Raw genomic sequence first — 72,089 nt, forward strand, 5'->3', positions numbered from 1 at the left:
TTCCATCTTCCATACAAATATTCCACTTGCTAAAACAGAATCAATAAACACCTCTCTCTGCTCCCAGAATCCCAAGCTATAAGGCAGTAATGGTATTGTGTGAAAAACAGAATATTTTAAAAGGCAAGAAGTGGATATAGGGAGAAGGGAAGGGAGAGAGGAGAATGCACTGTTTGGGGGGCATTTCTACTTTGAATTTTATGTTTGAACAATATTTATCCATACGTACTAAAAGTAATCAGAACACTACATGGAGTTTCAGACAGCTTCCACGCATTCTCTTTGAAATAATTTTTTGTCCATATGCAGAATCAAAGACAGGCCAAGGTTGGAAGGGATCTCAAGGATCATAAACCTCCAAACCTCCTGCCACATACAAGGCCACCAACCTCCCCATTTAATATTAGATCGGGCTGCCCAGGGCCCTATCCAATCTGACCTTGAACACCTCTAGGGATGGAGCATCCACAACCTCTCCGGGCAGTCTTTTCCAGCACCTCACTACCTTTATAGTAAAGAATTTAATTCGTCTTTAACAGGCTGGTTGTTACATCAGAGGGTAAGTCTTTCACAGTCTTTCTTTATGGACTATCATGCAACAAATTTTTACTGCTGGCTGCTATCAGGACATTTTTCTATTTCCAAACCTTTCCATACATTCAGTCATCTTTTTTCATGAAATAGAATACAATCAATTTTACTTACAGGTAGTCTTGAAGAAAAATGAATTCTAAACAATGATTTCAAGTACAGGCTTCAGCCCTTCAGAAAGATTTCAAGAGAAGTTCCTCCACAGTGTACTTACTGTAATTTCAGGAACCAACAGAAGTGATTTATTAAATTATTATGTGTTTTCATAAAGGATGGAGCATTTTAAAATTCTGTTTATTTATTTATTTGTTGAGCACTACTATATCTAAAAGCCTAACACCCCTCCTGCCACCCATGGCAAATTGCATGATTCAGGTTCATGAAACTCACCAGAACTTAATGCTTACTGTAAAATGCTACCTATGCATAAGTATAGATATATGTAGGAATAAACTGTATACACATGTTCAAGCTTTGCAACTTCGATTTTGTCTAAACAGTATGAGTGACACAAGGATATTAATTTTCTCCAGCAGTCCTTTATATTCTGAGCTGACTGAGGCTTCCTGATGTAGTGAAAATGTTAAAAAATGAAAAAAAGGAAATTGAGACAGTGCAAAGTATTTGATGTTTTGCCGTATCTTTTTTTTTTTAGAGGTAAAAGCAGATAGACCAAGTTCGCTTACACAGATCCACGTTATTTACTGGAATGAAAATATAAAAATATTATTTGCTTCAGAGAATAGCCATAGGAAGACACTTGAGCATTATACTATGTACTCAAGAAAATCTTATATAAGAACAAGAAGCTCTCCACTAGTGCGTCTGACAAAATCTTTGGAAGAAATACGAGTTTCTTGAAGCCTTTAATTTACACAACTCCTAACAAATTATGTAAGTACCTTAGATTAATCTACTGTAGTTCACAACTGAATGCTTTGAAAGATACAAAAATTTTTAGTTTGCAAAACTGTTTAATGTCAAAATAGTGACAAATCTATGCAGATTTTCCCCATGGAAAAGCGCAAGTATTTTCACATACTTTCCTTAAAGAAGAACCCAACTCGTTTTTATGAACATCCAGTTGCAAATATGTCCATATGTTTTTCTGGTTGCATCCTCACATGTTCTCTTTGAGAAGACAGAAGTACCTTGTGATGTTCTCCCTCTTATTTTTGAAGACCAAAGGTAAGGCAATAGGTACATCATTCACTTAGATGTGCATGCAGTTGTAAACATGAAGATGCACTACAGGTATCTGAGAAATTCAATTGTTAACTGAGAACTGAGAATACATTTTAGATTCTAACTGAGGTAGGCTTATTGGAAGATAAATATGATGAAATTTTAAAGTTGAACATTGGGATAGTTTCACAACTTGTAGATCAGTTTATTTGTCTTGTGCAGTCACCCCTCCTGCATAATCCTGTTCCCCCTCCCCTCCTTTCCATAATCCAGTGCATATGGTGTTGGAGAGAGTTATTTTGGATATTGAATGCTTTCTGTGTACTTCTTTTGACAGTCTCATTTCTGCCTTACAATGATTTTCTGTTTGAAGTCATTCCAAACCTCTTGTGTTACAAGGATCCACATTTTTCATACAGATTGTTTTCGGATAAATTCTCCTTACTTCTGAAATTTGTTTGCTTATCCAACTGTGTCATAGGTTACTACTTGTGTAATTTAGAATGCTTTCTTAAATAAGTCTGTCATAATAATCTGACTCTCTTGAAACTTGAATGTTAGGATCCCTCAAATATTATGCTATTTCTTTTTAGGACATATTTTAAATCTAAGCTCCCTCATAATTTTGGAGGACAACACCATTCTATAAGAAAGGAATTAATGCTTCTGTGAACAAAAATATACATAGTGCAAAAATAACAATAATCAGATTGGCACTATTCCTTTACACCAATTTAATGTTTTTTGTTCTTTTTATTCAAAGGTCAAGTATAAGAAACACGTGAAAAGCATGGTGCTCATTGATTTTATTGAAAAGGAAACGAAAAATACATCATTGAAAGGAACCTGAAAGGTTTTTCTTCATATTTTAAGAAGATAATGCAAGTGTGTGCATGTTCCTTGTTGAGTACTGTTGATTTGAAGGGGCGATTTCCTCTTCATCCTTATTCCAGCCATCTCACCTGCATCCCTCTGGGAAAGGAATGTAGTCCTGACCTCCTGCTTGCATTTGGGCTGGTGGGGAGCTTCAGTCTGAGCAGAGCTCTGTGCTTTTCTATGCAGGAGTAACACCACTGGATCGTGAAAAGAACTCCCTGGACCCACTTTCGAATATCTGGTAAATTTGCATATTGAGATATGCATTATGCAATATGATCATCTAGAATTTGAATGATTCTGTGAGTGATGGCTTCCATTAGGAGTGTACGGATCTTGCATTTCAACCATACTTAACCGTATTTAATTGATCCAGCTTAATGACATCTGAACATTTTTGTGAGAGACAGTTGTGCTTTGCACTAAAAATGCATTTTTTTGCCATTTAGTGTTTCAAATTCCAGAGGGAAGCCTTGAGTAAAGGTTGTCATCATTTCCATTTCATAGTGAGTTGAGTGAGTTACACACACACTATTCCATATAGTAGTGATTAACTTCAGTTATTAATTCAGTTGAGAGATTTTTATTGTTTATGCTTCATTGTGAGTTTTTTTCCTTCCAAATTATAGTATTTTTCATTAGAAATACTTTTTAAAAGTCATAAAGGTTTTACTGTTTTAGTCTGAGTCGCTTATTTAAATTCTGAATTGCCACTGTCTAGCTGTACTTCATATTATTTTATTAAGCTGGGGAAGCAACTCTGAAAGATTTTTTTTCTCTTCTCTTAACAAAAGTATATTTTTTAAAATCAACTTTCCAAATATATTAGTTATATTTTTATGATACAGCTTATGATTTTAAGAACACTTCAGTTTCTCTGTAGTATTAAAGAGCATCCAATTAAATTAAGTTGACATCAAGGAATATGTTGTGCTCCTGCAAAAGGAAACACTCTCACAATTTATAGAGAAATCTTAATGTCAACGATCACTTTGCTTACGTATTTATCCTAATTATAAAACATTTTCTTTTCTTAAGTGAGCCTTACATAATATTCAAAGTGTCTGTTTTGCATATCAAATTGAAAGACTTTCATCAATGTTGCTCTCAAACTATAATATACAGAAGCATAAAAGGGTTCTACTTATAGAATTATTGCAAGTTTCAAGATATGTATTTTTGGAACTTCTTTTTGTTTCCTTTAAATAGTTAACCTTTTTATACAGTAAATTGCATTCTCTTGCCTCAGGGATGCATGTCTTATTTACAGGGCATAACATCTAAGTTCTATCTGTTGGTCTCTCTATTTCTACTATGGTTTCCAGGACAAGAAAAGTTTAGGATACAATGGCAGGATGAGTTCAGAGTGGTTGCTTAATGAAACTGTGATAATTGTCATTGATAAACTAGTCAATAGAATTATTGTACAAATTTGGCAAGATGAACTAGATGAGTAAACTGGGTTTGAGAGAAAAAATGGAAATAAATTTAAAAAACCCAAAAACCTGCTGTTCTTCAGTTGCCTAAAAAGATAATTAATTTTAAATGTAAAATGTAATCCACTATTTAGTAAATTATGTTCCGCCTCACCAGAGTTATACTCTGCTCTTTAGACTCTATATTAAGAATATGCTTTTCTTAATTTTGCTGTGTTGTACAAGTTTTAGATTACAGTTCCCAAATCCTACAAGAAAGCATTGATTGTGAAGTTCAACATATCACAATAGTCTGTACTATAGTTTCTATTACTATAGCTAATTACATGGCTCAAAAGAGTAGACCCTTAATGAAGGCAGAACTCCTCTATAATCCACAAAGACAAAGTAACAGAACTCCTGCATAATCCACAAAGTTTGCAGTGGATAATGGGCATGAAGTTTATTCCGATTTATTAAAACCTATTTCACTTAAAGAAGAACTTTCATCCTAACAGTAGCTGTGTGAAACCAACTTTACCTAAAATGGTAAAGACTGTGAATGGAAGAAAGTAAATTTAGAGATGTCCATAGATTTCAGCAAACCAGTAAATTAGAGGCTAAGTCAAAGAATTTCACAACACTTGAACTTTTGTTTTGTATACACACAACTGGATTATCTGAAGAGTAAATTCATATAGAATAGGTATGAATGGGGCCCTAAGACATTATTTAAAACTCTTTCTGGTCTTCTAACATTTCACAAAAGAAATATTAGTCTACTGGTTTCGACTGTATTTTTTGTTTGTTTGTTTTTCCCCAAAAGGTTTACTATTGTATACCTGTGAATATTTTTTAGTTTCTAAATGACTTGTCATACATTATTCAGAATTATGAAAGTACAGGCTGATCAAGTGAAAATCTGAAGGAAATCTGCCTTTAGTTCAATAATATCAAATAATTTTATAAGGAAAGCGAATGATGTAATAGATGGGATGTTTACTAAATAAAAAACAACAAAAAGATGGTTAGTATTGTCAGATATTTGAAGGCCGTGTTAAAATTCAAAATAACTCATCCTTTTTTTTTTTTATTTTTAAGATGCCCTCTCTAATTTGTCAATTCCATAATTAACAATATTTTTTTGAAAATAGGTGGAAGACTTTCACAGGGTTACAAGATGGATAGCAGACTAATACATCAGGCCAATATTTGCTTCATATAGGATAGAGAATACATTTGTCAATAAGAGAAATGCAGTAATTCCTTCACAAACAGGTCACACTATGTGTGTCCTATTAAATTAAATGTTAGAAAATGTCCCCCCTCTGTTGCATTGCAACAGTCGCCTCGCAATCGCCTACTACACCCCCCAAAAAATAAAAGCACACCAAACAAACAAACAAAAAACAAAAAAAGAATTAAAGAAGAGAATATTTAGAATAAGTTGCTGAGATAATAGAGATCCTGTTCTCGGAATTCTTAGTAGTCGTAGAAATATTCCTTTAAAAATGGCATTTATCTAAGTCTTGATGAGGAAGGATGGTGATTAAATGAGCTTTCTTTCTGCCATGCTTTTCCATTATTTTATTGACAAAACTATACGTTGTTTAATATATTGATATATTGATAATTAACATATTGATGGAAAATTATCATATGCCCTTACATTCAGCTATATCCTACTATAAAGTAAAATCAGTTTTCTCTATTTTTGGCATTCTTTTCTTTGTGATGAGAATGTCTTTTAGATGTGGTCACTTCTGATTTTGTGTACGCAATCGAAGCAGTACTGCTCTTCTGTGACCTTCCTTGTTTCTTGTTAAGTGATTGTTTATTCAGACATAATAATTCTTATCTAGTTGGCAGTTTAATATGCCATAGGTGTTTCTTCATCTTCTTCTCATTCACTGATGCCATGAATGTCTGCCTGGACTGTGTTTAATAGCTATCTCATGATATATGAACGTTCTTTATTTAATATCTAAAAGAAATGTACTGAAGGAAAGCTGCTATTCTTTAATACCCAGATATGTTTGGTTTGGTCTGCTGTCCTTCTGTTTGCTTTCTTTCAAATTTTGTTTTTTGGAAGAGGAATTAAGATGAGAGGGGGGAGGGAAAAAAAAACAAGAACAATGCAAATTTGACTTCCTACCTTTCAGTATGCTTTCAGTGTAATTCTGTGATTCACTGATTATATGAGGAAGAGATGTCATTCAAAGGGACCTGGACAGGCTTGAAAAGTGGGCCCCTGTGAATCTAATGAGATTCAACACAATTTGTTTGCAAAATATGGCAGTGAAGACAAGACTTTTGAGACATGGATAGAAAGATAGTAAAAGATATCACCAATTACCAATGAAAACTTTTCAATTTCAAATAAAGAAATTTCAAAGGATTCCTGAAAGTTTGAAGAAGTTTTTATATGATCTCAGGGGACCAACTTTGTCCATTTAGGAGTCCAGTACTGAAATAATAGTGACACACATAATTACATGTCTGTGTTAATTAAAATACAGTATATTGTGTATGCTTACAGTAGCAGTAAGCTATTGGATAGATAGAAAACAATCAAGGTCATTAAAAAGTTTATTTTGAAACATTATTGTTAACATTTTAGCTCTGATATCTCTGAATACGAGATTTTTTTTTACTGTTTATGTATGTTGCATGCCTGGGGGAAAAAATAACCACAACACAATGAACAACTTTTTATATATATCTGTCTATATAAACAATACTGTAAAATAATATTTTATGTTTTATGTTGAAAGTCACAACATTCTGCACATAACAAAAGCATCAGTGTAATGTGAAAGCAGAGTTAATTGTCTGGGAAGTGATACTTACCACACTGATTTCCTGTGGCCTGTTCATTTGGTCAAACAGAGCTGCAGAGTTCCCCCTTCCCATTTCAGGGAAATGTGTGCTGGCTGTTGGCAATCATGAATGGTGATTAACTCAGCATGTTTCTGAAAGCACACAGTACAAAATCACTACCTATAAGAATTAAAACAAACAAGTTAGACTTGTGAGCCAGGGTAAAATGCAGACTTTTACAAGATGATTGCAAATGTTATTGGAAAAATATGCAAGTATGGTGTGGGAAAAGCCTAAGAATTCTTAGTATAATCTCATATCCAATTCAAGATGCAATAATGCCATTTATTTAATTTACACTCCTGATAATGCCACCTATATGCTCAAGTATTTCTGAAGCCTATGGAAAATCATTGAGACCCGTGTAGCACAGAAAAGGGTCTCCTCTAAAGCGAGCCAGATAAGAAAGTGTATTAAAATACATTAGAAATTTTCAGGACATGGGGTTGAATGTGTTAATATCCATGTAATCTTAATCCAGACCCAGTGTATCTATCCTGCAATTTCAGTGATGGTGGAGCTCTGTTTATGATAGCATAGGGAAAACAAAGGAAGTAAATGTATGTGTGGGTGGGTGAGAAGGTGATGCTAGGATGGAATGTGCAGTTTGAGTCTGTGTTGTCCTTCATGGGCATAGAGAGGTGAAGTTAATGAACAGTGGTAAAGAAACGCCTGCTTGCTTGCCTGAAATTTAAGTGGCAACATGTGTTCTGTGTTCTATAATTATAGAACTATTTTGCTATTTTTACAGTAAAAATATGCCTCTGAAGCATTTCTTCATTTCCAAAAAGAGGTTATTTTCTAGCCTGAAGCAAATTTCCCTACCAAACTATCTGTGCACTTCTATGGACTGTTGAAGTTTGAATTTTGATTTATTCTGGAAACTACAAAAAATTTAATAATGGTCCTATTATTCGTTCTTTTAGGTTATACAATATGATACTGCATGGAATTTTGTAGTGAGAATGTTGAAGCAAGGAAGTGTTAAGGTCCCTATCCATCAAATAACTTACTGCATTCACAGCAGTTTTATTCATGTGGACAATGCAGTAACTGGAAGATGAAAAAGATGTTGTAGAAATGCAGACTGTTCTCCAAATTATTATATGCTTGTGTTAGAAAGGAAAAATTGCAAAAAGCAAGCAAGGAACATATTTCCTCATGCATTGAAATCCACTTTGCCCTTCTGTTTGCACATCTTACTAGAGAGTAGTGCAAGGTTCATGCCATAAGCTTGACTTCTTAAAGCTTCATATGAAAACCCTTAGTAGGTGCTTTACTATATTTCAAATATTTCTTTGCATTTTTCAATAAAGAAAATTATTTTCCATTGTTTTTCCACATAGAATTCATCCCAGTTTTTTGTTTTTTTTTTTTTTGTTTGTTTCTTTGTTTGTTTTATAGTGCCAAATTTATTCCCTAAATTTTAGCAGGTGTATATTAAAAAAAAAAAAAAAATCACTGATTCTTTTGCTAGGTATATATTGGCCAACATCTTTTCAAAGGACCTGGATGCATTTCTTCTATATATACACTAACAATTGGATTGTGTTTAAATTTGTATTAAATTTTATGAAGATATAAAATGTGCAAGACACGATCAATCAAAAGCCTTCTCAGCAGCTGGGAGAGCATTGCAGAAAGGGTTGATGTATTTCATGATCCCAATGTTCCATGTTCCATGCCACTCTTTCCACCCCATCAAATACACTTTATATGACACCTCGTGTGCAAATGATGGGTTACTGTTGTGGTATTGCCTAACACTGTCCTCACAGATGCAGAACTATGACAGGATTTATATAATTCTCTACTTCCTGGAAAAGATTAACATAAGTCAGCTGATTTACTTCCATCTGTCAGGTGGCAAAAGCTTAACCAACAGTGCTAAAGCATGTAATTTGTGACGGTTCACTGTCAAGAGAGACAAACAAGTCTCCTAATTGGAAACTGACAGCTCTGTCACTCATTTGAGACAAGCTTTTGCTAGCATTAGCTCTTGAGTCACTTTACTCAATCTATAGCTAGTTATTAAAACACCATGAAAGTTCTCTCTGCAGGTACGTAAAGCCAGATCCTTGCCTGTGGCAGACTTAATTAAAGTAACAGTTGGATATTCAATCTTCACATAAAAAGAGAAAAATACAAGTGATGTTAATGCTTCTCAAAGTACCATGAAAGGAAAGGGAAGGAAAGGGAAGGGAAGGATTGCATGAGAATCGTGAACTGTCAAGGAAGTATTATCATATAAATATTGAAGTGAATTGTTAGAAGTTAAAAGAAAACATTTATGTTAGACATCAGCTCGAACAATGACTAAACTATAACAGCATATGTAAACTGATCACACTGTATGGGCAAATGGCTTCATTTCAAAGCTAAACATCTGTGGGCTTGAAGTGTTAGGATGTGGTTCTGAATTCAAATGAGCTTGAGATTCTTGTAATGTAATTTCATTTTGGATATATTTATATGTGGAAAGTCTTCTCTGCAAACTAGTGCAAAGAACAAAATTACAATTTGGGTAGATCCAGCATCTAAATGGACAGCATGTCCTACATTTTATTATTATTATTATTTATCATGGCATGTTTAGAAAATTTCTTTGGTTTTGAAATCAAGATGTTCTTTGTAGTAGGAGAAGAAAGGTAGAGACAATTTCAATTCTTGTATTTCTTGAACGTTATTATCATTGTTTATCTGTTCAAGTGGCTTTGAAACAGTACTGTTCAGGGTGTATGTATGGTCATTCACACAATGGAAACTGGTCTTGCAGTCACGTCTTATGATCCTTTCCATCATGTTCACTTCCCGAAGTGATAGAATAGTTATTTCTTTTCCTTTGTTATTGGAGGCTTTATAAAAATCCTGTGTTTTCACTGGCTGAAAGCCTCCTTAAATTTTCTGCCTAAAGAGGAGGTGGAAATAGAGAACAGAAAGTTTTGTAGTTATGTTTCATTTACATGGGTCATTTTCAGCTCTATTTGGAGTATTGTATTGGATTTCAGCAATCTCATTATCAGTATAATTTTTTTAACAGAAACAGACAAAACAGATTTTCATAAAGTTCTGAAAAGATAAGTTGCTTCACTTGTTTGATTACTTAAGCATAGCATCATAGGCTGACAGTCACAGTAGGCTAAAAAATAATGACATCCTTAAAAAAAATGAAAAAATAACCCAATGAATATAAGTCCCATAGCTGAGTCTGTGATGTAAATTCAGTGAAGTCAATAAAGCTACAGTGAAGATAAAGTTGTACTAATCTCTATTAATCTTCAGTACACATTTTTAAAACCATATCATCAGTTTTTCTTCAATATTTGCTTTGGTGTTACATGTTGAAATCTTTAATTGCGTCCCACTGAGTGCTCTTTCAGTTGCATGGTTATAGTGGGAAAGATGTGAAAAAATATCCAGGTGGAAGTACGGAGTGTTTGATTCTATTGTTACCCACCAGTCAAGGAAACGGACAGATTGAAGAGATATTGCTTAATTTAATGAGCAAGAAAAGCAGAAAGCAAGAAAGAATAATTTAAAAACCTGAATATCGTATTTTCAGGTCTACAACTTGGAAGAAATAATATTGTGACTAGATCCAATTTATTCTTTACATTCTTTAAAAGACAAAATTCATCAATACAGAGATAATAAGCATATCTAGCAAACAAGGCAAGACAGAACAGTGAAAAATACAAAGATTTAACTATAACTGTCAATTAGTTGTAAAACACGTGCTGTTAAATTAACTGAGGTTACCTTTTTTTTTTTTTTGTGGTGGTGCTTTTTGTTGTTATTTTAAAAATTAAAATCTCATTAAATTTGCCATGAAAGTCGTCTTAATAGCATTTTTGTTAGATCCTGCACAGTACTTCACAGAATTAATATCTACAAAAAAAAGACGGGCAAGAAACTGTACATAACTCATTGCCAAGATTTGGATGTTGTCTCTTACCTTGAAATTTTACTACAAGGGGAAATTGCCTTTAATTTTCATGAGTGTAAGGCCCTTCAGAAGAGCAATAAATCTACAAAACGATTTAGTTTTGCAGGGAACATAAAGACTGTCAGCATCAGAAGAGGTGCTGAAAAATCACACGTTAGATTCTTTACTAAAAGAAAATTTGCTTGCTTACTTTGTTAACAAGGGTATGTATTCTATTTTTCTTAAAGCACAGCGTATATCGAATGAGCGCTGCTCTGTGAACAGAGAGCAGCAGGGAAGGAGGACAGACTACTTAAGGGATATCTAACACATTTGATATACTTCTAACTAAACCTTATTCTTTTTATTGGTAAAAACTTTAGTGTTACAAATTCCTTAAATTATACTTGTAAAGTAGCTTTAGGTCCAGGTATTTAATATTATGTGAAACAGCAAATGGCTGATAGAAACTAGAGTTAAGATATTTATTTTAGAAAAATGTCCAGACATTTCCTCTTATTTTTTAAACCATTTGTGGTTTATGAACTATAGAATTTTATGGTGGTTTTTTTTTATTATTATTTTTTATTTTTTTTACTTTGTGATCTTTTCAGTGTATGCTACACATACAGACAAGCATTTTAAAAAATAATATATGAAAAAGGATGCTTTATTTTAGGTAGTAGTGAGATGGGTACTGTGTCTTTACCTACAGGCTACTCAAGAAACATAAAATGAGAGAGTAGTATCTGTTTGCAGATACCTTCCTAATGTATGATTTCTTTTGATAGAGTAACATGAATATAACATGAGACAACCCTTGTTCCTCATTATGTTAGTTGGAATTGTTAAAGTTTCAGTGTTGCATCTAGCTTCATTGATGTTAAATGAAAGGTTAGAAACCATTCAGTTACCCATTCCTCTAGTGATTCACCACCTTAGTTATTAAGCGTGTTTTCTCTGGATCTTGTTAAAGACTTTTAAATTATAGGGTAATTTGCATTGTTTCTCATGAATAGATGGATTTTTAGCTGTCTGGGGTCAATAGCTGCATGTGTTTTGTAAAGAAAGTGATCAAAATAAATCAGTGATTGATTCTGCTAAGCAAAAGGAAGGAGCAAGGGAGGTGGGGAGGGGGAAGATTTCATTAGTGTAAGATAATATTTTCTGTGCTCAGTGCTGCTGTTTGAATGTAATTCAGTCAAAATGTTGCCCTGTTCGTGTTCTTAAAGAAAAAATTGAAACTTCCAAAATAAGTAAATAGTAATTAGTTGTGCTGTTGATGAAGTTAAAAGTACTGAAAGCTCAATTTCAACATTCACTCAAAGGTAAGGTAATTATTGATATTTTGCATTGTGTTTTCTTATATAATCTATATGCTGTGAGTATGATAACTTTCTGAAAAAGGAAAAGGAAAATGGGATGGAGATTATTTTGGTTTAGAGTAGTAGAAGGGAAAAACAAAAATTATGGCAATGGATGAACTCAAGAAAAAAAACTTTAAAATGTTGGTACCTAATGGCCTGAAACCCTTTCTCTAAAACATTGTGTTCGATGCCTGAAATGAGTGCCATACACCAGAAATGACTTTCAAACACCAGGCCATATGCTATGTGCAACCAGGAAATACAGCTGAGCAGGAACTCGGGATTATGCATTTGCAATTTACTTTCCCTTAAAGACTGATTGAGATGAGCTGCCTCACAGGTTCTCAAGATCATCATTTGACATTAAGATTTTCAGGAAAACGAGAAGGCTAGTGACTCTGTATATAGCCATTTTTGGCAAGGCTTAGTGAATGAACTTGAACACATCCTTCTGTTGTGTTGAATGTTTCAGATTTCTTTTGTTCCAGATTGTTGCCTATTTATTAGTAATCATAGAATCATAGAATGGCCTGGGTTGAAAAAGGACCACAATGATCATCCAGTTTCAACCCCCCTGCTATGTGCAGGGTCACCAACCACCAGACCAGGCTGCCCAGAGCCACATCCAGCCTGACCTTGAATGCCTCCAAGGATGAGGCATCCACAACCTCCTTGGGCATCCTGTTTCAGTGTATCACCACCCTCTGTGTGAAAAATACGTGTAGTTTAGTGTACAATGATAATACCAATCAGGGCAAGAAAGAAAAAAAAAAATAATGAAAGGGAGCAAGACTGTTTTGAGACTTTAGAAGAAATTACAGAGGTGAGGAAAGCTGGCTTTCATGATGCAAAATACATATCATGATAAAAAGTGAGATAAATCTGAACAGTTATTTTAGATAAAATATGATCTAATTAATTTTGTTAATGGAAAGATTTTTTTTTTTTTTTTCCTGGAAGCATTATGTATGTACAACCTGTAGTAGTAGTTCTTGCACTTTCTTCTTTGAAACCTCTTGTCTGGAATTATGTTTGGTTGTTCCATACCAGGACTGTCTTGGTCAGAAATGCAACCACTTTTTCTTTTAAAATCGTGTGATGAATCCAGTGTCTATGCTAGAAGTATGCAGCGCTGATTAATTGATAATTCAAATAATTTGTTATGCTTAAGATGTCTGATCAGTTTTCAGGAAGTAGTCAGGAATCTTAACGTAGCTGTGTTAATCAGGTAGCATAGAACCAGGTAACATTGTTGGCACTATAGTTTATAGTCTGAACCTCGATGAAACAGTAGGATGACTTTCACAAATTTTAATATGCCTGGAGTAATAGGAGGAAAGATGATGGATGATTAGATTGACACCCACTTAAGTACCTTTAAATGCTGGAATACCTTCAGATATTCTTTGACAAATTCCAGCAATGTCAAATGAAGTTGCTTGTGTGAACAGAGGTAATATTCATTCTACTGTTTCTTAACATTAACTGTTTCTTTCATTAGAGATTTTTTTTTAAAGTAATCCATTTAACTACCAAGTAATGTGTAAGTACTAACCCTGAAGTAGAAATTTAAATAATTCTTACAGTTTACTTTGACAATAACAGAGATGGGGGAATGAGTGTAACCATAACATACTCTGATTAAAAGAAAAGACACAGAGGAACACTGTACATACTAGAGTAATATACATGTAATATTGATACTGGATATATAATAGACTTACATACCAATGGCATACCATACTAATAAACATTGTATGATCAGAGTTAAGAACTAGGAAATGCAGCTCAAGAGTACAACAGTGGATTTAAAAACAACTTACAGATGTCCCTAAATTCTGTTGACTAGAAAAACAATTGAAAATGAGGGTGTTCATGTAATCTTTACCCACTAGTACTGTGAACAACTGTTTCACACTGCTTGATACATAATCATTCTCGTTTTTGATCAAAAATCATGACTCATAAACTAGAAGATAAGTAGAAGACATAAAAATAGTGTGGCTTTTTTTTTTTTTTTTCTCTTTTCAAGAAAGAGACCATGAGTATCCCTGTTCCCATGTCCCTTATATTTATTTTATTTACTGTCTCTAATCCTCTTAAAAGATGTGATGGTTTTGAGATTGTTCTTTTTGTGATTGTCATCTGGAATGTGATAAATTCCTTTTTATTCTCATGGTTATCTTTGTCTTTCGAAGGCTACTGAACATATGAAAGAGGTTAAAAAGCACTTCCCATGCAACTCACTGACACAACACCTCCAAGCCACAGATTCTGGGGAACCTCAGGATACTTAGATCTAGAGATAAGCTGCGTTTCCTTGGTGCACACTATAAAAGCAGAAGCGAAGCAGCAAGACTATTTATTCTTGCAGAGTATATCCAACTTGGGGAAGGGAGAATCAGTCATTGATTTAGTTGGTATACTGAGATTGTGAAAATGTGTTGATGGTTATTAAATACGTGTGTGGGGTTCTTTTTTGTTTGTTTGTTTGCTTTTTGCTGGATATGTCTTTTTTTTTTTTATGGGGATCTAGTAACAGTCAAATTTTTCACTGGAAGTCAATTGCTTGTCCAGTAAGTCATGGTATCATGCTCTGCTGCACTTAATTTTTCCTGTTTATTTCTTCCTTTGCACTTTTAAACTTCTGATCATGAAAACAAGTTCAAATTTAATATCTATCTATCTATCTATCTATCTATCTATTTATTTATTTATTGTACTGCAAATCCCTGTAACATCTCTGGCTTATTAAAGGAGTTTTGGAGCTTTCTTCCTGCCACTACTCTTTGCTGGAATATTTAAGCTGAATGCATGTGGATTATATGTTTTTAATGATTGGAGGGATTTCTGACTTCAAGACTCAAACAGTAACTAGTGACATTTCTTATACAGTTTCATTGCTGATTGTTTTCTAGCTCAAGAAACAGTTTCTGTCTCTGAATATTCTCCTGTGTTACATTTGCTCTTATGCCATAGTGCTTTTATTTCCCAAGGAAGGTCCAGTAAGATGGGCAGACATTGTATATGACTGATAGAGGCATGATGTTTGAATAAATTCGAAAGTATATCAAGATATTTCATAATTAAAATATTCCTTACTGCACTGAATTACATCTTTGGAGATATTTCTTTGTCTCCAATTTTCTGTTTTCACCTCTGGAAGGTACCGAACCTGCAGATGGCTATCCTGTTTTTAAAGAAATAGCTTAGAAGATGTAATGCAGTCTCCTTGGATGGATGGAATTTGTTCCAAGTAACTAAAAATTAATACTCTGAATTTAAAATTAGGCCTAATTGTCTAAGGTTCTTAACATAAAGCATACAATTTCATCACTTTGAAATATAATAAGCTTTAGAAGATAAAATAATGCTTGTAAATGCTGAACCGTGATTGTCATCGAAACCATTCTTTTTAACCAAACTTTGTGAATAATGACCTGCTGTCAAGGGAATAAGAAAAGGTATGCCTTCAAGCATTCTCCCTGCCATCTCATAGCAAAAACATCATGTAAGATACCACTTACCAATACATCCAATTCAGAAAAATTGCTTTAGTCTTTCCTAATGTATTAAGATGAGGATTTCAAGAATATAACAGTATGGCTTTTAGGTTTAGTTGCTTTTTTTTTTTTTTTTTTTTTTTTGGTTTTGATCTTGTGTGTGCTGTTTTAAAGGGAAAGAATGACTTAAAATCTTGGCCTGAGAAACAGCTAGTTTAGAACAGTGAGGGGGAGTGGTGGCATACATTTACTGCTTGAACTAAGAGTTAAGTAACTTACTGGAGCTGAAAAAGCATTATTTAATACTCATTTGCTTTTTTGAAAAAGCCCACTCGGAACAGGCTTTAAAGTAGTAGCATTAGTAGTGCATAGCTCACTGTAGAATAGAAGCATTGACAAGCTACAGCTTTGAGCATTTGCAGTAAATCAATAGAGATCATTTTGTTGTTGTTGTTCTTTTTTTTTTCCTTATTCTTATTCCTATTTCTTATTCCTATTCTTTAAATTATTATCCCTATCCTACTCACTTTAAAAGATCTTTTGCTGCATGGCTGGGATTTTGCTTATTTTACTCTAATTGCTTTAGAGTTTTTGACCTACTGCAGTGATCTCAGAAGAGAAGAAAAGCAACTGGGACTGATTATCCTGATCTGATATGCAGATATGGCTCTGAATTAATCTTCTCTTTTGTATAGACTACAGGCTTCATTATTAATAACATAGTACTTGTATGTTCTGCTGTGTCAAAACTGGCAGTAGGGAGTTCCCACCTATTGTGAATGTGTTATTAAGAGGAAAATATTTCTGTTACCTGTAAACATTATCAAGTTTGCACTCAACTTTCATCACATAATTATCTTTTTGTAGAAATGGGCCCTGAAAATAGCTGAGTCACCATAGGAAAAGTTATGTGCTAAGACAGAGATTTATTTGATAAGTTTTGTAAAGATAAGCTGTAAAAAAATTTCTTTCCTGGAAATAACTGCACAAACGTTATGGAAAATACAGGCAATTTTTGATTTCTAGGTAACTCCAGTCATGTAACCTTGTGTTCATTATTTATAACTGTGTGCATTTGTCCAGCTAACACAGACTGTTGTATCTTTGTGAAATGAGTTATAAACATTCTCCTAATAGGTGCCAAACATATGGGCTATCAGTTTAATAAGCATACCACAAATAATACACAGTGGCTGCCTACACTCTAATAAACAGGGATTTCATTTTTTGTTCACCACTTTTTAAAGATTTTTTGTAATCCTTTATAAAAATCCCTTATATATATACTTTAAATAATGCAATAAGTCTTTGTTAAATGACAAAAGCAGGAAATCAGGAATTGCTATGTAGGTTTATTTTTAATATTTTTATACAGATATATATGGGACTGTTCTGTGTCATTTTTAAGTGTTTTTCTTGTCTCTAGTCTTTTTAACTTTGATAAGTATTGATCTTATCTAAATGTTTCCTCTGCGTGGCATCCATTTCTGATCTGTAATAAAATTAATAGATATGGTCCCGTATTGCTCTTTAGTAAGGAAAAACTTCAACATTTTTGGACTCTATAAGCCAGTATTTTTCCTCTAGGGAAGAGACAGTGGCAGATGACATTAATATTTGTGCTTAGAACAATTTCTGTATTATGGAAGGAAAATATGTTACCTCTCTGATTAACTATTTCATTTTCTAATTATGTTGCTAACACCAGTGCGTCTCTTGTGTGTTCTTTCTCTTTGTACGGTGTAATCTAGGTCATACTTTCTGCACCTTTCTACGTGGCTCAGTAAAATTTAGACAAAGTTAGAATTAGAGACAGGCTAAAATACCTACAAATAATTTTAATAGTAATTGAACTTAAAACTGTGAACATCCTGCAAGGAAATATATTTGGACTGTGATTTCTAGCTCAGTTCTACAGCAAATCAACTCATTTGCAACCCTTACTGCATTAATGCAGTATTTCTATCCTGGGTTTGCCAATCTGACTTGAGAGAGTATTTTATCATATGTTTGATCATGAGCTGTTTGGTTTTTTTTTAGTTAATTTGTTTGTTTTTCACTTTTTCCTGACCCCGAGAAGTAAAATGATAGAAAAGAAGAAAATTTAATGTCTGTTTTACTTAAAAGGCCACAACTTTGAAATAAAGTCCAGGTTACCTTTTATGAAAGTTTCATTTAAAAAAAAAAAAAAAAGCTTAAGCATTTAAGAACTTAGAACATTCACAAAAAAGCTTTTACTTTCTCTATTATATGCAGTCAAGACAAGATAGAGCTAACAAAAGTGAGTTAACAAAGAAATTCAATTGCTGTTTTATTACTAAAATTTAGGACAGACTTTTACAGCAGTACTTATGTTCTCAGTTCCCAATGATTTCAATGAGGGGGTGAATGGGATAAAATCACTCAGCACCATGTCTTTTATGATACCTATTTTCATAGAGAGAATTACAATTTTTTTTTTTTTTATAAATTGATGTCCAGAAACCATCTGGAAAGATAGAACAAAAGGGTTTCTTAGCTTGAAGAAGAGGCAGAGGGAGGATATTATAAAATGCATTCAAAACTGACTAAGAAAAAAATAATTGTTACAAAACAATTATCGTGCAACAATTGTTGTGCAAACAAGTTATAGCTTAAACTTCTGTGAAAAAGCTTTAAATGTGGCAGCTTCCTTTTAGTAGTAATTATAAGGCATTGCTCCACTACTGTTTCTCAGAGTGCTTTTGATTGTCAGTATAACAAGATGTCCAAAGGATGTTGCTTTGAAACAAGACTGTGATCTGGATTACTCTTGAAACTAAACTATTGTGGTTTAGTCATTGTTGATACACCGAAACAAAAAACTTTGCCATAAAGAGCTTCGTTAGTTTGGATGATAGCAAATGTTGCCTCTGTCGACATCACAGGAAGGCTTAGGCTAGAATGAATGGACTACTGGAGATTATCTTGCAAGTTTCTGTTCAAAAGTAGGGTGTTAGATTGGGTTATCCAGGGACTTGTCAAGCTGATCTTGAAAATCTGCAGCAGCAGAGAGAGCATCACTTCTCTGGGTGATCTTTCCCGATGTTTAATCATTATTAAGCTTTTTCTGCATTTTATATGCAACAGAATTTCTCCTGAATCAACTTACGCTCTTCGTGTCTTATCCTGCCACTCTTACAGAGTTATGAAGAGAGAACTGTTTTCTCTGTTTCTGCTTTTCATATTTTGGAAGTACAATGATAAGATTGTCTTCTCTTTCTTTTCAAAATAGAATTGACCAAAAGTTTGACATTTGGCTGTTATCTCACTGAAAGACTGCTTGTAGAGCACATAGAACTTGTGCACAGGTGTTCCTCTTCCCATCTTCCCCAAAGGCCAGGATACTTATCTGCTAAATAAGATGAATTTCAAGTTTCTCAGTATGATCAGTCTTGACTCAAGGGAATACCAGTGACCCACTGAATATCCTTTTGGTTTGTTACTAATTCTTATCAGATCATTTAAAACACGCCCAAAAAATTTCTTTTAAAAATACTTATTTTATCACTCATATAATACCTCAGAACTAGTTAAGAACCAAGTATATCTCAGCATAATATTACCATATGTTGGTGATATATAAACAGATTCTACAAGTGAATATTCTTAAGGAAGATTCCAAACCTTCAGTATTGAGAAATCAGTGAATGAAATGACTTAAAATCTGTTTTCATAAGCTGTTGTGATTATTTTCAACTTCATGAAGGCTTTCTAACCTGTGATTAGGCATAAGGAACGAGCTAAAATCTATTCTTAAACTTGCAAGCTGAACTTCCCTTCATGTCACTTAAAGTCTAGCTGAACTGCCACAGCCCTTGACATTTCAAATGCATTGAATATGTTATTGTTCCATTCCTATGGATATGCTTTGTTTAGACATAATCCAAAGCAGCAGATCCAAAAATAGAAGAGTTTTGGTTTATTTTGAAGTTGACTAGCTGTGTCACACCTCATTTGTCATGCAATTCTGTCTCGCAAACTACCAAATACAATGATATGCTCCATAAAAAAAGAGTTATGTCTCCAAGACTGTACATTTCTATTTTTAATGGCAGTATCCATTTGTGTCCTTTATATTAATCTAATGGGCATTTCTTCATCATTTCTGGAAACAGATAGAAGGTGAAGAGCAATTAATTTTTTTGTAACATGCATAAAATCTCTTGGAGAAATGTATAGTAACTTGTCAGTAAGATCTAGGATTTCACTGATGTTTGTTTGTTCTGGAAGTGAAATTGTAAGTCATATTAATAATACTATGATTTTTAGAAAATGGGTGCTTAGCATAACCAAAAGACAAATTACTTGACCTGTATTGCAAGCATTTCACTCAGATTTTCTATTTATGATAATATGGGGCACTTTCATATGATATACAACTGCTGTAGAACAGCTGTCATTTAACACACTGGTTGGTTGATGAAAAACAGTTCTTGTCTTTACAAAACAAATCGGTGATCTGCAGCACAAATCCTTTTGTTGATGCAATCAACTTTCAGTTGCATCAAAAATTAGTATAATATTATGGTTTCAGAAACTCTGTTGTCTGCTTATTCTTTATGCTGACAGTTTTGCAGAAGTGGGGCCTAATGAAGGAAGGATCTTGTTGTGAGCTAGAAAAAGTACTTTCTTAACTACCAGACCAGACAAAACAAGTACACGGTCTGAGCCTGATTCAAAGGTCTTTGATGTCAGTGAATTTATTTCCCTTGAATTAAGTAAGTCTGGAACAAATTCCTACGGTAACTATGTGATGAATGCATTAGCATTAATGCTAATCTTATTTAAACAATATAGATTACATTATTGTCTGACATTCAAGCCGCAATTAATTAAATCTACTCTACATATTTGCTGTCATTTTATAAAATAGATGTTTCAATCACTGAAAAGCAAACAAAACCACAGTATTCTTTAGTATGCAAGAGATTTGTGCGCTTACATTCACATTACATTTGCATGCTGTAAAGATGCCATTTTTGTGCAAACTCAGTGAGAGGTGAGATAAAGCTAATTTCAGATCTCAGATGATAAGAAAATATCATTCCTAAAACTGCTTTAGAAACGAGTTTGAAAAAATTTAAAAAAAAAGGAAAAAAAGAGAAAGATGGAAGGTGAGGAGACTAGATTGCAGATTCCCAGAGGCAAGTACATGGACTGAGCAAAGCCATAGGGAAGGTAATTCCAATCAGTCAGCTATAATGAGATTAGCTTGATGGATATGATCAAAACCAGGTTTAGCTTTAGAAAATTAAATTGGAAAAAAAAAAAGCAGAAAATTAGGAAAGTGTTTAAGTATGTATTTTAAAACCCTTATCATGAAAACTGGAAAAGCTAGAAATAGAGGTAGCAATGTCTGAAGGGCTATAAAATTAGTTGTACTTTCATTTTGGAAGTCTTTCTTCCTCCTGAAACAGTCCTTTGGTTTAAAACTGCCTTTTTGTTTAAAAGGCATTTGCAGTTAATCTTGAAAATACAATCCTCAATCACTGTAGGTTGCCAAGGCTTCAGTATATGCTTAGATTTGACTGCTTCCTTTTCCAAACTGTTCATAAGACAATTTAACTATGATGAAAACCAGATGATTTTAAGGAGCAGGTGAAAAAGAGAGAGGGAGAGAAATACTATTCTATTTCACTGACGCAAATGGAAAATGCAGCTAAATAATAAATACAATTTTCAGGGTCTTTGAGATTTTCCTGCTTGTGGGAGATGCCTTTTATTCACAAGAAAAATTGTGATTCTCATTATGCATTTACTGAGGTGAACAACAGGGTGAACATTCTACCTAGTATCTCTGAGTATACCTTTTTCAGGGCAAATTATGGTAAAAGAGGATTCCTTGTAAATTGCAAGTTGCTAGATTTTAGACCATTTTCCTTAATTTAGAATCCATGAGCAGCTCACAAAAAGCAAAATGAAGTCAAGACAAGAACATAATAAAGCTCAGAAATATTCTGCTTTCTCACAACAGGCACATTTCCTCCCTGCCATTTCCAACTATGAAGCTGCAGTACAAAAGTCTGGATGATAAAACAGCTTCAGAAATCCTTAAAACCAATAAAATCAATAAAACCTGAGGAGATCTAGGTAGATTTGGGAGGTCCAATTTTTGCAAAGCCATAGTTCAGACTTGAGTGCTATGCCTAACCTTGAGGCGCTGGGGCCATTTGACAGCAGGGAGGGGCCTCTTCTTTCTGTTCCTCTCAGTCAGTGGTAGTTCAGGTACTACCACCAGGCTGTGCTCAGAAGGCAACACATAGAATCACAGAATCATTAAGGTTGGAAAAGACCACTAAGATCATCTAGTCCAATTGACAATTTATTGCCACCATGCCTAATAATCATGTCTGTAAGTACCACATCTGTGTGTTTCTCAAATTTCTCCATGGGTGGTGACTCCACCACCTCCCTGGGCAGCCTGTTTGAGTGCCTCATCACTTTTTCTGAGAAGAAATTTCTCATAATATTCAACCTGAAATGTACAATTAGCTGGGCAAAATCGATCACCTAGCATTACAGGTTAAGTCTATAACTACCTTTGCTAAATGCAGGATACCAGTAGCTGCTTATATTAATTGTTTTGTTTGTGTCTTGGGATAATCTACACAAAAACTGCTTGAAAGTGCTGAACTTCAGTGCTTACAGCTCTTCATCTAAAGCAGCATATGTGAAAGACCTGCACCCTTAGGGTTGGAAAAAAGGTTAAGTTATTTTTCAAGAGAAACAAATGCCGGTGTCCTCCCCTACAGGAACAAGAACACTTTTATTTATCTTTCTGCTAACCAGCATCTGCCACCCCAAACTTAAGTTTGCAAAGCGCAAACAGTAAAGATGTTGACAAATTCAATTTAGCTGCCAAGATGATGGAAGAGGATTAGAGCTCAGCTGGCTAGAATATTAGTATAAGGATCCTCTTACTCTTTTAAAAATGTCCTTCATTCTTGGTCTGCCATAGTAGACTAGTTCATCTTCTCAAAATTTTCTAATATCTGGATAAACCTGTAAAGTGACTTGGACTGATAGTAAAAATGACCAAACTTTGTCTAGTAAGAAATTATTACTGTATTGTTTAGGTATATTGTTACTTGCTGGCAGTTCACATGCTTCAGTTGTCTCTTGTCATATGTTTGAAAGACAGATCATTTGGGACATGAATCTTTTTTTCGGTCTGGGTGCATAGAGTGTTGAATACAAAAGGGTCTGTGATTCAAAGCCTTGTTAACAGTAATGGAAATGTATCTCATGGCTGTGTGGAAAGGTCAGTCAAAACAGAGCATTTGCATACAGGAACACCTTCTGCAAGATTTTCACAAGAACTAAAAGTAAGCTATTTATGTCATTAAACAGAGATTGGAGTTGTCACATGTTGATTAGGAAAATCACTCTAATTGATTCAATCCTAGCTCACAACTTGAATATAAAACACATGAATATTGTAGAACGTTTCTTACATTTATGACAGCATAAGAAATCTAGTGCATTAAGACTGGTTTCTGCTTTGATCTACAATTTTTACAAAGCAAGAACACTGGGGTGAGAGCAAAAAATAAGTAAACAATATTTTCCACTTCATTCAGTAAAATCTAGTTATGCTTGTGTCATAACAATACAAGTTAAAGAGACATCTCATCTGAATCTTGTAAAGGAAATGTAATCTTCTATACTTAGGAGCTAAGCATACCAGTAAAAAATGAAAAGGGTATCAGTTTATAAGTGCAACCAGAAAAAAAAATGATTTTTACAGATTCCTATAACACACCCCTGTCAAAGGATAAAGGAATTTTGAGAAAGAAATGGGAAAATAAGAGCTGTGTTAAAGGCTACGTGTACACTTGTGGCAATGAATGCATGGAAAACAGCGACCTTTCTCATAAGAAATGCTACTACCATTTTTGCAGATTTGTTTGTAACTCCTTGTGGAAAAGAATGATGATAGTGTGAGAAACTGATACTGCAAAATAATACTGAAACTCGGAATCAGTGTGAAACAGCTGAAAAGGAATGCTGCAGGTGAGAAAAAGTAATTACAGCAGAATTTTAGGAACATGGAATTTAAAGCATTTGAAGAAAATAAAAATACTTAAATGATATAAACTTTATGATGTAAAATACCTGATGTGAATGCATTTCCTATTTTTTATTTTTTACTTTTTTTAAGTTAGAACTGTTATTTCAGCAGAGTATCAAAGAAGAACACACCTCGTGTTGTAGCTTAGGCTCTTAGTTTGCATTAGCTAACTTCACTGAGGACGTATGGGAGGTTGTAAAAGAGAAAATTTTGAGGTAAGTCAGAGGGTACATTGTCATGGAAAATACCATTGGTGTACTGTTTAATACATATTTCAAAAAAAAAAAAAAATAAAAATCCAGACATGAAGTCAAGCAAGTATAGTGTATTTCAAAAGAGTTTTTTTCTTCACAAGTTGTATTTGTGTGCTTGTATTTGTGCGCCCTTCTCTATTTTCTGTAAAGTTTTTTGTAGCATGAAGAAAATTCTAAAATGAGTGACTAAAATAGTTTACTGTAGTTATGAAAGATATTCTCTTGTAATTCAGAAATTGTACTGCCCTGCTGAAAGGAACTTTATCTGGGTCTGTACCTTTACCTCCTTTATCATTTTGCAATGCAATAATCAGCCTGGGTACATGGACTTTTTTTGTTGTTTTTCCTGTTTTCAGATAGTCATTTTCTGGATACTTTCTGTGCTCTGACAATGCTTTTTGTATTTTCTTTTCTTTAACTCTGATCTATGTATTTTTGGAAAGATGATAGATGTTCTGTAATACATAACTCACTTGACAAGTTCAGGGTTTGCAAGTTTCCTTTTGTACAGAATAAAGCCAAATAATTAAAATATTCACAACATAGGAATGGTAATAAAAGAATCAATTGAAATATGTCAAAAGGTTGGCACCAAAAAGTTCAATTTTGACAAGGTCACTGCACATTTTATTGATGAGAAAATATCTATTTAGTAATATAATTAGGTATTTTATTCACATAAATGTTCAGTCTGAAAGTGAATCCAAATTGCATCGGATTTATAAGGATAAAAGAAACATTTCCTTTAGATCCTGAAACTCCTGATGGGGAGTGACAAACCCCATCCAGCAGATGCTAGGGAGAAATGGATATCACTGCCCAGTTTGGAGGGCAATTTAAATTAAGTCCAACCTGGGAGTAATTACAAATGAGGAATTCAGAACTTTGCCTGGGAATGTCGATTTGCTACCTGGAAAGCCAAAATTCGGTTGACGTTTAGAATCACAAAGAAAATCACTGGCAACAAGAAGAGCTTTCATTGTTACATCAGTGATTAGATGCTGAGCCTGTTATTGGCTGGCATGGTTTAGGTACAGCAAGTGCAGACAGTGCTGTGACTCATGTCTTTTTCAGTCTTCACTTGAGTGGTCTGTTAGCCCCTCATGGAAAACAAAAACAAAAACAACAAAAAAAAGAACAAAGTACTACAAGAACAATTGTTATTCAGTACAACATTGCATCTACCTTTGAGCATCTACGTTCTGGGTTAAAAAAACGTGAAGCGACCATGCACTGAATGCTGATTCCATATGAATTGGTCTGCTTATTTTAAGTATGTTCAGAAGTCTTGATGGGTTTCTTTAGTGCTGAGAAGCTTTTTCTGGTACTTTTAGTCCTTTTGTAGCAGCAGAAGGATGTCCTGAAGCTAGCTCTGTTCCATCTTAAGGCTATTCCAAAGCAATTGGCACAAATGCCAGTAAATTATCAGCATTAATTTTGTACTGAAGATCTATCAGCAATAATCATGGCACTGTGATCTAATTGTGCAGCAGCAAGGAAGTGTGTGGAGATTTCTTTGGTGGACGCAGGATTCTATAGAGATTCTGAAAAAGGAGATACTGTTTAGATTTCAGACATAGCAGCAATGTATGACACAATCATAAGACAAGTCAGGAGTAATCCTGGTAAATGACCACTTTCTTTAGTTGTATTTTTATATGGATATAAGGAATAATACAGTTTGTGGAAAAAAAAAAAAAAAAAAAGAGGGGAAGGATTTTTCAATTATTATTTTTTTTTTATTTTTTACCAGATCCTTAACCTAGAATTTCCCATCTGTTTCACTTATCCATCTAGGATGCAAATTTATCATCCTTGTCTCCAGATTAATGTGTTTTACTTTACTTGTCAGATTAATATGTTTCTTTTTTTTTTTTTTTTTTTTTTAAGACTTTTAGGAAAATCCTCCTTTATTTTTAATTTTGAAACTACTAGTAATACTATGAACACTATTACAGCTTAGGGCTTTTTTTTTCTTCTTCTGTCAAATGGGAATTTTTAAATTTATCTTCATGTAAGAGATTGAGAATCTCTTTTTGGTCTCTCTTAGGTCTTGTCCATCATCAGTTTCTATGGAGATTTTTATTTTCCAATCATCTTTTGCTTTCAGCCATAAGTAACTTAGCAGTAACAGCACTGAAATTGATTTTCAAATAGAGACTCAACACTTTTACAAAGTGTTAATGCTCATCTCATACATTTACATCAACAGATCAACACCCCTGACCATCATACGTCCAGGCAGTTGGGAGTTTATTCTTTACTGACAGTTCTAAGGATGCTGTTGAGGCTGAATATGTGAGTTAGGAAGTTAGAAGTCTCTACTGCTTTTTGATATGGGAAAAAAAAGTCTTGTGATGTCTTGGTACATATTATCATCAGAGAAGTTTGGCGCAGATGAGGTTATTTTCATAATTATAGGTTAGAGTTTGTGAGAGCTTGAAGCTGACTTTGCCGAGCTAAATATTTTTCTGATTTGTTCTAAACTGTAGGTACTTCAGGTACAACATGCCTCTTTCAGCAGTTGTTTTTTGTGATGCTCTATGCCTATATAAATCATACAAATATAACCCTACATTGTCCATTCCCTGGTAAGAGTCACAAAGCAGTGAGTTGTAGCAAGTAGCAACCAGATACCACATAGCTTCAGAGCCACTGCTTCACAGCTCTGTTAAATTCAAATGTGAAAAAAAGAGGAAAAAAAAAAAAAAAAAAAAGAAGGAAAAAAACAAATAAAGGAAATAGAAGCATCCACACAAAAATATGATACTTTGTACTTTCAGCACTCTCTGGAGTTGGAGAGATTTTTTTCAGCTATTGACACAGTTATGCAAAAATGTGTTTACGACGTTTAGTAGGATAACTTGAAAATTCAGTTTTGCAGCAGTAGTATTAAAAATAAATAATAATAATAAAAAGGAATGGGAAAGCTGCAAAAAATATTTGTTGTTTAAAATATCGAACTGAAAGACTTTGATGACACTTTGAAATAACATATTGTAACTTGCCAGAATTTTTGGAGAAACTGGTTTTAAAAGAAGGAACAAGAATTCAGTGGTTAAAAATGGTTAAAGCTTGAGTGAGAAACAGAATAGCGAGAATTATTTGGGTAACTGACTTCTGTTTTACTTGAAAGGAGTAAAGAAAAGTTCATTCATGAGAACCAGGTCAGGAGTACTTTGTATCTCAGTGACATTTAAACTCAGGTCCTGCATCACATACACACTGAATTTCTTCTGTTTTTTAAGTTATGTCCTGTTTTTCCCTGATGCTGTACCAATGTTACTCTACCATCAACATCAATAGCTGATATAAGTTGCTGTGTGAGCCCTGCTTCACTGTTGACTGTTATAAACATTGCCCTGTAAAGCTAGCTGGAAATATCAGAGATATTATGATGGGGAAGAGCAATAACCAAAAATCATAAAATCATGACAACCCCTTTCTTGAAAGGAGCAACTTTTCAATAGAATATTTGTTCTGCTTTTATTTTTGTTTCAACATGAGCAAAACTATGCGCTTTACAACAATCTTTTTCACTTTTTTTTACATTGGCTTTGCACAGATAGAAACAATTTATAAAGAGGCAAGGTAACAGAACTATTGGCAAGCACAATTTGTGTATACAACTGAATGGTACATTATAGAAAAATAATGAAATAATAGAACAATCTGTTAAACGTCACTGGTCTTGCTGACTGTAGCAGTGTTGATATTTTTTTTTTTTTTAAATAAGGAGAATAGAAGCAGAGCACAATGTATTATCTGCTGCAGATAAAACTACTAAAATCTAGAGTCTGAGGTAACCCACTGATACTAATGTCAGACAGTAAAAATGAGTCCTCTCCTAGAGGTACTGCAGAAGTTAGTAACAAGTATATCAACTGTTGGATGGCATACTGAGTGCTCATTGCCAAATGAAAAGTTTAAGAACAGCCGCATTTCTCATTATTTAGTAAGCAAACAAAAGGAACAAACAAGCTACTCAACATGTGGACTCAGTATTGTGTAGAGACATCTGTGTTGTGTTTGGACATGTATTTGAGTAAAGATTTCACATGTAAAATAACTATTCTTTATTGATCATTAGATGGAAATAGAAGTGGTCAAACTTTTCACTGAAACAATTTATAACACTTTCATTCCTTTCTATAAGGAGAATTTTAGTTAACTTTTGCAAATTGCAGTACTGCTGTGCACAGTATCATTGTGTGAGTAGTTTATTACAGTCATTTAAGTTAGAATGTTTGCATTTCTTGTTTCTCATTTGGAAAGAGTTGCACACTACCTAGCTTACTAAGTATGAAGTCTCTTTTTTTTTTTTTTTTGGATATATGCTGTAATAATGACAGGAGGAATGCCTCAGAACATTACTTTGGTTTGCTTAAGAATGTGAATACATTTGGTTGTGAGCTGCATTTAATTTAAAATGTCAGCCTTGCTACTTCGTTAGTCTCATGTGGAATGTGATGACCAGCTAGGTGATAATGCAAATGCCACTAAAATAGACAATTTAAGAAAATTTAACTTTGAATTTGCAGTTGATCAAAAAGGATTCTCATGGTCAGTTTCTGTGATTTACTGAGGATATTCTATATATGCAGCAGTACTGGTTGTTGCAAATCCAGTGCTTCTAGGCTGAGGTCAGTAATTTGCCATAGGGATACATTTAACATAATCTTTCTTGTCTTGCTTTCGATAAGAAGCAGTATCTTACTCTCCTGTGTGGATATCCCCAGATCTGAAAAATATAGGTTTTGCCTCAGGTCAGACAGCAGGAAGAAATGCTAGTTTGGAAATTCAATCCACTGTATCTCAGTTCTGTCAAAGACTGGCATCATTTATCATTTATCAGAAGAAAAAAAAAAATCACTCTAACTCAGTGAGCTACAGAAAGTCTGACAAATCAGTTGCACCAAAGTATCACGCACTTCATATTTGGTATGCATGATGAAGCTGCCAACAAGATGGTTCCAAATGCAGACGCTTGTCTAGAGCACTGCTGTCAGCTGAACAAAAGGATAATTATATTGATGCTTAGTCATGTGTTTTTCAATGAAGTGCTGTATAATGGCAATATTTTGTTCAGTAGAAGTTTAGTTAGCATGTCCCAGCAGGTCTGGCAGCAAAATGGAACTGATTGAGTTCTACCCATGTGTCTGCCAGTAGTCTGCTCTGTAGATCGGCTACAGATTGTTTAGTCTCACTGTGTTCCTTATCTTTGTTTATCTTCTTATAGTACAGACTTATATCTTAAAGATTATTTGTACAATTCTTAAGTTAGTGTGATCTTGATCATAATAGGACTCCTTCTATGCTACTTTAAAGAGCATGTAGCAATTGACAGAGCATTGCAATGTCAATCAGCCTTGCAAAGATATCCTAAGAATACACCAACATAATACCAAGGATATAATAATGTGTGGTACATTAAAGTGAGAAAAAATATAATGCCCCTCAGGTAAAATATATTTTAAAAGGCTGAAGGAAAATTCTTTTGCTTGATCATAGCCATTCATATTACAAGTGATTTGGTAAATTAAGCAACTTTTGCATTGTAGCATTCAGGGCAAAATGAGTACCACAGTTAGTTTTAAAAAGGTATTCAAGCTATACAATTTAAGTGCTTTTTTCTGCTATTGAGCAAAGGGGGAAAGGAAAAGTAAAATAAGACTTCAGCATAAGTTGTTTATTAACAGCTGAATAGGGAGTACATCCATTCTCACCAAACCAAGGAAATCTAAGCATTGTCAAGAAATAAAATATTTGATATTGTCAGCTCCACTGCTAACACATGCCTTTGCTATTTTAGGAAAAAAGATAAGTTTATTCAGTTTTGCCTAAAACTGTTTTTATATAGCCATTAGATGCAATATGGAGAAAGGAGCAAAGACACAATGGAACAGACATTTTTATCACCAGAATATTTTCTTAAACTAGAACCTATTAGAAGTGTTTTTTGTTTTTTTTTTTTTCCTAATCTAGAACTCTAATTTCTATTTGTAAATGTACTTAATCAGATGCACAATATGGACTGAATTCTCTTATTTCCATGAACACATCTATTATACTTTATATACTTGGTGAAACTGCATGTCACCAAGTCTGGAATGAACTACATGTTCTTTTTGAGGATGTGGTGTGAGTGGGTGACTTATGCAGAGGGGATAGTGAGTGACACCCATTAAAAAAGGAGTGGCCAGCAGAGAGAGGGAAGTGATGGTCCTTCTCTACTCAGTTCTTGCGAGGTTCCATCTGGAGTACTGTGTCCAGGCCTGAGGCCCTTAGCACAGGAAGGACGTGGAACTCTTGGGATGGGTTCAGAGGAGGAACATTAAGATGATGAGTGGCTGGAGCACCTCTCCTATGAGGAAAGGTTGAAGGAACTGGGAACTGGGCTTGTTTAGCTTGGAGAAGAGAAGGCTCCGGGAAGACCTCATTGTGGCCTTCCAGTACTGGAAGGGAGTGTATAAACAGGAGGTGGAACAGCTGTTTATGAGGGTGGATAGTGATAGGACAAGGGGGAGTGGTTTTAAAGTGAGACAGGGGAGGTTTAGGTTGGATATTAGGAGGAAGTTTTTCACACAGAGGGTGGTGACGCACTGGAACAGGTTGCCCAAGGAGGTTGTGGATGCCCCATCCCTGGAAGCATTCAAGGCCAGGCTGGATGTGGCTCTGGGCAGCCTGGTCTGATTGTTGGCAATCCTGCACATAGCAGGGGGGTTGCAACGAGATGATCATTGTGGTGCTTTTCAACCCAGGCCATTTTATGACTCTTCATAACTTTCTGGTGTAAATAACAACGGGCATAAGACAAACCATTCTGAAAACAGTTGTTGCTGACTACTGATTTCCTGGAAGGTCAGTTCATTGTTATGTCTTCTTTGTCCTGCCAAGGACACTTAATCAAGGAGGTTTTGGTTGTGCTTATCAGGGATGGCTGGAGTCTCCCACCTAAATGAATATCTTTGGTCACCATGTTTGCTGGGTCACCTTAGTGGTGGCTCAAGTCAGGGACTCAAAATAGAGGGCATTCAAAAAAAATCTAAATTTGACATGGCATGCTTTCATAAATATGCTGTCAGGAAGCATCATCTGTTCTTCCTGATCCTGACAGATTGGATCCCTAAACACCTGCCAAGTGCACTATATTGTTCCATTAGGAGATTAGAGCATATCAGGAAGGTCATTATGGATGTGTGTTTCACTAAGCTTTCTCTCTTACTACTATATTGCATAATTAGTGTGTCAGACTGAAATGGAGGAACTGGAATTTATTTTATGCTATACAATATCTATTTATTTGTGGTTTTGTGTGTGTGTGTGTGCAAAACAGACAGTGGTATTTTAAAGGTGCTCACCATTTTTCCTATCAAAGGCAGTGTACTACTTGCCTGGGGACGTTCATAAATATACAAGCTGTTTGCAACAAACCAAGGGAAACACACAGAAATGTTCTTACACCAAATCTACCACTAAAATAGTGACTGAGTTTAGCAACACTACCGCAACTTTCTTTTCTGTCCTGAGATAGAGGTTAACCTCGCAAAAGAGTACAGCTCTATCAATAACTTCTTAATGTTAATGGTGTTTCTTTTACCTTCTCTCCTTCCTCCCTTCCTTCCTGCCTTATTTTTGTATATTAATTGCCTTGTAACAATAGCAAAGAATGACAATGCCAGCAATGAGTTCCTTCCCAAATAAGTTTGTCTTTGAGCTGTGAAATTTGGCAAATGTTACAGCACCACATCAGCCTTGTTCTTTGCTTTCTGCTAATCTGCTATTCTGCACATCTAAGAGATATGTTATGTGTCTGGAGAGAAGCCTAAAAGTAAGCTTCAGTATCTTATACAAGACACTTGTGTTATCATACCAGCCACAAACGGTATGGTTTTCCTTGTGTCTGCCTTTCCATATTGTCTTGACCCATCTTTAAGTCCAGCTTTCAACTGAATAATGCAATGGGGCAGTCAAGGAGAAGAACTTGGAACAAATCAGGGATCTTAATAAAAGAATGCAAAATGGCAAAAGATTTTGGCTAAGGTGTGTGCAGCAACACAAAATCAAGTTTCTGATTATTATATAATTATATAATTATATTATCAAGCTTCTTGAGTCTCAAACACATGAAGAACGGGTGCACACAGTTTCTGAGCAACTGAGTGAAGATGCTTGGGACTGCTCTGACCTGAGTGTAGGCTGGGTGGTCACATCTCCTCTTGCTGCTCTTCCAGGTGGTGAGAGCAGCCTATGGAGGAGAAGAGAGATTGAAGTGGACGCCATGAGGTGTGTGGCTGCCTCTGGTTATTGCCTTCTTTCTGCTCTTGTTGGTGCCTGCATTCAGAAACCTGAACAGGAAAGATTTTCTGATTTACAAAGTAAGTTAATGTTTGTTTCCTATGCTGTCCACGGCTGGGATTTGGCACGTACATAAAGTTAGCGTAAACCTAAGAGTTGACAGCATGTATTGACTGTGTTATCAGGTGCTACTTCTAAAGTGTTCTGAAAGCACACCTCCTCACATACTCATCCTGTTCCTATGATTCAGTGCTACTAGCAGAGATAGCCCATGTTGTCTAGATTACATGTACCGAAATATAAAGATATAAAACTAGGATTTAAAACTAGTTTTAGCTGAGACAATTTTAAATTCCTTGTCACTGTGGCTTCTTTTGTAGTCCATAAGTGTAAGCTAAGCTATACATTGCATTGACAGTGAAATGATGAAACACAGATAGCATTTTTTCACATCAACAACTAAATGATTTGGGTAAATATGGCCAAATTATTACATGAAGCTTTTCAAAACAAAAGTGTTTCTTGTACATTGTATCAATAAAAGCCGTAGTATTTATAACTTACCCTATTAAAAATGCATATCATACAGCTTTGCATGTATGAAATTTTAATTACTACATCTCAGAATATCGGAACTACTTACACAAAAAGATAAAGATATGACTTGGCAGACGTGTCCATGAATGTTTAGCAATTTGTGTTGAATTTCTGAATCTTATTGTTTAATGACTTAAGGCCTTTGTTTGTCTGGGATACACGCAGCATGTAAAACATATTTGCATAATTGAATACATAAGTGGTAAAACGCTACAATGTAGGTTACGCAAACCCCAAATACTCTCTCAACAGTATTTACTTTTATTATCTAAAAACTCTGTTCAAACCTGAGGGAGCAAGTCCAGTGAGGAAAAGGGAGTTTTTAGAGTCTAAGTCTACATGGAACTTTCCAATGCCTATGGTTGCATTTGTTTATTGTTATGCTATTGACAAGTACTACAAAATGTCAGACAAGCCTGATATTGCTCATTTTTTTGATCTTTTATTGAGAGACATCATTCAAATTTGTCAGCCTTCTACACCCAAGTGTCTAGTGGCATTTTTCACAGGCAATTTTGGAACACAGATATTTACTTCATATGAAAGAAGCTAACCTCATCAATAGAAAGTCAGTGAAGATTTATCTATACTGTCTGGATTCCCAAAAGTATTGGAAGTGTTTGACACTGCTCATGCCAATGGCATCTGTTGGAGCTAATAACAGAATCTATGGGAATAGACTGAGCATGAAGATGATGAATATAGCACTGCCATGATATTATCACAAATTTCTGATTTATGGACAATATTTCAAATGACAATACTTATAGCATTATTTTTTTCTTGGAAATAAATTATCTCTTGAAATTCTGATCACAAATTGTGATGGTGAATGATGTAACAAAAATGTATGTTGTGAGTAATGCTATGGAAAAAAATAAAAATAAAACATAGAGCCCATATTTAAAAATATTTCATATTTAAATATTTCATATTTAAAAATATGAATGATCTAAAGCACAGATGAAATTTGTTTAGTAATGATGACTCAAACCTTATTGGTATCTCAGATCCTGGCAGCATTCTGTGGACATCTGTTCCTCATTGCCTGTCCTCAAAATAACAGCTTGAAATATCTTCACAAACCTGAAGCTTCCTGTCAGGTATGGTTTCACACAAATTGTTTCTGTGATGCTCTTTTACTACAGCTGTATCCAGCATGTTGGGGAAAATGATATAAAAAGCTCTCTGAGTTTTTTTTAAGCTTTATTCTATCAGAAATATTCCATAATATCACATTTTGCCCTGGCCAGGTTAGCCCAGCTTGGAGAGTTAAAGTCTGCTGGCAGGGTGCAGCTCTAAGCAGATGTAGCAGATCAGAGAATGTGGCTCAAAGCATTGCTTTTCTGTGTCAATGGATTCACACGCATGGACATGTTTTTCTGCAGCTCTGAAAGATCAGAATCCCAGACTTGTCACTATGAAAAAGATCCACTGTTTTTTGCTAGCTGCAGAATATCTCCCACTGGGAAAATGGAGCCAGCGAAGGTGGAATGAGAGTAGGAGGCATAGGCTCTCACATCCAAAACCAAATAGAAAGAGTTAGGGCATAAAGCATCTTTTCTCTGATGGTAGATCAGAGCCTTCAAAATGTTGAGGTTTATGCATACAAGCATCCAGTGCATGTAACCTATATTTCATGTTCTTTTTTAGCTTACTTAATCAGCACGATCAACTTCAGAATTAAAAAGAAAAAGGAGGTAATGGCTGAAAACTAAGTAACCATTCCTATAGTTTTTGAGCACATCATTTGAATCATCAGCTATAGACATTTAAACTGAGACGCGTTAAACTGGTTAATGTGCAAAATGATAACTAAACATCAGACCACCTGGTTGATTAGCATTTAGAAAGAAATTGTACAATTGAGAAATAGAAACCAATTACAGACCTTAAGAAAGACTATGAAAGTCACATTTCTTGCAAATATGAATCTGAACTTAATAAAAATACATTTTTGCCAGCTGTTTCCAGATTTGCTAAATCAAACTAAATGGGTTTTAAAAGCCATCTAGCAGATGGAAGGAAAATGTTCGCATTTCCTAAAGTGTTAATGAAATTTAGTTATAGCAAAACTGGAAGAAACAAAGTATAGATACACATTCCAATGTTTATGTCACACCAACAGCTGTCACAGTAAAGCACTGAAATGAAAAAAGAAAAAAGAAAAAATGGGGAAAAAATGTGCAGGTTGCTTTCCTCCTTTTCCTAATCAAAAGTGGGTAAACAAATAATGAAAAATTGGAAAATACTGTTTTTTTCTTTCTCCGATCTGTCTTAGGGACTGCCATTATTATTAGATAGTGGTTATAATGCAGAGCCACTAACTTATAAATACAGCACTACTGCGAATGAAAGGGATTCAAATAATAGACAAGAATCCATTCTAATTGATACTTACAGCTTTGATAAAGAAGACCAACAGCCTGAAACATTGTAAGTATTCATTTCAAATGTTTTAGCACAAAGAACTTTATTTCCCTACAGGGATCTCTGTGCAGTTCTTCGAAGTTTCACACACCTAACCTGTAAGATTCAGACAGTGAGGCAAAGAGACAACAGCATTTCTGAAGCACAGTAGCAGAATTTAAGTAGTAACTGAGTATTAAAGAGACTAAAGACTTTATTCTTCTCATTAGCCAAAGGAGGAAGAGGAAAAAAAAAAAAAAACAACTCCTAAAGATTAAACTGTATTATTGTGCTAGGCAGGAGAAATGCAGAATAATGAAAGGCTTCTTTACTGGCATAAGGGCACACTAAACAGCCCCCACTGTTCGCATTACATATTAAAAAAAAAAACATAACACAGAACTGTAGCATTGAATTCATTTGAAATGAAGCCCAGAAATACTGCAGGATAATCAGAGCTGTGTAAAATAGTTTAATACATTTTCTAATAAATGGAGATGTAGGGACCTTTGATAATATTATCATTTTGTTCACTTTGTTTGATCATCAGTTGTACAACATGACAGTGAATTTCTTATCTTTGTTTTTTAATCTGTTGGTTCATGTGTCCCTTGCTTTTCTTTTTAATTTTTTTCAAAACCTCTGATCTACAGATTATGTTCATCCTTTTGACTTCTCATGCACATATTTCCTGTGATGCCACCGAATCTACTTAGCAAAGCAATTACTCTCTCCCTAGAACATTCATCATTATCTTACCGATTTTCAGAAAGAAAGGTGCAAAGATAACATAAAAATGTATGAAAAAGGCTTTTTAAAATATCATCGGTGAAAAAAATTGAAAATTGTGGGTGCCTAATTGTAATACGTAGCCCCCTAGTAAGTCTCCTTCACACTCTCCTCACTTTGTATTTCATGTTAAACACCGACTGTATATTCTGAATTGGGATGTTGCTCACATATCAATTGTAATGTGCGATTTATGATTTTGAGCTTCAAAAAAGAAAATGATGCAGCTGCTTTTTCCTGCATCAAAATATTTCACATAAAAATATCAACTATTATAAAAATTACAAATTGAAATGCCAAAATAAATTCTCTCGTTTCGATATTGCTGAAATATTCAATTTTAATTAAAATACTTTTATTTTGCATTACTGTTTTTTATTCTTTTTTAAATTCTATAGTCTTCTAGCATAAACAAAACTGAATGGAATTGCAATTTCTCCAAGTCATTGATTTATACATCTTGATATAACATCAAGGCAATTGTATAAAATTTCAAATTCTGCTTTGAGATCATAAGGGAAACAGCTTTTGAGATGGTGGAATTCCCTTTTGAGTGAAAATTCTTGTTTCTTACATCTTTTACTAATATTAAACCCAGTTAAACAGTTCAAGGAAATTTTAACACTGTTTGAGGAGTATGTGTTGATATACTAGTTCATATATAGTTCATATATAGTGTTCTCACTGAGAAGTATTGCTGATACTGGAACTATCAATGATACTTGTGACAAAATGGCAGGCTGAGAACTAGATTATCTTGAAGGTCCCTTCCAACCCAAGCTATTCTATGATTCTATATTCTATAAGATTCTAAGGTCTTCCTTTGTTTAAAAACAAAACAAAAAAAAAAAAAACCCCACAATATCTTTAGAATATAATGTCAGCTTGTGATTCAGATTGTCCCTTAATATATGTCAGAATTAGATTAAAAAAACAGTGAATCTGGTTCTGCTGCAAATTAATGGTAAACTACTGATTCTTACACATCTGTACTGTGAAAGTATGATAAAATATAAACTTTCAAGAATATTTCTTCAATTATATCGACTTTTTATCCATTCCCATCTAGATCTGGGAATGTTAATGAAACCAACTCATTCTGATGCATTTAGTGCCACAGAATGACAGGTGTGTTACTGTGAGCATTATTTATATGATTCTTAGGCAAGATTACTGCATTTATGATTCTTACAAAACAATTTTGTGTTGAGTGCTTGTCAGTCAGCCAGGAAATAACTTTCCTCCACCAAAGGCCGTAGACCTGGACGCTACCTATGGGATGGAGCTGAGCAAGATGCTGATTGCAGCATTTTGCAGCTATGAATGTACTTCAATTAAATCAAAACCAAAAAATTTTATGTAAAAATTTAGATCTTTGTGGTTTAGGACAGTATGAAACAGTTTGTAAGTGTGCATCAGATCTTTTAGTTCCATATCAGGAGATTATGAATTAAATGTACATGCACGTGTAATTGGTAGGATAGGAAGCATTGTACCTAGTGCTGTGGTATATTCAGCCTCAGCTGGAGTGGAGCTGTGGCTAAGTGACTGTATAACCAATGTGGTATCACTTTAGCCATGTCTGCTTTTCTCTCAGAAACCAAAATTAGAAAGAGACCCTGACAAACTGCTTATTCTGGTAAGACAAAAAATGCTTCAGATGCAGCCACATTGCTCTAATAGTTGTTCATATTAAAAATATTTTAAAAGGAAGTAGAGCTGCAAAGCTTTATTTACTGTACCTATCAAATGGAACACTCTCAAAAGTGGGATCGATGGAGACACTAAAAACAGATAAGAGAAAAAAAAAGATTTTGTGTTCTATAGAAGTGCATAAGTACACACTTTAATTGGCCCAAAGTCCCTGATAATGTTCTCTCCTTTCTTTCCTGGTATCCATTGTTTCAATGTTTTACAGGTATTCAGTTTACCAGTATGTTTGTGTGAACAGGTGCCAATAGGTTTTATGGAGGGAGGCAGAAAATCTTTCATAAGAACAGCTTTAGGAGCAGTACTGCTCTGCTGATGCGTTATACAGTACCTCAAAAATGCTATGCTTAGCTTTATACATGTGTATGCTGACGTATCATTGCTCTAGAAACTCCTACAAAATGTTTGCATCTCCATTACCAGGGCCCAACACACGTCAGATGATGGCTGTGAATGTGTTTCAGAGATGGAGTCCAATTTGACTAAAACTATAAGGCAAGATCTTTACATGAAATAAAAATAATAAAATGAGTGCAGCAGAAATGCTAAGTCACAGCTTGAACCAGTGATTGAGCACCTGGTGGGAAAGCAGGGCCAACCCAGCGGAGCTCAGGTGCAAGCACTGTGCCTTAGTGACCAGAAGGGGTGGAGCCAGGATTCACCCCTTCCCAGACCTTATTTAAAGGTTGGCAGTAAAGGCAAGGGTGTCTTAACGGGAGATCTCTGTTTACCTGAGGTCTGTCAGAGGTAGGCCTTTTTTTTTTTTTTTTTTTTTTTTTTTTTTTTTTTTTTTTTAATTGTTGTTTCCTTTGTTTGCGCATTCATGTCTGCCGTGTTTGGGCTTGTTCTCATTGGATTAAACTTGTATTATGCAAAAGCACTTTTAATAAGAGCTAACAACTAACTTACTTTACTGTTGTTTTCTGTATTGGGATAGTACTATGAGTTAGCTGGTATTCATGAATAATGACAAGTAAAGCATGAAACTTCAACTGAACTTTGGAACGGAAATAGAATAATGCATAGCTTTTACTGGAGTTCTTTTGTGCTTATAGTTCATTCTATTCACGCTGCTCCCATCTGCAGCACCAGCTTGCTTTTCTTCCCTTAGGACTGCAGGGTGTTTTAATAATAGGCCTTCAAGACCCTCACAGCAATGAGAAGTCTGATAAAATAAAGAGAAAAAGGAGCTGAAGTGATCCCTAGAGAAGGAAAACATATTTTCTACTTTTCATTTTCATTTTAGAACAGAATGATGGGCTGAACTAATAAAAGCCCATTGGCATTCCAACAGACCTAAACAGAGTTTGCCTGTTGGGTAGTAATTATATGTTTCAAGTATTCACATACGTAATTAAATAGTGTTCTGTTTCTTTAAATAAACGTACACAGAAGCCAAAGTAGTGAAACTGTCTCCTCTTTCTCATTTGGAGTAGAGAACAGTAAGAGAACTCTCCCAGTAATTTTTTTTTCCTTGCCTGTTCTTATTCCTAAGATCAGTTGATGCACAGAAATCAATGTTTATACCAGTGATTCTGAGATATTCATTTCTCAAATATGTTATAATTTGTTCAGAGCTGAGAGCCATGTCAGTTCCTTTTAGCAGCCAATTTCTAACCCTGGGCAGCTATTCTGAGTTTGGGCTATCATCTAAGTTTTACTTGCTATTTTCATTTCACTAAGATAGCCAGTACATTTCTCATATTTGTGTCATTAACATTGGCATTTCAGGGAAGAGATATAAGGATATGGTTTGATCCGTGAGGATATGTGAAGATGTCATGATCTGTGAGATTCTGGTTATAAGTATGCTGCGGACACAAAGGCTCTCTTAAGCATTGCCATTGATAGTGTTGGAACTGTATCTGTGAATCCTGGTCGTAGAAGTTCAGTGTCACGACACATGAAAATTTGATATTAGTGGAAAAGGAAAGCAACAAAACCTAGACAGTTTTTACTGCAGATAACTTTTAATGCTGGTAGATAACAAAGAAGATCATGATGGGGAAAGGATATATGTATTTTTCTTTCCACATTATTAACTCTATATTCTAAATATGTAAATAATTTAATTACTGCAATGGATTTTTGTATTCTTCAGGGCAAAAGTAGGGTGTGTAGGAAGCTTTTTCCATACAAGAAAAATACTGTTGAATTTGGAAAGTGGCTGCTTCAATTACAACTACTTGAAAGTTATAGATTGAGTACTACTTGGGTGATAATGGAGTTGTCAAGAGGCAGATGTTCATGTACAGGGCTAATATTGTTTGTCAAGGTTCCAGAAAAGGACACAATCTTACTGAGATCTGGGATCACCACAACCTGTAAAGAACTCCACCATTTTGGACAGGGTAACTTTGTATCTCGAATTGTGTTTATGCAGTGAGACTTTTTTCTACTTGGTCTCTCTGCAGTGGTATCACTTCACACACGTTGATAAGATTGGACTGGTTTAAACTTCAAAGAGATTCTCAGATAAACTTGAGACAGCATAAGAAAATTCTGTTAGTGATAAAGAAAATCAAGTAATTTGATTCTAGCATTCCTGGTTATTGCCAGGGAGACATATGCTAGCATTTCCATTGTGAAGGAATTCTGAAATGAAAAACTATTTAGAAGCAGAACTGGATCTTGTTAGTTAAGGATTTACAAACTTTTTAAAATGCACTCACTTTTAGTCAGCATACTTTGTGGAGCATTTGATATGTTCAAGTGAAGTTGCTGTATGTGAACTGTTTATTGATATTGTGATTTCAAAGTCCTAATTAATCACCTGGGACTGGTCACCCAGGCAGTATAGCACTGAGTCTTTCCCTTGTGATTTCTCTCAAACAGGAAAGAACAAAAAAGAAAAATTCTAGTCAGTCAGTCAAAAAGTATACTGCATGAATCTTTGTGCAGATTTATATTTATTTTCCCCATGGGCTTTGATTTGTGTTCTGAAATGCTCAAAACAGCAGAATTCCTATTTTAAAAAAAAAGTTGTTAATAATAAATAACATGCCTATGAGATTTTTTTTTTATAAATTTGAACAAATGGTTGAGGATGTTGATCATATTTCGTACAGAGACTTCTAGATCCACAACATTCACAAAAATGCATGTTATGTTAACCCAAATGAGAGGATGTGTATCTTGTGTATCTTCTACTCTTGCTTTCTTCACAGTCTGTTTTTATCAGTACCCATTTTAATCAGAGAAGTGTCATTAAATATTTAAATTAAATCTCAGGAGATCAAAAGATAATTCAGATTTGTCTTTTTTTTTTTTTTTCTTTCATGGTCAAAAATAACACACAATATGGAGAGCTGTGTGTTGTCTTCAAAGTATTGCTCACTTTTTCTGTGTATGGTTAGTGGTTGTGGGAAAATAAACTTGCACATTTGAAAAACAACAACAACAACAAAACATGTCTGTGAGCATTGTATGACAGTCACATTAAACATTACTTGCCTGAGAGTATAAAGGAGAACAGTCCTACGAGTACCTAAGTTCCCTTCTTTCCATCAAATCATAGCTCTAGCCATTGCTTGTCAAGGCTCTTTCTGTTTCATTGTTTTTATTTGCAGTTATTTTTCTAAAAGTGTCAGGAACAATTCCAGCTGAGAACTTTGGCCAGAACACTTCTAAGTTCATGATAAAAGCAGTGACAATATGATGAGTGGTTTCCTGGTAGCATAAAGGAGCATCGGTTAGCACATTCAGTAATGAATACTGCATGTGCCCTTTGTCTGCAAGATCTTGTCATAGGAAAATCTTCCCAGAAGACTAAGCCCAGGGAAGGCAAAGAACTCTTTAGTTTTAGGAGAATCTCTGTTGTGCAGCTAATCTTCAGTATTCAGTGATCCTAAGTTCATTATTATATTTATTGAGGTCACATGCTTGACAAAGAACATAAATAACACAAGTTAATGGCAAAGTTAAAATGTCAAGATTAAGTCTTACCAAAATGAATTAATTTGGAGTTGGCGCCATGTGATACCTGTAAGAATTTCCTCTGCTGTTATTCAATAGGGTCAGAGATTAAAGAGCAGTAAAGCATAGGCAGGAGGGGGAAAACAAAAACAAAAGAACAATTACAGCAGAATTATTATAGTTATTTTTTTCCTGGTTTTCAGTTTTAACTCTGAAGCATTAAATATGAACTATTCATGATAATTACAGTCCTATTATCCTGGCCCAGAAGATGACAAGCAAAATAATTATCTAACCTATTGGCTAGTTACCTAGAGTGTCACCATTACATTTAATTACTCATGGATTGGGGTGGTCCTAAACATGTACAAACCAAGGAATTTAACAGGAATTCCTGTACTTTTAATTTCCTTCTCTAGGTATGTTAGTACTGAAGTGGAAACCATACTTAAGACAAATGTCCCATTCACTCACTCATATGAACCAGTGGTTAGGGCATGAAGCTGAAACTTAAGAGTCTTGGCTGCTGCTTCCCTTGTGTCACTTGCCACTTACTTGCTTTATGACACTGCACATATGATGGATTTTGCTGTTTCTGCTTTCTTGTTGTCACAGTGTGGCTAGTGAAAGTTTCTCACTTTTCAGCCATGTTATGAAACTTAAAAATAGCAAAATGCATTGTGTAAAAGCCTAAGTGCAAACGCAGAACATGATTTTAAAATTATTTGGGTTTATTACCATGTACCTACATCATTACACTTTTATCACTGTTCTCTGATTGCTCTTCCAGTGCTTCTGAGAACATATGAAGATGATAACTATCTGTTGAGCTGTTACAAGATGACAGTCCTTGTTGCTTCGTTCTAAAGAGCATTTTACTCTTACTTGGCTCTGCAATACCTAGTGGGGGCAGGCACCAAAGGCCAGCTAAGCTGGAGCTTTCAAAGCGGAATCCAGGAGGAGCACACAAAACCAGACAGCTGTTGTGAAAATATCTGCTGTCACAGTTGGCGCTCCTTCTGCTTGTTGCTGCTCCTATTCAGAGGCCCCCAAGGTCTGAATGACACTGATCAGGGTTTGCCTAAGCCAGGAAGATGCAGCCAATTTTTGTGATGAGAAAATTGAAGTGCTAGTGCAGAAGATTAGTGCTCCCCTGGTGCTTACTGTAGGATGATGGGGCCTTAGCAAAGCAACGCTTGGTACATCAATAGAGTATCAGTAAAAGCACCAGCTTCAGACTGCAAATAAAAACAATATTTTGGCATCCAGGCTAAGAGGCAACAGAATACTTTCAGTAACTAATTAGATTACAGTTTAAATGCATGCACATTAAATGTGCAGTGTTATTAATCCAGCATCAGAAAATGTAAGCTAAGGTGACCAGATGTTCCACTTCGACAGATTAAACTCTTTTCTCCTCTCTAATAAAATGTCCTGCTGTCTTGGTGATTTTGCTGGCTGAAATGTGACGTGCTCCAATTACTATTTATATAAGAGCAGAGTCCATGATCTACAGATCTGTCCCAAAAGAGCTGTCTGTCCATTAGTATAAAGAGTCACATTATTTCTTATTCTAGCTTTGCTGTCCCTCTTTTTCACTCCAAGCATCTAATTATTCCACAGAATGTGGAACAGATTCAAAAGGAAAAGTTAAATGACTTCTTATCTTTTCTCCCAAAAAGCACAGCTTATTCTGTCAGTTAGGGAACTTCCTTGAAATGCAGGAAATGGGAATTAAATACATTCCAGGAAATGCAAGCTGTGATTTCTAGCACCTCATGTCTTGGTCTTACTGTATTCTAGCTCAGATATATTTTGAAAGGAAAAAATAGCATTTTATGTACTTGTATATAAGGAGAGACCTAACTGTCAAATTTTCCAAGAGCATTTGGGATGTTTCCTGTGCAAGCAGAAAGAGTTCCTTCTCTGCATTTCAAGTGCTTTAGTTAGCATAGGGATGGAATTTATTTATTTGAGGTCACAACCATTCTGAAGTTTTTCCTATCTCCTGTTGCTTTTTTTTTTTTTTTAACCTCTCTGTTCAGCGTTTGGGATCTGTAAATAGATTCTCTGAAACCACAATTCCTTTTTTGACACTATGACAGAAGCTCTGCATTTTAATGGAAATTCTTGAAGGTGATGGGGTGTCCAAATGTTTCAAAGCTTGGTGGTGTGATGATCAGGCTTTCTGTTAGCTTAATTTTGAAGCAAAGATGTAAGGCAGCTACATTAAGAGTACAATTTTCTTCAGCCAGACTTTGGTGTAGACTTTGACCAGGATCTTCCTGTCTGTACAAGCTCTTTTAGGAACCTTATATTTCACCAAAGGTGCAGGCTGAAACAGCTTCTATTTTCTGCCAACTGGCTCCATGTATAAACTTTTCACTGCCCCTGAAGTGTAGGATTATATATCAAAATGAGAAAATATACTATGTGGTAGAAGTATTGCAGTCAAGGATTCAAAAGTGCCCTCATGCTGTTGAGTGTCAGGATCTATCTGTACCTGCAGTGTGCATCTGTGATTTTTTGGCGCTGTAGAATGTGTTTCATTGTGAGAGGCACATGCTGTTGTAGCTAGGTTTATTTAATGACTAAAGATCTTAGCGTCTTCGCTTCCCCCCCGTTCATCCTCTGTTAGTGGCACACTGATTTCTTATAAGGTTATTTGATCCATCAAATTCTATTTCTACCTTTATTTGATACTGTTGAATACAGAAATAAAGCAAATCAAGTAGACAAAAACAAGGAGGTAATATGAAAAAAAAAAAAAAAGCACTGGGCTAAATACTGTCATCCTCTAAGTACTGGTGATATCACACAGTGCATTTTACATTACCAAAATTATACTTCTTTTGTTAAGTAAACAATTAAAGTTCACTCTAGTAAGGGATTTCTGTGACAGAAAATGGAAGATTTGCACGTTCTTTGCACTGAGCAGAGAGTATTCCTGTATTTTAAAGAAAATACAATGTAATTGATAAAAGTACAAAATAAAGAAAAAAAAAACCACCAAAACAAAGGAGATAAATGGTTCTTTATCGGTATAGAAATATCAAGCCCCATTTTTCAACAGGCATTAACTTTACTTTTAATTCTTATTCGTGGTGTGGTCACAGCAGTGAAGTGGTTTGTTTTGTGAATCACCTCTAGGATAACAGTCAACCAGGAGCCTAAGTATGTACAACACTTCCAAAAGGCACAAGAACAGGTGTCTCAGCTTCCAACATTGTCCACTGATGGGGATGTGATCATCCTGGGTTGTGATAATGTAACTCTTCTAACATTTTGCTGAGGAACTGAAAAGACTGTCCCATAATAAAGATTCATTCAAGATGAAAAATAAGCAACTGCCTACACTTGGTATTTCTACAAATATATTTCAGACTCTGGTGGGGGGGGGGGGGGGAGGGAATCCATGAAGTTGTGCCTCAATGCCTCAAGATAACATTTTATTTGTTTCTTCTTACTTCATACCCCTTTAGTTTAATATCACTCTAATGGAGGGCATAGGCTTTCCATCATGCTGTCTGCATACATGACACATATTACATAGCCCCGTTAGCCTTTTCCATCAATAAGAATGTCGTTTTCCATTTCAGGTAAGTATCACAGCAATTTGTCACCTATTTATGTCTTTATTATACCCTTTGCATTTTATTTTCTTTGTTAACAGCGAAGTCCCTGACCCAGATAAACAGGTAAGATCAATCTTTGGCCTTCAGGATGTTTTAAAAAACATGACTGCAGGATCTCCTCAGTGAACCACGTGTCCTTGGTGACATATGCATATTTTGATATCTTTTCTTTGGAATTATTGACAAAAGAGACTAAATATTTTTCATTCTGAAATAAATCCGAAGAAAAGCAAGTAGCACATGATTTTAATTGTGATTTTTTTTTTCTTATTTTTCCGCTATTGAATGCAGTTTTCACAAAAGGTAGAGTACCCTTTGTGCAAACAGTGAGACTAATTAAGAGTGCACCAGCCTCACTTCACATACTGGGAGAGTGTCGAAGAGTTATGCATCTAGGGCTGTTTGGTCAGAGTTCAAGGGTTCAGGTCACTGAGTCTCTGTTTTGTTCCCTGAAATGCCACTACTTTTATTAAAGAAAGGTCCCTCAGAAATGAAACTTCTTGTCAGAATTTACGTGCCAGGAAGTATTCTATAATCTACAGTCAGTTTGTTTAACTAAGCTGAGTTTGGAAGCATGATGTCTTTAGTGCAGGCCTTCTTCTGATGAGCCTAATCTAAGATCATAACCTCAGAGGGTAAGGCTACTTCTAGAAATTTATGAAAGGCACATTTATTATATTCTTTTTTTTTTTTTTTTTAAAGTATCGCATATGACACAGAGCTGTGTGCAGTTCTGTCTTTTTGCTGGAAACATCAAGTTCAGGGAGCATGAGTGAGCATTAAAAGGTTTGTCTTTCTGCAGTACTTCTCAGACTTGCATCATTTTCCTTTTCTTTTTCTTTCTTTTTTCAGGCAAAGCATTCTATCTACCCAAGTTATGTAGTAGTTCCGCTTTAATATGATATTATTGCTTTAGCACTATGAACTGACCAGTTTTATGTTCTTTAGATGTTTGAGTATCTTCTTTTTTCCTTTCTGTAGAAAACAGGGCAGTCATGTCTGCAAAACAGAGATTAGACTCATGAATCATATTAGCATATACTTTTTTTTTTTTTTCTTCTGAGTGCTGGTACTACTTCAAAAATTTCTCCCTTGTGACATATTCCATGAGGGAACTAACAAGCCTGCAGGCAGCAGACAACCTTGAAGCACTTCCTCTGCTTTTAGGAAGTAATTTATGATAGCATCTTTCCATTTCACCCTGCACTTTCCGAAGATACACATTTTTGTTCCTATGTTATGGAGACAAGAAGTACTTGTTCCACACAGTCTTCCAGAAGGATATTTTCATTAACAAGTATTTACGTAAGCCTTGCAGTCCTTATTGATCAAGGCTGTCACCCTCATCAAATAAACAGAGCAATAACACTTTTGCTGTAACCACTGAAGTACTCATGTGTTCTGAACTATGCCAAGGAGATTTATCTGGTAGTAATTATCTAGAACTGGAATTTAGCTTGATCTACTGCTGTCTTATTGTAAATTTGAGATAGTTATGTTCTTTATATTGTAATTATTGCACCGATACAGTATACTAATAATTACTTGAAGAAAACTCAAGCATTACTTGAGCTTTTTTTTTTTTTTTTTTTACAATTACAAAGCATTTACTCAGCATTAGAACTTACTTTCTTTTAAAATGATTTTTATTTTATTTTATTAGTACTTTATATTTTTGCTGTGTAATTAGAAGATTACATGGCATTTAGTTTGTGCTTTGGGAAAATAGTCTTTTTTTTTAATCCTATACTAACTGTGTGACAACTATTATATTCAGATAGAAAAAATTTTAGAAAGCTAGTACAAAAACAGATTGTAAGCAAATTACTTGAGACAGAATTAAGCACTCAATCACAGAACACAAGAGCTAAAGTTAGAAATGAAACAAGGTACAGACAGTATTGTCTCAGTATTCTTTAAGTAAAATAAATTAAATATTAATTTGATATTTTAAAGAAAAAGAGTTCTTAAGCTAAACTCAATATTTACAGCAAGTTACAATAGTTTCCGCATGTGGGTTGGATATTAAAGAGGAATAAATGTGATGGATTCATGCTCACAGGAGATAAATTATTTGGACTGGTTCATAATTTTGCTGCTTACCCAGAATTAACTTTTCTTATGTATTGATTGAATGGTTGATTGATTTTGTAGGAAAATTGATTGCTTACTTATATGTCATAAAAGCTGAATTCTAACCATGCTTTGATAATACTCTTTAAAGTTGGTACAGATAAATGACAGTTCATGCTCAGTGGAGTTTTGGCTGCTATTATTACCCTGTATTATTTCCCAGAACTTGTTCCCATCCACTTGCATCTTGATTTTGCTTCTGAGAGTGCTGTTCTTGTGCAAACATTCAGAAGGCAACAGTGAATTTAATTCTGTTGTTTAATTTGCATTTAATCCAGTTAGTCTACATATTAACACCACTGAAGTCACAGCAGTCTCAAATCCAGTATTGACTGTATTTGCAGTGGGAAATACTGGCTGAATGTATGAACAGTATTGTTTCAACTTCATTAGTAAACTCATATGAAAGTATGTTTCGGGGATACCTACAGAAGTCAATGTGGTGCAGGCACTCTGCATGGTGGAAACAAAGTCAGTGCTAACAGAATTATTAGATCTCGCTCCATTCTGACAACTTTCACAAGAAGTTGTGCTGTGGAGCTCCTAGTCAAAAGATACTGATGAACTGAAAGTTTCTGTTGATTCAGTGGAAGACTAGAGGAGCTACAGAACAGAAATCCAGTAAGACCTGTATAATAACAAAGATGGCTTGTGAAACCCCCTAGAAAACGTTAGAGCATGGGAGCATTCTAGGAAATATTGCATAAGCTCACTGTATTCTTGTGCTCTTTCTTAAGTACCCTGTGTCTTCTGTGTATTCTGTATCTTAAAACTGTACAGTTCTGAATACTTTGTAGTCTGATGATTCTGTGTCTTAAAGCTGAATAGTTCTTAATACTTTGTGATTAAATCACAGTTGAATTGAGATTCAGACTCCCATAAATTGAGTTATACACCAGAAGGACAGATAGTTCATGTGTTGCCTTAAAACTGTTATGATTACAACTTTTTCAGATATTGGAAGCTTTGGAAGCTTATCATTGTTTTTTTCACTTCTTGGATGTTGTTAACAGATGAGCAACTACTTAACCACTGACCAATTCCAAAGTAAGTACAACCAAGCTAAACACCATTGATTTGCTAAAGTTGTATAATTTTTTTCTAATGAATGAAAGAAGGAAAAGTGCCAAACAAGAGGCTGTAATAAACAGAGGTGATAGAGTATGGGGTCCCAAGGGATGTTGAGTAGAAGAGCTGAAGATCCTTGGTAATGCTGAGTTTGTGGATCATGGGGGAAAACAGATACAAGTCTGTGTGCTTTATTTGTTTTTACGTTGTAGAGCTATAAAGCATAATGTATGCTACATCTTCAAGTAAGATGTGTGAAATTTAAGCTTCTTTAGATTAACTAAATGTTATTGTTTTAGCTCTCAAAAGTCCCCTGAGTGCCAGTAAATTTGCTGTATCCACAAATTTGTCTTGTGGAAGATAGAAGGTAATGAATACCTAATTTGAGACACAATGCAGGAGAAAAAATACCGAAGCTTAATATATGACAGAGAAGCCAAGAAGTCCAGAGACTGGGAAAGTGGGTAAATATAAGCTTTAATCATGGAAATCCATAAGAATCTAAGGTTCAGAAGCAGCGAGAGATTTGTATCAAATACTCAGAATAGGAAGCTAAGCCAGAGTTGGACTGGACAATTATATCACCTTATTTCATGCAATTATTTGTTGATGTTTTCAGTGGGAGGTAGGCAATATTTCTCTGTAGCAAAGTTTGAGTAAGAAATTAAGCAAGTAATAACTACTAATATTAAATTATTAATGTTGTTAAATTCTGTATTAGTCACTCCAGAAAACTGAGTTTATCAAAGCAACCAATGGTTGCAATTAGAATAAAGAAAAGTGTCTTTCTTCCTGTTCTAGTGCTGTCCTAGAAATTAGGTTAAATATTGCCATTTCCATGAAGAATGAGGCTACCCTTCACCAAAATAAAGAGATAAGAGATAAAAAGTTTCCGCCTAAGTGACCAAGTGAGGCAAACAGTAGTGGAGTGAGGGAGATGCTTTGATTTCCCACAGGCTATCTGCCTGTCCCTTTTTTTGGATGGCGATTGTAGCTCACAGTATCTACACAACCACTCTAGGTTCTCTAGGTTGTAAGCTATGAGAACTTCTAAAAATTATCTCACAAAAACAACTGTCTACCACCACTAGAACTTAGCTGCTTATCCTGTCCACTTTGTATATACAGATTGTCCCAAGTAAAAAGTGTACTTCTTCTTTTTTTCTATTTGGGGAGGAAGAACTGAGCAATACATTATGGATCTCTTTGAAAAGATGAAGTGTAATGTTAAGTGCAAAGAATCATTACTAAAGGGAAGTGGATTAGATACTTAATAAGATAGACATATGTTTTTGGTGATGATCCAGACTGTGCTAATTCACAGGAGTAAATCAATTTGTATACCTTACTAATTTGGAATGAATGGCAGCTAGAAATGTCTAGTAGATATTTGGAGCTGAAGGTTAAGCCATATATTATTGTAAAGGCATTTTCCCCAAGATTTTCAGTGATATCTGATGCATAGCTTTGATTCTGTTTTAATAAACCTGTTTTTTTTAATAACTGTCTGTGTTAATTTGCTATATGAAAGGAAGAAATATACTACAAGTGTTTCAGTGTGCTAATACTTAATCCTGCTAAACTGCCCTTAGCCTTGGTCTGTGTTAAATGTGTGAGGTTTTTTGCTCAGTGATGCCAAGAAATTCTTGGATGTAAAACTGGCAACCTCTCATGCAGAAAAAGGTGAAAGAGTACTTATCATTGGATGATGCTATAAAAACCATACTTTCGTTGCCAGGTCCCTAATTAAATTACCTTTTATTGCTCCTTTTTATTATTATTTATTTCTGCTCTTTAAAGCTTTAGCTTGCCTCATAAGCAAGATTTAAGATCTAAACGTAGCTGTCCTTCAACTGCTCCACAGTTAAACACTTCCTACCATCACCATCCTTTTAAAGTTTTGAAAAATAAAAAGGTGCTCAAATGGAATACTGAATTGCTATTAAATAAAATGCAATGGCATCAAAGAATAGGATTTTAAATTCTCTAAAAATTTGGATACAAAGACTACAGTGTTGCTTACATGCATGTGTCCAAGTTACACATGAGGGTCTTAAACTCACAGGCTTCTGAGGATTCATATACATCAATACTTTAATCATTTTAATTTCCTAGATATTTAATCTTGGAGTATGGAGTACCCTTCCACGGTGCTTGATCTAAAACCACAGAATCTGACACAGGAGTCTGCCTGCTGCCTACATGTTACATCTGTCTCTCCCAGCTACATTTTCTGTGTGGGCCCAATCTGTTTTATGTTCATACGTCATTTCAAACACTTTTTTTTTTCTGTTACAAATTCAGATAAATAGAGGATGCAGCTGCCATCATTTATTTTATTTTAAAAAAAATATTGGGTGGTATCGCTCAGAACTTTCTTCAACAACTGCTAAGCTATTACAGCAGTTTTCCAGTGAGCAGAAGACTTGCATTCAAAAGCCCTTTACATCTTAAAGACCTGCTTTTCACTTCCAACTTGCTTTGCTGGTAAACTAGCTTCTGTAGTGGAAGATGCTGAACATTATGAAATCCATTGAAAGTGTAACTGCTTTTAAATTGTATTGAAGCAAAGGGAAATTCCTGAAATAAGCTTGGTATGTTTTCTGATGTCTTGATAGCGAGGTTCATTTTGTTTCATTTAATTCAGCAGCTCCCTATACTTCACAAGGGCTCCACCATGATTGATACTTTATTAACATGTAGGCCATCCAATGGGGGATTTCACTATCTATTTGAATCTGAGCAAATCATTGTCTGCCATTGAAGAGATGGCAACTCAGGCAATGTTTTCAACACTGTGTAATGTCAAGACAGAAGCAAACTTAGAAATATACTAAACTCCTAGAAGGAAAATAATGTGGGGAACAATGATTTAGTACAAAAGCAATCATGGGATATGTTTTGACTACTCAGGTGGACTAGACACTGGCTAAACAAAATGGTTTGGATTCAAGTATAGGAGGCAGGAGCCTCCTATATTCTCAGTTACAAGACAATTAGGTTTTCTGTGTTATTTATTTATTTATATAAGCTAGTGGACAGATTTAGGGATAGATTAAGATATTTACTAAAATATTCCCAAGTTGCCTTAATTACTGAGCTGTGCCAATATTTAGGAGTCATTAAACAGTAAGCCTGCTGGAGTAAAAATTGGTGCAGTCAACAGTAATGCCTTAATTTAATTTGAAAAATATAACCTACTTTCCACCATTAGCGCCCATGGTTGCAAGCACTTTTGCAATGGAAGTAAGTACTGCCTATGGACTAATAAATACTTCTGGGAATATTCAGAATCATTTCAGAGGGTTGAACATTATTGTAAGGAGGAAAAATGGCTCGAAAACTTCAGGCCATTTCATCTTTTGATATAAAATATACACACATTCACTAAGCATGACTCTTTACAATAAAAATAGTGTAATGCAGCAAAGAATAACCAAACACTGTGACACATGGCTTATTAGCTTTAGAACATAAATTAATCTGTCGTAAAATTAGGAACATATTATGGGACATATGAGAGATTCAAAAGCCCAGAAGTTCCAAGTACAAATTTTAAACCATTCATGCTGGTGTATTCCCAGCCTCACTAAATCAGGGAAAATGAGTTTTATGAACAATCCACCAGATGGGAAAATGTTCACATACCGCAAAATGTTGATCAGATTTATTTGAAAAGCAAGCTGTAACCATATGCATATGAGAGGAAGCAAAATGAATTTTCAGATATGCAGTGACTGCTGTCAAGCTTGCAGCTGTATAAATTTAATGTTATATTGCTGTATCTACAGTAGGCTTCCTTGATTTCACTTACCTATTTGCCAGCTAGTATGATTAATATTGATTCAGTTTTACAAGCAATTAAATGGGAAAACATAAACAATCTTTCTACTGGCTTTTCACCAAACAGTACTACATATCTGAATTTTTGACATCTGAGACATAGTAATGTAACATCCAGAACCTTAGTGCACAAACAGACCATACAGATATCATGACATCTTTACAACTCTGGAATTTATCACTTTCAAATCTCAGATGACAATAATCTGCATTTATCCTACTGCACTGACTCTAGTTCATCTAGAGTTAGAAGAGAGTATATAAAGAGTTATAGCTGCTTGATAAGTAAGGTATTTAAATTTCTTTTTTATCTTCCCGAATATTTTAGTTGTTGAGTCACTGAAAACAGAGTTGAAGAGGATTTGGTTGTGGGGTTTGATCTTTTGAAACCAATTATGTTTAAGTGATTCTTTTTATTTTTGTCTCATATGAAGACATCAGATTAATCAAATTAATTTTTACTTTTGTCATTTTTTAATTTGTAATTTTTTTGAAGCAGCTGCTCATTTTAAGTCAGGCAACTGAATTGTCCTTTTCCTAATGGGTTTTTAAATGCAGAGGTTCGGGCCACTAAAAAAAGAGGGATTTAAAAACACGTCAAAGTGAGACCATAATTGTCAGCCATTAAGGAAAAGCTGGATATCAACATATGTTTGTGCTCAGACTCATTGTTCTCATTGTTTTATTCACTCTCTTTGACTGAGAGAAGAAAGATTGTACTAGGTTCAGCGAATATGGAATAAAAAAACCATTCTCTTGAACTACAAGGACTACTAAGGGTTGTGTGTTTTATTATATTCCATTACGTTGTTTTTGTTTGGGTGACAGCATTTGCCAAAGTGATGCTTTTTTCATTTCCGTGAGCAGTAGGTTTATTACATTTTGTAGAATTTTCCTGCTTTTCCAAATCGCTGTTGCACTGCGGCACTCGATGGCTTTTTTTAAATACAGGCAAGTTGTACTGTTGGCTTGTCAAAATCACATTTCTTGTAGGAAGTGCTTTCTACTCTAGATCTGCATTGGGTAAGTGCTGATCTTGAGGTGAAGCTTCCATGTTGATCTCGTAGAGGATCTTGACTCCTTCAGGAACAACCTCAGTCTTTAGGTATGAGTATGTTTTAAACTACTGCCTGTTTAGAGTTGTCCACTCACCCTTAAGGAAAACTGACTCCATAGCACAACAAAACTCCTCTGTAAAACTAAGAAAGGTTCAAGGCAATTAACTTCCTTGTAAGCTCCCAGTGAGTTTCAGATATGAGCTGTTGGCATTCATAACATACTTGAGGTTCTTGGGAAAGCTCTGTTTTATTTGGTGGCAGTTTCTTACCAATTAAGAAGCACTGCTGCATGGCTCTTCTCAGACAATGTTAAGATAGTCACCTTCTTACACATATGTTTGATGTCACAATAAATATTTGCTGTATATTTCATTTGAATTTCCTAGAGTGCAGTAACTTATACTTTACATTTTTCAGATCAGAAATACCTTATTTATTCTGTCATGACTGTTTCATATGATTTTATCTCATGTTTTGCCTTTTTCTGAATTTCAAAACTCCAAAATGCAGTCTTCCTAAGAGGAAGTATTTGTTTAGAATTGACTGGAAATTTGAATATAAGTTGATTAGAGAAAGATCTAGCTTCAACTTTCAAAATCTGAAAGAAAAATTTCCTTTTCCCCTTCCTATTTGTGGTTTCTTTTGTTTAAGAAATATTTCATAAATCTTGGAAATACTATCCGTATATATGCATACATTTACCTTGAAAGGTAGAAATAAGGGTACATCTTTATCCTTGGAGTTGATTGAATGTTTCAGTCAAATGAGATACACTTTTATTTATCCTGCAAAATCAACTTTATTGCTGAAGTACAGCTCTGAATGTAATAGAGATGGGGAAAGAAAATTTCCTTAAAATTAAAGTGAGTAGGAAGAATGTAAGTGGATTTCTGTTTTATTTTGTCTATTCCTCTCCACCACTCCTGACACAATTTAGACCAAGTTTCCAGACTGACTAGTAGCTACTTAGATTCTAGTGTCACTGTAGGATTTTCTTTACGGTTACAGACGTTGCAAGTACTAAAGCTTTTGTAAAGTATCAGCCTCTGATTGTGGCATCATTATCTCCTGCATTTTTTTTTTATACTCCTGCTTTTTTTTTTTTTTTTTTTTTTTTTTCCAGTTAGACTGAACATTAGATAGTTGGGGTATAGCACAGAAAGACAATTTGTTACAGAAGGCATACAGCAGAAGGTGGGATGAACATGAGAATTCAGCAGTCTGGATCCTGCTCTGACTACTTTTTCGATCACATTTCTATATAGAAGAGGGGCGTGCATTCTGGGGATAGAAATTAATAGTCTGTGACATGGAATTATAAGTATTAAAGTGTGGAGCGTATGTGAAACTGTGATGGGATTTTATGGAAAGACAGGCATATGATGCTCAAGTCATACTGCCAGAAGCCGCAGATACTGAGGTACTTTTTTTTTTTCTTTCTTTTTTTTCTTTTCTCTGTAAAGTCAAGCCTCCTGAGATGATTGCTCTTCCATCTGGTTCAACGTCTGCCTCCTTCCCTGGCTCAGCACTGCTTTTGCTCTTGGCAACATTAACATGACCAAAAAAAAAAAAAAAAAAACCCCACTTACGTCATCAAAGCCACAATCTTGCCTACTGATATACATAAAGAATCAGAGATTACTGGCAGCACCAGCTTCTATTTTACAAAGAGGAAAGTAGACTGACAAAGTTCATTCATGTCTGCCTGTAAAGGTTTGGATATTCTTTGCCTTATTAAATAATCACCATTCCAAGCCCTGAAATCTTGAGCTCGAAGACTGATTAGGTATTACCCTGATCGTGCTGTTTGCTCTAATTTAGATTTATGACTATGCCAGTTTAAGGAATTATTCTCTCATATCAGACACAAAAGTATTCATTTCCCTTTTTTCCTATGGAATACAATCCTTCATCCACTGGCAAAATTCCCAGACCTTCAACAAGATGGGAATAAATTATGTACATTTACATGGCAGTTTTGTGAATCCTTAATTAAGAAATGGTAGCTGTCATCTGAAAAGAAGCATTGTATGCAGTAAGAAAAAGAATAAATCCATTAGCCCCTATAAATTGCAACATTTAGCAGGAATGATAGATTTATGTTTGCTTTTAATTTTCTTCCATTGTGTTAAAAAAGCCTTTAACCTTTGAGTATTGATTAGGAGCAAAGAGTGAATAAATTCTGCTTGCGTTAGAGGTAAGCCTTTCATTTTGGCAATTTTAGTGCAGTATATTTAAGTTTCACTAAAAAAAAAAATCTACAGAACAAAAAAAAACCAAACAACCATCATAGCGTTTCTTTACAATAGCAGAGCAGTAGAGTTCTGGACAGCATAAAGGTTAAATAGTTGTGGTCTTTTGCAATTCCAGTTATACCGCATAGAGAATTAACTTACCGAACAGTTCTTGTATTTTTTAGTGTTATTTCTGATGTTTTAAAGGGAGAAAAATATTTCACCCTGTTCTAGTACTACAGAATAGCAGTAAATTCTCTCAAACTCCCTCTTCTCTTTACCATCATCAAAAGAAATACTGCTTCTTAGTTGCAGCTCAAAGTACCTAGTCTTTGGTATGGAAAAAAATTGAATTACTACCAAACAGTTGCAATTTTAAGGTATTTCTGCTGGTTGGTAGTTATCTTGACAGAAGTTTTGATAGTCTTCTGTTCATATGTGCAAATATATACTTGTAATGTTAGAGAATTTAAAAGCCAGTAATTTAATCTGCTCCTTATCAGAACACTACTGATGAGATAAATCTACCTAAGTCACTGTAAATGGAGAAACAGAAAACAAAGAGCCATTATCTTTCAAAGAACCTTTTACTGACTTGTCACTCTTTCTGTGATTATCCAAGCTGTTACAGGACTGAATCTGAGAGCTCAAATGCACTAAGCAGGGTAGGATCCCTGATGAGAGCTGGCATGCATGTATATGAACTCATGAGATGCCTGAAATGTTTTCAGGTGCGATTAAAATATAAAGAAGTGGAAAATTATTACGTGGCATACCAAGCTGTAACATACCTTGGTACTGGTTACTGTCATTTCGTGGGGTGGCTGTCGCTGATGGAAGAGATGGTCAAGGGAAGATGTGAGCAAGGTTATAAAGTTCCTGGTGGGGATCGATCCCTTGATTCCCTCAATGGAAACACACCTCTGGCCCTAGGTTATGTTCGAAGGCCATACTACCATGGTTCAGTGTCACAGCCCAGATGCTGTGCTTGGCTGCACTGCATGCTTGCTCTCCATAGGGACTCAATATTCCTCACGGGAGAAAACAGCTCTCCATCTTGGGATCTTGCTTCTCAGCCCTGCTATGACAACAGCTGCAAATTGCTATTTCTCTCAACCATAAATCTGCTTTGTGCTTGTGTGCAGGTCAGGCATTCAGCCCTCCACCTCTCAGTGGAGAGAGGCCTTACCTCCCTGGTTTCCAGCTTCTCCTCATCTACTGCTCTGAGCTTTGTCTTTCAAATTGAATCAAAGTCAAACTCATGGACAGAGGACAACTTAATTTTTATGTTTTCAAAAACAGATAAAATGACCACTGCCTCAAAGAGGGCTTCATATTTCTTACCTTCTTTTTTCCCTTCTTCCAAATGAAAGAAAGTGTGAATGAGAAATGAAGGAGTGGCTTTGCTTTAATGATCACAGAAAAAGACTGTAGTTAAGTATAATGTGACAGAATGCAAGTAAATTTAGGTTAAACATTCAGGCAAAAGCTTAAGGAGCTCTATATTGAGGGAGTTACGTTATTTTGAAAGAGCAAAACTTTATTCCTCACCTTCGAAATTAGACAAAATGCTAGAAGATAACTTTTTATCTTTAATATTTGTCTCTCTGGTATTTAAAATGCTGTTAAATTCTTGAGAGGGCGGTGAGGAACTGGATGAAATATTTGCCTTTTGGATACGCTGATTTATGTATGCCAAACCTCCACAGGCATTAGTTTTTCTTTGAATTAACAGATCCCAGCTGAGGTTATTGCTTTTGCAAACAGAGGAGGAGCAGGGCTGAAAAGTACAACCAAGATCTTCAAGTTAGAGCTCAGGGATGACAAATTAAGTCTCACAGTTTATAATAGGCTGTTCTCTGCATGTGAATTGCAAGTCTAGATGTTCAGACTTCTTGTGTGACAGTCTATGTTAGAGCTGTGTTCCTGTCTGCTGGGGTTCTGCGAAACTGAACCTGGGCTTGGATAATGTGGAACTAATCTGTAAGACAGCTCCAGTAATGAGAAAAAAAAAAAAAAAAATTGTTTTGGAAAGTAGAAAATAGGCTGTCTTTTAAAACTTAAAATGCACATTCACAAAGTATTTTCTACAGTTACTCAGAACCAATTGATTTGCTGTCACACAGAGCAGAGCTCAGCCCTGTCCCTCCGCTCCTTGTGAGCAGCTGCAGCTGCCATGGACATCTACTCAGTTCCTCTGCTCTGGGCTGAACAAACACAGGGTTCTCAGCTTCTCTTCATCCATCTTGCTCTCCATACCCTTCCCTATCTTTGTAGCCCTCCTTTGGACAGTCTCTGATATCTTCATGTCCTCCTTATATTGTGGCACCCAATCCTGGACCCATTGCAGGAGGTGCAGCTGCACAGCACAGAGCACAGTGGGGCATCCCCTCCCCTCGCCTGGGCCAGGTGCACCCCCAGGTAAGGTTGGCGCTTTGGGCTGCCAGGGCACAATGATGGCTCAGATACAACTTACCATCAGCTGGCATTTTGTGATTCATTTCTTGAACACACTCACTTATTCTTTATTGTCTGAACTCTATTCTACTTTTAGAAGTGATTAATTATTGACAGACAAAGTTATACTGTCATTGAATTAAACTTGGAAAATAATTTAGGTACTTACAAAAAATTTACAAGCATTCTCTAATAGCTTAATATCAGATATCTTTTTTCCATTTTGTTTTACTGTTTTCCTTGATGTTTGAATGTTTGTGAGTTTTATTGCACCTAGCAATTTTGTTCTTATTGAAAAATATCAATAGCATATGTATTAAAGATTTAAACCTTATCATGTTGAATTTTAAGAGTTTTTAAATGGAACATGGAAAAAAAAACCACAAGTTTTAACTAGAAAGTTGTAACTCAATTTTTGTGCTGTTTTTATTTGAAAAATGAAGCTTATGTGAACTCTTTTATACTGCTCTTATTGCCTATGTTACTTGTAACATTATATCTATGGAAGAATTCACATAAAAGTGTCAATATAAGTGTTAGATGATTCTGTTGACTGCAGAAATGTTGATGGTGATAGGTTTATCTTTATACGCAAATACACATCTAGTAATTTATCAGCATGAAAACATACTATTAATTTTTCTACGTTATTCATGTCTTGCTGCATAGAAGGACCAAGTTCTTTATCTTTAAACCTTACAAAATTTTGTCATTAACCTCAAGGAAGCTTGATTATATGTGTATGTGTATACTTTGAATAACTGAATAGAAAAAAAAAAGCATAATTAAAAATATGGAAAATATTTTTAAAATTTACAGAATCAAAAAGTGAATAAGCATTTTGTTATTCTTATAAATGTTTTCAGCACTATATCAATACTTTTTTTTAATAATTAATTCCTAATCAAAAGCTGCCATCATTTTTTTTTAATAATCCTTTAACTCTGGTAGGGTTTTTTTGTGTATGTGAACCAGAAGAATTGATGTGCTGAAGTTCATAATCAAATGATTTGCTTGATTTTTAATTCCCTTGAATTATGTAGCACATTCTTTTCTGTTACCTTGTGTATGGGAACTGCTGAGTCATGGCCTGAACCTCTGATTGATCATCTGAGGCGAGCAATGAGTCAGTCACAGGAGCACAGGTGAAGGCAATTCTCCTGTGCTGCCGGAAGGGGTGGCGCCAGGCTCCATCCATCCTAGACCTATTTAAGAGCTGGCTACCAATGGGGAAGGACCTCTTCTGGAGATCTGCTCTGCTGGAGTTCTGTAAGTGAGCTCAGGATGTGGGTAAGCTTTCTGTTTATTCTCTCTTTGTTATCATAATCTGTTTTGCTAAACTCTCTTGTTTTTTTTTTTTTGTAATTATAGCATCTTAATGTTCATGGATTATATACCTTGCAGCAGAAAAATTAATCTCAGAGAATGGTATTCTAAAAGTTTCTTCAAAAATATCTGGCAAAATTTGCTTTTTTTTTTTTTTTTTTTTTTTAATCTTTTAGAACTTTGTATCCTGGCAGCAGCTAGCTATTAGGAATGGACAGGCTCATTTCATTGATTGTGCTGTGAGAAGGCTGTTCAGGTTCATATGGAGTAAAAAGGTTACTGGAATATCAGTTAAATGCTTCAGTGGTCTGTGATAAATCTCCAGTCTTGCTCTTATCACAGCTGATGAATTTAATTTTTAAAAGGTGTTAAACTTGAGTATGTTCTCCTACTTTCCCAGACTGTAGAAGCTATTGAATACACACAAAATGGTAATTTAGGTAATAGCAATCTCCTTGCTTTGCTGTAGAGATTATTATAACGTAGAATTAGTCAGTGAAGAATTCTCAAGTTGTCTCTCTGAAAAAGTTAAGTCATTTCTCTTTTGTTTTAAAGGATGAAATTCTGCAAATTTTCCAAATTTTGTGGGGTTTGTTTTTGCTTGTTTGCTTATTTATTTTTGTCTTACTTGAAAATACTTGTGCAATAACTGAATTTTTTTTTCCCTAGATAAATAGTAATGTTAATATATGGCTTTGAGGAACCAGTTCTTTGTTTCCTAGAATCAATTTTATTCCCTTCATATCTTGGCAGCTCTCTTGCTTTACAGTATCTATTTCTACAGTTTCAATAAGGAAAACTTTTAAAATGCTTCATTTGGTTTTGTCAGAGATCATAACAAAAAAAAAGAACATAAATGTATCTAGAACCAAAACATTAAATACTTGGAAGAGGCATTTCTGTAGCATAGCTTATCTTGTGTGAGGGAGCCACTGTAGATGACAACAAAAAAAAGTAGGCATGAACAGATTTCACTTAATTAATATTGAAGTTGTATTGTAGACAATAGCTGCTGATTGTTTGAAGTCATTGTTTTTTATTTCTGTGACCTGTGTGAGGTCTACTTGCTCTACGGTATTCACTCAGATTTAGGAAAAAAAAAAGAAAAAATAGGCTTTCTGATTCACTAGTGTTTAGCATCTTTTGGGGATTTGAGGGGTATGGGATGTGATTATTTAAAAATTGTTCCAGGTTGTATAGAAACAAAACATAAAAAATATTTGCACTGTTAGTTACTTAAAATGAAGCAAATTGAACTGTTTACTGCATTTTAATTAAAAGATACATCAGTATAATGGCTCACTGAATGAGTAAACTAAGAATAATTCTAGTGTGTTCAAATAAGACATTTTTGTTTTAATGTTCACTTTTATTTGTCAAAGCCATCAAAAGGAACAAATCCCCGAGTATAAACAAATTGATAACATCAGTAATTGTTTGGAAAACACTGTACGTAGTGGATTTGCCTACATTTATTTACTATATATTTTCACCCAGGTCTTCTGTCTTAACTTTTATTCCTGAAGGACTGAATTTTAAAAATCCCTTAATCCTCCAAGTGTTATAAAGTGGTTTTGCAATTAGTGATGATAGAATTTAAGTACAAGATAAATCACAAAAGTATATTCCTGTTCCCATTACATCACTAAAAGGAAGTCAGAGTCAGCATAACGTTGTAAGCCTTGTAAAGTATTATCTGTTTAAGTGCCAGCAGTAAGTAAGTGATTACAGGAGAATTTTGTCAGTTTTAAGGTCTTCTCCAAGCATATGTACAATTACAAAAAACAACAACAAACAAACACAACAACAACAAAAACACAGTAAAATCTATAGGGCTACTGTTTGATTAATCTAGGCCAATTAAAGAACTTTTACTAATCTACAAAGGAAGTGAAAGTTTCCAGCTATGCAAAGTTTTGAGCCCATCTCTAAAGTTAGTATGACCAAACACACAGGGTGGTTTGTAGTTAATATTCAATGTCTGTAAGCTCTGTTAATGTCAATGAAATTATGACAAAATTATACAAACTTGTGATCTTCATAACCTGATTAAAGACACACGTAAATTCTCAACCAACTAGAAATTAAAATTGTAACTGAAGATTTGCCATCCAAAGTATTGTCTTTCTCAGCCTCCTGCTACTTTCAATAGTATGCAGCCCTGATTATGATCTGACTTAAAACTTACAGTAGATAACACAGCCAATGACTGATCTACAGGAGAAGTATCTGCTTGGATGAAATGTTTAGTTCTGTGTGCTTTAGTTATAGCTAAAATGTTCCGTATAATTTTATTTCTAATAACATTGGGAAAGTTATTTCTTTATCCTCACAAAATTTTAATTTTGAAAGTATAGTTTTTAGCATTGTCACGTGAGAGAATATGGGATGGTAAAGTTCATTACTGCAGTTTATACAATGTAGACTTTAATGAGTTGTGCTGTGTTATAATGAAGCCTTTAGACTGGATGTTTGCGTTGCTCTATTGATGGCATTATTAAAAAGTTAGGAGACTAGACTAGATTAAAATAGAACTTCATAATGTGTTTCATAAATAAAAAAAATAATCCATGTTTCTTAACTAATTAAGTAGTGAGCATAAAAACAGTGAGACTAAAGACTAAGGAAGAATTTAATGTAAGAATTAAACTTAAACTACCCAAATCACTTTCTTTAATGTCCTCTTAATAGTTTTACATTACTGTGAATCTCAACAGAGTAAGACTTATGTACATTAATTCAAATGAGTAGAATCAGTAAATGAAAAAATGAATTTTCTCTCACTTAAGAGCTTATTTCAAGACATATTTCACCTTTGGTACTGCCTAGAAAAGAAAAAAAGTATAACATAGATTAAGTATTGGACCCTTTTGGCAAAGGAACACCTACAGTGAGATTCTTGATGTTTTGATGTATTTCTTCACTTTGTTACTCACTTTCAGGGTTTTTTTTTGTGGGAATTCTTTGCTGTTTTTCCATATGCAGTGTTTGATGATTACTTTCTATAATTTTGATATATTGATATATCATTTGGCATGGAAACAACTAAAAAGATTGAGACTGAAAACAAGAAAACACATACATGAAAATTTCAATGCCCCGCTAGTTTTAGATTTTAAAATGGAGTCTTCATCTAATCTGAGCAAATCCAGCAATTTGGGAAGGAGAAGTTTATGATTTGGACTTGGACATGCGTTTCTTAATTGTACATCAGCTCAATTCTGAATACCTTGTGGTCTGAAAGACCATGAGTCAAGGGATATGGACAAAAGATTTGAAGTTTAGAAGTAGAATTTGATGTACAGATAGGTAAAATATTACTTCTAATTTATTTGTAATATCTACGTACTGGAATAAGGTCTTTTATGTATGTTTTAGGAAGGTGTTTTTGAAAAAATATTTGGTTTGGATTTTAATATAGTGGGAAAGATGAAATACATAAGTTGAACTGATTTTTATCTTGGCAAGTAATGCCTGACATACAATCATGTCTTGAGAATGAAAATGGGCTAATTCTTATAAAACAAAAAATTCCTGGACTTTTTTTTTTTACAGATTCATAAAGAACAGACAAAATACACCAGGGTAATGATAAACTAATACTTAACAGAGGAGTGATGTAGGCTTACCAGTTCTCTTTTGTTTTACTCTTAAATCTCTTCTTAAACTTCTGCAATACCTAAAACAGTGAACAATATGATGGTAAAAATGTTAATTTCAGTTTTTTGGGGTTTGGGTTTTAAACTATTCAAGTGACATTTGTGTGCTCATACACAAGTAAAACATGTATGTATTCTTTTTCATGGCAGTGCAGTAGCTCAGGCTAACAAAAAGATAGGTAACATTGTGGGTTTTTTTCTGTCTTTATGTTAAATTTGAAAGATTTCTGAACAAGTACTAAGCAAGGAAAATAGGTGATCAGAATGCTCTTTGCTGTCACAACTAGTGTGAATTTGATTGATAATTAAGGTTTGTACTTATGTATACATAAATGCAAAGCTAAAGCTGGAAAGAAGGTGATTAATAAATGTCATAGTAACTCAGCTTAAAGTACTACAAGATATAACAGAGAATAAGAAATTCTTTTTCTATTCAATATTATCATGTTGTTAAATATGTGACTTTGCCATTTTAAAATTGTCTTAGATATGGTTATTCAGTCCTGTCTTCCACCTATATAGATTGCACTTCCCCACAGCACCATTTCCTAATGTCTACAGAATACAAAAATAATAAAAGATGTGTACATTGCCCAGTGAAGCAGACTGCCATTGGAAGGGATTTTTGAAAGCTTGAGTACTGGTTAGTTATTTTGAAAATCCAACCTGATATATAACTTGCATTAATAGTTAGCAAAATATCTTTGAATGTCTGTCCCATATCCTTTTCAGATCTGCATACTCAGCATGGAATTTAAATAAATAGTAATGTGTTTCTGGGCCAGTTACTGTTTCCACAGAGGTGATTTTCATGTAAATGAGTAAACTGGAACGTACATGTTTAGTAATAAAGTATTTTTTGATTCAAAATTGTATAGGTTGAAATGGAGCTGAATTTAATATTGTTCCTGGACTCTCAATTTTTTTCTGCATATATTTGACTGGTACGTTTTTTTATCTGGAGACAGATTGCTATCCACTGCGGACACTATGGCTAACTCAGTAGGTACTTTGCCAGCTAAACCTTTTGACATATATACGTGTAGACAATGTTTGCATATCATGTATAGCTGCTCACAGCCAAGGACTATATGCAGGTGTTGCAAAGATATCTCAGGAGGAAAAAAAAGTGTAAAGTAGTTGTCTAACTTGGTTGGGAATATTTGCGCTGTTAGCTTGTATTTACTACTAAATCGTCTTCTACAAAGCTTGTTCCAATGAGTCAGTGCATCATTTGGACAGAACTCCCAGAAGCATGCTAAATATACCCAGCTCTTCAACAGGACTTTCCTCTTACTGTCCATCCAGCCAGAGCTGTAAAAACTTAAGAAAAAATGGCCAGCAGTGAGAACAGCATGTGTTACAGGAAGGTTACTTAGTCTTCAGCTTCAGCACTGCACTGCAGACAATACTGGTGAAATGTGTTAAGGTCAAACGTCTTTCTTAAAGTTGTATTTGAAAATGTTTGAGCTGATACAGGTTGTAAAGGCATGGCCATATGTCATTTGTATGTACCATTCATCGTATCACCCTAATACAGCATTTATATAAGAAAGGAACTGAAGTGCCAAGGTGTTACAGCATAAAACAACTGATAAACAAGAACTGAAAGTCTTTCCTGTTCAACTGTTCTTAGTATAAATCAAGTGTGACGCTCATATTTGTGCTTTGAACAAGATTGACTAAACCTTTTAATATTACAGTAAGCACACCTTTCTTAAATTTATGATGGGCATGTATTAATCATCCTTGCTATTTCTACTAGAGGCAGAACCACTTGGAAGTATGACCATGATGACCTACATCTGCATTGGCAGTGGAGAAGGGCAGTCTCTCGGAGGTCTGATAGTCACTGCACAAATGAAGAAATATCCATGTGTACAGATCTGAATTTCTTCATGTGCAGACATGGTTGGGCACTTTTTGCTGGTGGTACTCTATTTTTCTTTCATGTGAAGTCTCTCTTGTCAATAAAATGCTCACTTTTTGAAACTAAACTCCCTTTGTTATATCTGCTTTCTTTTTACAAATTTAATGTCAGCCAATAAATTAAATCCTGTCTTCTTTTTTTTTACTCAACCAGTATTTAAAGAAAGCTTGAAGATTTGACCCATCCTTCCCAATCCAACACTCATGAAAATCAAAGAAAAAGCTCCTTATATTGTAAGTAACAAATTAAGCTGATACTATTCTGAAATCATGTTTGATGTGTATATATTAAAAAAAGGATAAAAAATACAAAACAAGCAATGATACATGAAATAGTATATGCTAAATTACTTGAAGGTTTTTACAATTGCAATTCTTTGACAGATTATTTTAGTGAATATCCTACAAAACAAATGCTGAACTGTTTCCACCAACTAGACCATAAACAAGTACCTCAAAATCGCGTGTGGAGTCTGTAACAATCAGGTTCTCATTCATGAAGCATTCATATAAGTACACCCTACAGGAATTATTTAACAACTACAATGCCTGTGGGAAAGCTATGAGTTACTGGAAAACGTCCTTCTAAGTACACTTGAGAGAATAAAATCTCTATTGCTCTCTTCTTCATGTCTTTAACTGTGTAGCTCAACTGAACACACATATGCATGCAACTGTTGACAGTGCCATCCACTTGTTCTACCAGAGTAAAATTCAGCACTGCTTAGAGAGCCTGTATGTAGGTTATTCATTGTATAAACTTCTAGTGGTTTGTAGATATAATATGCACAAGTCTTTTTTTTCTGCTTCCAAAAAGCTGTTGATATCTGTGGTAGAGGAATCGCTCCTCATTTGGAAGGTCAAGTACTGGTAGATCTAAGTTTTCATAATTAGGAAAGAGTTTAGTCTGCCCATGTTCCAGGCTGAGTGATGAGATACATGGTTGTGACTGACAGAGAGGCTGCCATGTGCAGTCATCTTGTGAGGAAACAGGGCTTTTTTTTCCTTACATTCTTTGGTGAATGTTGTAACATTACAACCATCACAGAATTTTGGTGTGGCTTTCTAGTTTTTTTTAAGTACTTCACAGGTTCAAATTGTCTGAAGCATGCTATCGTCCTTCAACCAACTTCCAGAAGTTTAGGGTTTTACTTGGAAGTCTCCTTCCCAAACAGAAACTTGTCCCTGCCTATCCTGTGCTATGAAAGCTGACATTATCAGAGCCTAAGGTTTTATGCTTACAGATGGCAGCTGTTTTATACTGAAGTCTGAAAGCAAAGATGCTTTTAGATCTTATACTGCCTCATATGTGACCAGGGATATGTGACCAGGGACCAAAGGTAGCTTTCAGCAGGGATTTGCATTAATAAAAATTAAGGCTTTAGGATTTTACTTCAAAGGAAAATGTCAATGAAAGCATATCCTCTCTTAGTTGCATTGGTAGCAGAATATTAACATCACAGATGTAAAAGTTTATATAGCTAGAAGCTGCGGTCTCTTTCTCTCAGTGGAGAAAAAATAATTCTTAGATCACATTTAGAAGATGCAGCACAGAAATGATGAGTGTCTTTTTCAGTAGTAATAAGCATGCAGAACACATTCATTTTCAAATTGGAATATGTATTATTAAAAATAATTTAATTTTTAATGTATGAATTCTAGATGGGCATTGACATAGAAACAAATATATTAGTCATTTTACAGGAGCTTTTGCAAGCTATACTGGTACTGAGTATTATTTTATGCTACAAATACAATCATTGATTTCAGCTAAACATTTCTACAGTGTAAGCTGCAGCTTGAGGGACAGAAAAATCCATCTGTGTAAAGTATAACTTATCAAATACAATTACACAGTAAAATGGATTATTTCATTGACACTAGTCCACAGGAATATCCAATTTGCAAATAGCGAAGAGGTTTTTGAATGTGGAGGGTGATTTTCTGTTTAAACTAAGAAAAATGTATAGTCAAATTTTTAGAACAAAGCAAAGTGAGATGTATCTGTTTTCTTACCATCCCAAGTAATTAAAGTATTTTAATTACTTTCCTGTAAGTAATATAAGTGAATATAAATATTATTCACTTACTAAGTGGAAAGTATATTAACATAATTCTCAGTCAAGTATTACAGAAGCATTAAAGGCTTTAATCAGCCTTCTCAAATCTTGAAAAATGTTATAAAAAAAAAAAAACATGATCTTGTACAAGTGTCATTTGGAGATCTTGTATGAGATCTGAAGCTTTTCTGCTTTACTCTTACCTTAACCCAGAATACCAGCAACTTGGCCCTGAGTACAAGCTCAGATTCTTAGCTATTACCTAGTGTCAAGTTTTATTACTTGATGAATATACGTCAGGTGCATTTATATATATATTGCATTGAATGAGGTTAATACTAATGTAAGCAGACATATCTTAATTGTTTCTTCAGTTTTCAGGAAGGTGGTAAGAATATACCTGGTCTAGGAATCTGAAAATTAACTTTTTTCTAAAGAATAAAAAAACATTGCTCTTCTCACATAACTAGTTTCATCATCAGCCTGTATCAAACAGGTAGAATTAAAATCAGTTTCTCTTGAGATCCCTCCTAGCTACAGAAAGGACTAGAGAGAATGGCTTCAAACTGTGTCATGAGAGGTTCAAGTTGGATATTAGGAACATTGTCTTCTCCAAAAGAGCAGTCAGGGTCTGGAAAGAACTGCCCAGGGAGGTGATTGACTCACCGCCCCTGGAAGTGCTCAAGAAATATTTATGTTATACTAAGGGCCATGATCTAGTGGAGAAATATGGGTGGTAGATGGACAGTTGGACTAGCTGATTTTTGAGGTCTTTTCCAAACTTGGTGGTTCTATGATAAGTAGTAATAGCTTTTTTTACAACAGACCTTTTGACCAAAAGAGACTTGAAAGACTACTGTAGCCAAATTAGTATCCCACTTTCCATGATAAATGTAGATCTTTCTACATGGATCCTGTAGATTTATAAAAAGTATGTTTGAATGTGTTTATATGAATCTTTACTGAAAGAACAGTAATGTGGAGAGGACAAGTAGTCACTCAGTAAAATGTGGAATACAGAATCATGATACTTGAAAAATTACTGATATTTTCATTAATACTAGCATATGCTGAAATATTCCTATTTACAAATATCACTTACCAAGAGTAGCAGATTGAAGTCAAGATTTTTATATGCATGCACATTTCTACCTTTTCTTTCACTCTTGAGCTAGGATTACTTTTTCTTAACGCAAATATTGCTGGACTTGAAATAGTTTAAATTGAAATTAATATACAGTGATATAATAAAAAGCATCTTTATTAAAAAGCTTCAGAAGAACAAAGACACTGTAGAATTAAACTTTGCCTTACCGAATTAGGTATATTTTCTATCATGGCAGGTATGCCATGTATTATGTGGGAGATACTGGATCAAATAAATTATAACATCAAATAAATCATCTCAGAAAGCATACTATATTAATATTAAATCAAATACGTTTAAGAATTCTGCAGCCTACAGGTAGTTAGAAAGACATTATTTTCTAAGAAGAATTCAGTTCAGTTTGATAGCTTTTCTCTATTAAATTACTTTATCAATTCAGATACCAAAATAGAAGAATGGCAGCACACTCGAGACTAGTGAGTTTTCTTACAGTTTTCAGTTGTGGATGAGGAGGCTCTGTTACTGAGGAGTGTTATGGGATGAACATTTATATGATGACTAGAGTGTGGATCATTGCCATGACTGTTTATTCTAATTCTTAATGAAAGACAGCTTCCTATTACATATCCATGGAAGTCTGCTTTTTACTGTTATTGGCATTTTTCTTACTTTAAGCTGCATAAGAACTGCTTAGAATTTATACTGCTACACAATCATACTGTCCGAATTTTGTCAAGATCAATCTTTTGCCTTGGCAAGTTTCACAATTTTTTTTTCTTGTGTTCATTTAAAACACTTGACTTTCACATCGTTTTCCATTTTTTATTTTACCTTTGGAGTAGCCAATTACTTGTCTTGATACATGTTTTCAAGAAACTTGCTTATGTATTTGGAAGATATTTTGCTATTGTAGAGCTATCTAGTAATAGGTTTTATGAGAAGTTCTGGGTTGTACATTTTCCAGCTCACAGTGCTGAATGCAGTTATATTATTGGTGCTATTGTACCTGATTAACACTTGAACTTCTAAGGAGGAGATCTGCTGTATTAAATGAGAACTATCAACAGTTCCTAAGAAGGAACTGTACCACTAACATCTAAGCAATTAGTAGCCATGAGAAGATTTGATTGGGATTGAGAGGTAGGTGAGTATAAATGGTTTTTTCATGGATTTCATCTGTTAGCAGCTGTCTCTTTTGTCATTCCTGCTTAGAAATGAACATCAGTTTAGGTATGAAGTTCCACTGTGCCAAATCAAGTGTAACATCCCCTCTGACCTCAGTGATCCATGCCATGCTGACAAATTTCTTCAGAAACATAATATGAATGTGTAATGAGCAGTGATAGAACTGCTTATACATATGGAAGCAAAAATGTGAGTTTTAAAAACAAAATAATTAAGTTGATACTGTTTTTCTAGAGAGAGCACAAGGCAACACACAGGAATATCTGGAACTAAATTACTGCTGAAAGAAGGAGCAAAAAGTGTTCCATGAAAACATGCTTGTAAAATTATAATGTCCTTTGACAGTCTTTTACTTAATTCAAGTCGATTATGGTTTGTGATGTCCAAAATCTTCACTCCACATAGGCGAACAGCAAGTAGTTTCTATTGGCAAGGCATGAAAAGATACCTGCCATGTTGTATAATTCATCTAAATTTTTCTGTTTGAGAACCCAGAAGAGGAATTAAATAGTCAGATATGGACACTATTTCTTCTGGTCACAATTTTAAAATGTCCCAAAGTTTGGAACTATACAGCATAACCTCTGTTGTTTACTTATCTTCACTTTACCACCACACCCTCAGACCATAACTGTCATGGCTGCTCGTAAGGAAATATTTGATTTAAGGGACGTTATATGTACATTGCAAAACATAAACAGTATTCAAATATGCAGTATTTTTAGATTTTTTTTTAACGTTTATCACATTTATCTGTTTTTGTTGTTTGTTAAAATGATAATTAGAAGTAACGTAAGATAAACCTCAGATGTAATGACCGTTTCAGTGAATACACTTTGATGGGGATAAAAGCCTCATAATTCAGGGTGTGGAGGATCGTATGACACTAGTTTTTCTTCAATCACTGGAAGCTTTGAAGCTACACTAAGGTAACTTACTCATGGCATCTCTTAGCAGGCTGCAACTTTTGCTTGTAGTATGTGACTGAGGGGAAAGAGACCCTCTGTGCTTCAGTATATCGGAGTCATTGAGGCACCTCCAGAGTGAGGAGAGCTCAGAAAAGCCTTCCCATGAAGCTGCCAGGAGTGAGCGTAAACCTGAGAAACTCCAGGAAACTGAAGGAAGATTTGGCTTCTGGATGACCTCCTCAGGTTATTTAATGCCACCGTACTATAGTATAGATAACTGAAGAGCTTTCAGGGTAAGCTCTGCATTCACCAGGATGCCTTTATCAGCTGTCTTCAATATTTGGTACCATACTGTCTTTAGGATGGTAGTCTTTAGCTCTGTTTCTCTTTGGAATGTGATGTGCCTACACTGGTGCAGCATTATAAAGTTGTCGCAACACAGCACACAGATCTATAAAGCATCACTGTTTATTTTGTCCCTCTCTATGCTATCTCTCACAAAGCATCTGAGCAACACGATGAAAACTAAATGCAATACATTTAATTTCAGACAACAGAATTAACTAGCTTAACATACACTGACAGTATTTGAGCAGTATTTGTGAGTGTTTGATATATTATAGCTAAGCCAACCTCACAAAAACACAATGATTGCTCTGATCCTGTGAATGACGTTACATAAAGAACAGTAAAAGCAAAATACAGATTTTACAATAACTTTGAACAGTTGCTTCTCTTGTGGACAATTTTGCTTTCTTGTTTGTTCTGCAGCTGGTTTGTTTATATTAAAATACTCATACAAATTTTGAGAGAAACTATGAAAAACAAAAGGTTTATTTTATTACTGCTTCTGTAAAATGTAGAAGCATACCTCTTCGTGAGAAACTGTTCAGCTGAATTATTCTTAAGGAGATATATTGCTTCAAGCATGTAAGGAATGAGTTCAGTTTGTAATTCAAAAGCAAGGATATATCTTCTGTGTCTTAAATAAATTCAAATGGCAGACAAGTTGATTTTTCGTTCTCTTCCTTGGCTGCTGACATAGAGACAAATCAGTATCACTGGAAATTTATTTTCACTTGGAGATGTGGGAGGGAAAAACAGAAAGGCTTGAACCAATGACTTTAAAGAGAATGTGGTCTGTGTGAAATATCATAGCATCACGATGTGCAAAGAATAGTTTGAGAATAGGAATTGACAAAAACTTTATGTAAATAAAATAATAACTGGTTGGTACAAACACACCATTTGCTAAAAGATGTTGGCAAGAAACAAGCTAGAATCTTTATAGAGTGAAACAAGATTTGTAGCAGGTCAGGATTTCACTAATTTCAAATGTAATTAATGCCTGTCATAATTAATATATTTTCCATATTCTTTTAAAGGCATCATCCTAAAATTATTTTTCTATGTTTTCCTGTTTTGAAATAGTGGTGAATACGGCTAGATATATCTGCTTGGTAATTAATCTGTCATTTTGCCAGTAAATGCTTTCATTCAGTCATGGATAGTAAGAGGTGTAATGCTCTGTGATACTCATAAAAATGAAGCTGAAAACTTTCTGTATGTTTTTGTATAATGAACACTCTTCCAGTAATGACTTAAAATAAAAATTTCTAAGTCTGTTCAAGCATGCTATTCAGTCCAGTGTATAGGATTTATTATGTATTTCAATTATTT

This window comes from Tetrao urogallus, assembly GCF_951394365.1.
Source record: "Tetrao urogallus genome assembly, chromosome: 3".
NCBI classification, from domain to species: domain Eukaryota; kingdom Metazoa; phylum Chordata; class Aves; order Galliformes; family Phasianidae; genus Tetrao; species Tetrao urogallus.